Genomic DNA, 72,089 nt, shown 5'->3' on the forward strand with positions numbered 1-72,089 from the left:
CAAGTTAGAATTGAGTGCAGCTCCCAGCTCCAAGTTACATGCGTGCTCAGCTACGATTGGTCTGGGCATCTCCATTGGAGTCCCTGCTTTGACTAGTAAACGTGCACGTGCAACGCACGTGTAGCCATGTGCAAAAACAAAGGAAATCAGTAATCAAAATGAAGCTTTACACAATATTCCATCATTAAACAAGTCATTAAGCAAATCTCAAAATTCAACAACCGAAAGAAAAGGCTAGGAATCCAAGGGCTTGAAATTCTTGAGTTTCACACTTCTTATTTATTTGAGACCTTTATGCCTAGTCCAATTGATCCATCTTGTTGACGTTGATTGGTGGACGCTCACCACCCCTTATATACTTGAAAATTTGCCTCACGAGGAAATATTGACCAGAGCGAAAGTCTACTTCAGTCGCGGTTATCTTGGGGACAAGTGAGTTAACCACGTCGTCTTGTTTGCAGGCATCCTTCCTAAGAACTTCATTCTTGATAGCATCACGGAAATACAAGTCATCATGAACTTGATGATGCACACCTACAGAAAATGATAAGCGAACAGTTTAGGTGGTGTTTGGTTCTCTAGTCCTAGGACTTTTTCTAGTCCCAACTAAAAAGTCCCTAGTCCCTAAAAAGTCCCTCCCTATTTGTTTCCAGAGACTAAAAAGTCCCTAGTCCCTTCCTAGAGGTTATTAAATGACCATGTTGCCCCTAGTATATAGAAAAATAAAAATCAAACAACACCATGGGGTGGCGGGCCAATGAGTGCATGGAGGGGCATTGTTGGAAAAGTCCCAAAAAGTCCCAAAAAGACTCTCCTTGAGAGTCTTCTTCATTTAGTCCCAAATGCCTAGTTTAGTCCCTAAAAAGTCCCTCCCGTTTGGTAAAAAAGTCTTTAGGAGGGACTTTTTCTAGTCCCTACACAAAAAAGTCCCTGGAAACAAACACCCCCTTAGTCTAGTTGTTGGAGAATTTTGTAAAATTAAGAAATATAACAAATACTGGCCTTTAAGAAAGTGAACATTGTGGCAAGTTGAGGAGTAATGTATGCATAAAGTTGTTGCCCCCATGCTAAGAAGAGTTTCTGTTATCAATTCTCAAGTTAGTAATAACATGACACTAAAATGTATGACACTTCTTAAGGAAAAAACTTACTGGATAGTTGATCAACCTTCATCGAGGTTGCCATGATTAAGCCAAAGTTTGCTTCAGCAGAAAAAAGTTCATTCCAATGGCGTTCAGCTAGTTCTTAAAAAATATGTAGGAAGATAATTCGCATGCCAGGGTCGATCAGGGCTACTTCCCTCATGCATAGAGGGGAATATGTATCATGGTCAACTGGGCCCACGTACATGACTACACCAGCAATATCTACAATTAACAGATTATAAAATATGAAAGAAGAAATCAGTTAGTGTGCTTTTGATAATTAATTATATGATATAAATATATATTGACTGAGCATACCAATGTTTGAGCCATGTGAGTTCCTGAACACGTCATCGACAACTGTCAATCAATGGGAAAGTATGGGTAAAGTAAAAAAAAAGCAAGCATACTAAAATGCAAGAATAATAGCATGGTGAGGTAGGAACACTAGTAGAAAAGGGGGCTTTTGTCCCGGTTGGTAAGGGCCTTTAGTCCCGGTTTTTGAACCGGGACTAAAGGGTCGTTACTAATGCCTCCCCCCTTTAGTCCCGGTTCTTACACGAACCGGGACTAAAGGCCATCCACGTGGACGCAGCCTGGAGCTCCACCTTTAGTCCCGGTTGATGTTACCAACCGGGCTAAAGGAAATTTTATGATATATTTTTTTTTTAAATTTTTTTTGTGAATTTTTTTAAAATAAAATTGATTTTTAAATTTCTGAATTATTTTAACCTCTAATCTCTAATCACCACCCCTCATCACTGCTCAATTTATCCTCTAATCTCTAATCACCCCTCATCATTCCAAATCATCTAACTTCCCGGACAGTCACCCATCCTCTCACTACTCCAGCCTGAGCACGCTTAACTTCCGGGTTCTATTCTCCCTCGTTTCCAAGTCTGCACTTGTTGTTTTCCTAACAATAGTAAGATGTCAATTCTATTAACCCTCAGGAATTTAGCTTGAGCATGAAGTGACACATTTCACTGTTTGAGTTTGAAACTATTGTTTTAAAAAACAATAATTATTTAGTAACACTAATATTTCTGGAATAATTAGTTTGACCATTGTTTGACCACTGTTTGACCACAGTTTGACCAGATTTGACCAAAATTCAAAAAAACTGAAATAATTATTTAGTAACACTAATATTCTAGAATAATTAGTTTGACCATTGTTTGACCACAGTTTGACCACAATTTGAAATTTTTTGAATTTTTTTGCCTCTCCAGATCTTAAAAGCCCCGTATCTTTTTTTCCGTTAGGTTTTTGAGGATTTTGAAAATGTTTAACGGGGTTGCCCCGGTTAAATTCGGATGTAACTTTTTGAGTAGATGATTTTTCATATAAAAAACTTTTTCATCCGAGTTCGTATGCAAAAGTTATGCCCATTTTAAGAAATTCCAGAGAGATTTTGCAAATAAAGTCGAAATTCATATTTGTTAATTTTCCCAACAACTAGACCACATATCACATGGGAAACTTATTTTATTTTATTTTTTTTGACATTTCCATCATTTTCTTTTGTTTTTTCTAAAACTGAAAAGGCGGTCCGGGGGGGTAGAGTTTGATGGGCCCTTTAGTACCGGTTCGTGCCATGAACCGGTACTAATGCCTCAAAGCCCATTAGTACCGGTTGGTGCCACCAACCGGTACTAATGGGCATCGCACCCTTTAGTCCCGGTTCGTGGCACCAACCGGGACTAAAGGGCCCAGGTGAACCGGGACTAATGCCTTAGTCGCACGAACCGGGACCAATGCTCACATTAGTCCCGGTTCGTGACTGAACCGGGACTAATGTGAATATTGCCCTGTGACGAAAGCGCTGTTTTGTACTAGTGGAAAAGGAATTAAAAAATTGCTGGCCAAAAAACAAAATTGTTTAGGCAACGATGCTTTGGACAATTTTTCGTTGCAATGTACAATTTCACAACCAAGAACAAAGACATGGACAAGCATGTAGATCTATATATGTAGGAGACATAACTGAAGAACAATGTATGAGCTGGTCTCCAGGAACAAGGATGCACGTCTATACCTGTGGGAGATGGAATCATGATAGAAAATGCTTCTGTCAACGGGCTAGACCCTACACATATATCAAATAGAAGAATTGAGAACCAAGATGTGACAGTAGTCACACACAAAAAAATACGTAAGCATGTCAACCATATAAACCTGGCTACACATGCATGTCATTGTGGGCAAGATAATAATAACGTGTATTACATAAACCAGGCAGGTGTTAATCTTGTTCTCAAAAGAATTGCAAAACTTTTCCGCAGCTACAAATGAAAGTAAACTTCACTTTGCAGTATTGATTTGTCATCAGAGGACACTTTTATTTTACCTCGTCTACCTCGTTCTCTATGAAATTCCCTATATAATTGTTCTGGTCAGCACGGACAGGAGATGGCGTAATGCAATAACCTATTTTAAATAGTACCGCCAAAATTCTATATTTCGGCAAAAATCAAGATTTGAATCAGCAACCTCTCTTAAAAAGTATATGTTTTTATCAGCATGTCTTGGATGGGAGAGATTTGACAATATATTTTGTAACTGCTTTCTGAATCTAGACCATCGTGTAGTGAGAAAGATGGAATCTAATGGAAAGTAATAAGTAAATTGCATAGCAGTAAAGCCTGGGATCAAACTCCAAATTCTACACCAGAGAACATGTGTTGCACACACATTAGTTCAATGGCAATATAGAAGATCACATATATGTAATCATGTACTCACATCGATGAGAGAAGCCGGGCATGTACTTGGGGAAGACGAAAGCGACAAGGGAATTAAGAAGAGGGAAGAGAAATCTTGTATTCTTCTCTGATTTGTTGAAGACGATGGTTGTGTTGAAGGGACGCACCTCGAAATCAGCGCCATCGGCGGTTGCGAGTGTGGCCCTGCTGTCCAGCAGGCGGGAAGGCGGCGGCGTCCAGCAGGTGGGAAGATGACGGCGTCCCTGCTATACAGTAGGCGGGAAGGCAGCGGCGGCAGCATCCTTGTTGTCCAGCAGGCGGGAAGGCGGCGGCGGCGGCGTACCTGCTGTCCAGCAGGCGGGAAGGCGGCGGCGGCGGCCCTGCTGTCCAGGCGGCGGCGGAGTCCCTGCTCGAACGGTAGCATAGCGACGCAATGGGGGCGTGGCGTGGGGCGGATGGGGGCATTGGGGCGGCGAAGGAGCGGCGGGTCGATGCGATGCGGCCAGCGGCGGTTCCTCTCCTGCGAAAGGGTATACAAGTAAGGAAGGGGATCAAGGAGAGAATAGAAAGGATTGATTAGCGCTAAACATGTTGAGTCACTCGACATTAGGACAATAAGGGCTGTTGGATTAATGCGATCGATGGTTGAGATATGTTGGATCTACCCATTTAGGTCTTTTTATATTGGTATAATAACATATAATATAATATAATAGATGCACATCATCACGTCCACTGTGCACAAGTTCAAGGACAAGGCCTTCAAAACAAGGCCCGTTGCTTCCGGATCTTGCATGCAGAGACAGCCCAACACCTGAAGATGCGATGATACAGCCCAGTTACCGACGCACCGGTGGCCCATTCGCTAAGGCAGCAAGTGCGAAGTTCCCGTCCAGCTGTACGTTTCACTCCACTTCTTCTGCCCGGCCCCGGCCCTGAGGGGGCGCGAACGGGGCGGCCACCCCGACCCCGGTGCCAGAGGGGGCCCCAAATGCTGAAGTGTTACGTACTGTACTTGATTTTCTTTTTGCTAAGATTTCCTTCCTTAATCCGTGATATCCTTCCTTGATCCGCGATTCCCTTCTTTAATCTACTATCCTTAAAATAGGGTATTGTTTATTCCTAATTTCCTTCTTAACAGCATCTGGCACCCCCATATGCTGAAGTGTTACGTGTTGTACTTGATTTTCTTTTGGCTATGATTTTCTTCCTTAATCCGTGATATCCTTCCTTAATTCGCCATTTCCTTCTTTAATTTGTGATCCTTAAATAGGGTACTTATTTCTAATTTCCTTCCTTAACAGCAAAGGCACCATTGACAAACACGTATAGCAGTTATTGTATGCGAATAATTTAGGATAGTTGTAAATAAGGACAACGCCAACGCCCACACGTGTGGTGGAAGCCAAACCCGCCCACACGCTCTATAACATACAGACTACGGCATGTCACCGCATGCATGCATGTGCAAATCTTTTTAGATTTTTCGTTTCTAAAATGTTTTATCTCTTAAATGAAAAATCCGATTGAAGATCCTTTTCACCATTAAATCCCTCGCGACGAGATCTTCGAAACTAGATCTCATATCAATATATTTCGACAAATTTTTTTTGTTAAAAGTTGCCGTGTCTATTGCACATGAACTGCCATGATGTTTACACTGAAGTTGTCATGATATGTTTCAGCTATTTATTTCTACATTTAAAAATAAATTTTGACATATTATAAAACGGGGAATTAAGAAACTAGACTTGCCATGACCATATTGCCATGATACATGCACTTAAAATTGCCATGGTTCATACAAAAAAATATTTTCATGGTCAAAGTACTGGAATTGACATCATTAAAAAAACTAAAATTGCCACATGGCAACTGCACTATGGCAACTACAGTGTAAACATCATGGCAACTTCTGGTCAAAAAAAACTTGTCGAAACATATCAGAATAGGGACTAGTTTTGAAGATCTCGTCGAGACGGATTTAATGGTAAAAATGGATTTTTAATTCACTTTTTTAATTAGGAGATAAAACATTTTTAAGCCGAAAACCAAAAAAAAATCTGTTGATCTCATCTGTTCATACGTGGCAAAATGAGTGGTGATGGAGGCGCGTAGGCGATGTGCAAACGCCCACACGTGTGGACATTAGTTTTTCCGATAAATAAAGGACAACGCTAACGTCCACACGTGTGGTGGGAGCCAAACCCGCCCACACGTCCTATAACACACATACTACGCCATGTCACCGCATGCATGCATATGGAAATCTTTTTGGATTTTTAATTTTTAAAATGTTTTATCTCTTAAATGAAAAATCTTATTAAAGATCTGTTTTCATCATTAAATCCCTCGCGACGAGATCTTTGAAACAAGATCTCATAGCAATATATTTCGACGAATTTTTTTTTTAAGTTGCCATGTCTATTGCACATGAATTGCCAAAATGTTTACACTAAAGTTGCCACGATATGTTTCAGCTATTTTCTTCTACATTTAAAAGTAATTTTGACATATTATAAAACGGGGAATTAAGAAAGTAGACTTGCCATGCACTATAAACTAAAATTGCCATGATACATGCACATAAAATTGCCATGGTTCATACAAAAAAATATTTTCATGGTCAAAGTACTGGAATTGCCATCATCAAAAACTAAAATTGCCATGATCTACAAACTAAAATTGTCACATGCCAACTTTAGTTTAAGCACTATGGCAACTACAATGTAAACATCATGGTAACTTTTGGGAAAAAAATTTGACGAAACATATCAACATGGGGTCTAGTTTTGAAGATCTCGTCGAGACGGATTTAATGGTGAAACGGATTTTTAATTCACTTTTTTAATTAGGAGATAAAACATTTTAAGCTAAAAACCAAAAAGATTTCTGCTGATGTCATCTGTTCATACGTGAAAAATAAGTGATGATGAAGGCGTGTGGCCGATGTGCAAACGCCCAAACGTGTGGGCGTTAGTTTTTTCGTAAATAAAAATTTCTTGATTTCCTTCCTTAATCCACGGGAGTACTAGCGTACAACCATGGCTAACAGACACCAAAGCGAGGGAACGGAGCGATTGATATCCATATATCCCTCTGGGCTCTGCGTGAGTCCATGGCGCCGCCGTTAGAGTTACAGCAGCCTGAGTCGGAAGAGTACATGACTGCCAGAGATAACCCCGCCGCTGCCTCCCATACGGCCACGCCAACCGTTTGAGATCGTGTACAAGTTACAAAGAAGAGGAGGTATGTCTCTGCTGATAGCTATTTATATAGGTAGTATCTATGAGATTTTACCAAGATGATTGATCAAAATTTATAAATGATTATCAACATTGCCTCTTCACTGTCGCTACTGGCCACCGAGAATTGATTCGGCGACATGATGTTAGTTGCAATGGAGGAATAAGATAAGAGGCTTTACATATCAAAGCAAGTGATCATTGACTTATAAATCATCCTTTTCTAAAAAAATTGACTTATAAATCATGGTCACTCCTCCGCGTCATCCGGCTTGGATCCGTCCTGCGTAGCCACTGGATCGGTCAACACAACGTCGGGTCATTCTCTCCCACCGCATGCACATGCATTGCTTCCTTCTCTCCTCTGGGTTATCTGCCTCGCAGCCGCGACTCCGTCGTAGGGTCGTACTCGTCGACGATGATGGTCCCTAGGTTCACCTGCCACACCCCTGTTTCCCATTGCAGCAGCCGTTGACGAGCACTGTAGTCCGCAGCTGCCGACGAGTGCTACATCGAGCGCCATCAGCCTTCTCTACATCATCGTGAGCGCTTCATCACAGCTCCGGTAGCGCTGCGTCGTAGCACCGACAGCCGGCAAAGTTGCAAAGAAGCACCAGTTCCTCCCCTATAGAGCTGCCAGCGCCGACGACCGTTGTGTTGCAGCACCAATAATTGCCAGCAAGTGCGCGCTGCATTGCATCTCCAACAACGCTGACCAGCGCTGCGTCACAACGCAACTCCGAGAACCGTCGGCGAGCGTTTCATTGCAGCACATCGAGAGCTGTAATACAGCTCCAAGAGCCGTCAGCGAGCGCTCCATTGCAGCTAGGTGAGAGCTTCAACGCAGCTCCGAGAGCCGCCGGCGAGCGCTGCATCCCAGCAACGGTGCCGCTTTGCAACTTCGTGAATGTTGCGACCTCTTCGTTTGCAGCAGGGACAGGTCCTCGAGCGGCGGTACGGCAAGCACGTATCAGCAGCGACGCTAACCTCACAGCTCGCTGTAGCAGGTGGTTGGCCTTGTGCAGCTCTCCTCTGCTGCAGCAATGGCAGATGTTCCCATGGGTTGCAAATGTGGGCAGTAACACGCGCAAGGCATCGGTCGTGCGGCTGTCCTTTGATTCTTCAACTCCGACGGCCGTCTCCCTAGATTCCCCTCCTCGCTCCTCTCATCTAGCAGCTCACGAGCGAGATAAAACATGAAAGCAGAGAAAAGGAGAAAGGAGCGGAGGGAAGAGATAAGGTGGGAGGAGAGCGGTGGGTGGACCCCCTGGGGCACGTGGCGTGCGGAGGGGTCGGTTTACGAGAGATCAAATCGGTTGGTTGTTTTTACTGATTTTCCTTAAATCATCGGCTAGTCTTGCTGATCAACCCGCTTCTAGATTGTGATCCAAAAATTAGGTTAATCTTAATTAGATATATTAGTAAAGAAACAGACTTATAAGAGAAAAACTATATTTTGTTTTGCGGACAAATCAACATATTTTTCGTATTTTTTCTATGTTTATGTTAAGGCCCTTGGGATTGTGACCTAGTTTCGCCCCGGCCTTGAAATCTCAGGACCGGCTTCTGCCGCCATGGCCGTCCGGCAGATCGCTCTCGCCCGCCAGAGGATGGACGCGCTTCAATTCATGACGGGTACGCACAGTAACAATCGACATAAACTCCTCCTATTTCACTGATCCCTCCTCTCACATCTTCATTCGTGTTTGTGCGGGTCTTCCTCTTAGCCCCACTGCGGGACGGCGGCCGAGAGGCTCACCGACGACCTCCTCGTGGAGATCCTCTCACGCGTCCCGGCCAAGTCGCTCTGTCGCTTCAAGTGCGTCTCCAACCACTGGCTGAACCTCATTGACCACCCCGACCACCGCAAAAAGCTTCCCCAAACCCTCGATGGCTTCTTTTATACCAGCAGCAGGACGGAGTTCATTTTGGAATCACTGCGCTTTGTCAGTGTCCCAGGAAGCCACTGCCCTCTGATTGACACCACTTTCGCCTACCTGCCTAAACACGAGCACATCTATGTCTTGGACTGCTGCAATGGCCTCCTCCTCTATGGCCTCTACGCCCAGGAGATCAGTTGCATCGTGTGCAATCCAGCCACGAAGAAGTGGGTCACGTTGCCCAACTCTGGCCAGGCCGCCGAGCAGGTGATCGCCACACGCTTGGGCTTTGATCCGGCCAAATCACCGCATTTCCATGTGTTTGAGTTCGTGGAGCAGGAGGGAGATTGGACCAGCGACCTTGCGGGGGTGGCAGTGTATTCGTCTGAAACCGGAAGATGGGTTTATAAGGAGAAGAAATGGAACGGACTCGCTTGTCGTAACTCGATAGAAACTGTCTTTCTTAACGGCCATATTATTTTCATAGCAGGGACCGTGGTGAGCTATCCTGTTGTGTAACTATGGTGGACACGGAAGGAGAGACATGGATGAACTTTATTGTCCCTGATGATGATAGTGTTCTGACTGATGGTTTTATTCAGTGTTCACAGGGCCGCTTGCATTATGCCAATTTTTATAGAGATGAAGATGAAGATGATGGTGTGATTCGATTAGAAGTTTATGTTCTCGAGAACTATGAAAGCAAAGAATGGAAACTAAAGCACACTGCTGAAACTTCAGACTTATTTGGAGAGACATATGTAGACGTTGGTCTGGAATTTGAGTGGTTTGCGATTCATCCGGAATGTAACTTGGTGTTCTTCACTGTGGGGAAGGATATCACATTAATGTGCTATAATATGGATAGTCGGCAAGTCCAAGTGATCCGCAATCTGGAAGATGGCAAGCTGCCATTTCTGCCATATGTGCCGTTATACGCAGAGCAGCAATCGTTGCACATGCATGTGACATCAGTGTGAGACAGCTGATGCCTTTCTAAGAAGAGTGGATCATCGGTAGCAGTCAATTCTTCATGCTATGAGGCGGCGGGCTTGGTATGCATGCTTGAATTTGGCTGTCGCTTGCTCTAACCGATTTATGCATGTTTTCAAATTTCGAGCTATGGGCTTCATTATGGAGGCAACCTTGCTGATTTCCCTGTGAACTGATTATGTATGCAAAATTTTCACTGAAGTTTCTCTTGTGTGTGCCAGCTGTGGTTCTGGACACTGCTACCACCATGAGTTGGCTGGCTTTGTGCCGTAGTGTTTCTGTTGTGTGTACTATGATGTTTACGTAGAAGACATGTCAATGGTTGTTATGCATGTTAAGCTTTGTGTGTTATATTTGGAGTTGGGGAGCATAAGCATCTTATCAACAGAGCTTTCGTGAGTGCTCACTCGTCCTCTAGCGATATAATGTGTGGCAGTCATGTATGTGTCTCCTGATGTTAGAACAGTTAATTTGGATGAATGCAGTGTTACTTTCTTTAATACAGTTATAATTTGTTTATGGCACGGGTCTCATCTCCGACCCTCGAAAACCAACTGAAACTGTCGTTGAGCGTCTCTTTCGTTATCGGGGTTCGACGACACCGATCGGTGTTCAGGAACGAGGCTGCATCTTTTTTCTCTTTGCGTGGATCACAGGGTAAGGGAATGAACGTTTGATGCGGAGTTTCTTTGGCGATTGATGTGGAGTTTGTGATGGAGAAATGGAAGCGTCCTTGGATCAATTAGAGTAAAATTCACTGATGGTCATCGTACTTGTCCCGCTGATTCATTTTAGTTCCTGTACTTAAGAACTTAATCAATACGGTCACTATATACTCAACTCGATGATTATACGGTCACCACTAAAACGTACAGCTTCGTATTTTTCACTATGTTGACCGGTCAGCTCCCCACCCCCATGCGGGTCCCAGCTGTCAGTAATTAGAAGAAAATAATAAAGAGAAGGATAAATTCTTGCGCGAGTGGGGATTTGAACAAGAGGCTTGACCGCCAGATTCACTCGCGCTAACCACACAACAGACTTGCTGTTTTCTACTGAGCGAATTTCTTTTATCCTAATACGAACACACGCACGCAGCGCACTTTCTTTTAGGGGTACGGAGCGCACATTTTGTTTTCTTAAATAAATAGCAATGAACAGTATTAATCAAGAGAGTAATTCGGGAATGTTTAATCTCCCGTGCAACGTTCCAACTTCCACGCCACCTGAGCACAACACGCTTTTGTGTTTTCTACTGAGCGCACTTTTTTTTGAGGGGTACGCAGCGCACATTTTGTTATCTTAAATAAATAGCAATGAATAGTATTAATCAAGAGAATAATTCGGTTTAACCTCCCGTGCAACGTTCCAACTCCCAAACCAACGGGTACCCATCCCACACAATGACACAAGTCCACACTTCCGGGACTAGTACAACATTTTTCTTCTATGGTTCTTTGTTCTCCTTGCAGCAAATCACTTTGCAAATTCTTCGAAGATGGATTCATACTCTCTGCCCTCATATATTTAGTTTTTTTTCCTCATCATATATCGCTCTTGTATTATTATTATTAAGATGATTATGTTTATAGTATGCTAAAATGAGTGAGGCTTTTTGGCACTCAGGCTCCACATTTTAAAAGATTCAAAAATAAAAAATTTAAGGTAAAAAACGCTGAAAATAAATACACAGATATTTGTAGATGTGGTTTAAATTTCATTATGAAATAGTATATTTTTATGAGCTGTACAAAAAAAATCATGTACAGTACTTTATAGTGAGCGTACACTAGCTTTTTTTTTTAAAAAAAACATACCCGTGTGTGTGCCATGCGTTGCGCGCGTGTGTGCCAAATCTTGTTGCACGCGTGTGTTCTTTACACTATATAAATGAGTGAGGCTCTCATAAATGATAGAATTCTTTGCGCGCACAGGTGGTTAGTGCGTTCTATCCCTCACCTGGAAGTCTCCGGTTCGATTCCCCACTTCAGCTATATTTTATCCTTGACTAAGTTCTTGAGTACCGGGATCTAAGTGAACCAGCGAGATAAGTACAGTGACCACCGGTGAATTTTACTCGATCAATTAACCCGCTTTTTACACAAGCCTCCAAGACAAAAGGGAAATCATCCCTGTGTTTGCTGCACCCCGGTCATTAGCCTGCGTCTCGTACCGGGGACAGCACCGGGATTTAGGAAGTGGTCGATTTTCGATGACACGATTGATCACAAGAAGTACTATCATCCTGCCAGATCAAGAATTTGTCTTTTTTACAGGTCACATCGTATTTCATGCTGAAATTTTACACACATACACCTCACATTATCGCTTACTTGTACAAATGTTTTCAGATTTTTTTAAACCAAAAATTTTGAATTTTTTTAAAATTCGGCCTCCATGGACGCCGAGATCCAAAACACCATACTTGTAGGTTGTGCACTTTCAAATTCCACTAAAAGTCATGTGTTAAAAAGCCTCAGAATTTTATTTTTTTTGCACAACCCTCATTTCAGTGTATTTTGTTCTGAAAATTTACAAACTTGTGCATATGCCTTCATGTATGTCTGTATTTTTTTAAATATAAAAATATAAATTTTCCCAAATTTTGAATTTTGCATCTGGAGGCCTCCATGGAGCTCGGCCTCCAAAAGCAATTTCCGACAACCTACCAGCTTGTGCATATGCCTTCATGTATGTTTGTATTTTTTTAGAATTTTTTGAAATATAAAAATATGAATTTTCCCAAATTTTGAATTTTGCATCTGGAGGCCTCCATGGAGCTCGGCCTCCAAAAGCAATTTCTGACAACCTACCAGCTTGTGCATATGCCTTCATGTATGTCTGTATTTTTTTTAGAATTTTTTGAAATATAAAAATATGAATTTTCCCAAATTTTGAATTTTGCATCTGGAGGCCTCCATGAAGCTCGGCCTCCAAAAGCAATTTCTGACAACCTACCAGCTTACTCCCTCCTTCGACATGTATAGCGCCTAATGCGCTTTTTATGATTGTGTTTGACCATTAACAATATTAACAATACATGAGATGTACAATATACTGTAAAAATTTATCATTAGAAACTCCTTTCACAAACGAATCTAGCAGTGGGCTTTTTGTAACACATATCATATATTACTGCTCTAATCCATGGTCAAAGAAAACCTCAAAAATGTATTAGGCCCTATATATGGATGGAGGGAGCAGTAGCGATCTGAAATTCCGTCGCACCTACTATTCTATTGTAGAAGTGCCGAGATAGTATGCATTTTTTTACTTTTTCTCTACTTATATACTATTAAACAATCAAACATATTCATCACTAAGTGCACCCAGCCTAACCTACACATACAATAACAGCCTCACGATCAAATCACTTAATTTCATCCGACAATTAAGATTACGCTAACCCTTAGCTAAAAGTGGGGCGGACGAAAACTCTGCCGAACGAAACGTCCCGCGCCCCGCGTCCGCTGCCCGGTCCTCCTAAATAATCGTGGAGCTCCACGGGACGAGATCTGGATTCAGAGAAGCAGCTAGCGGAAGCAGCAGATCGATCGACCGATCATCCATCCATCCATCACGGCCAAGGTGAATACATTCCAACTCATTTCTCTCTCTGATCCCCGTCCAGTCCATCTTCCTGCAACCTCCGCTGTGATTCACATCGTGCAGAGCTGATTGCGGGTTTCTTGGTTGTTTGCGGAAGTGCGGAATGGGAGGCGGTGTGGGCACCTCCGCTCGCGCTGGTGGAGGTCGAGGTGGTGGCGATGGCAGAGCTCGACGCTGGACGTGGGGGCTAGCATCGGCGGCGGTCGGAGGTTCAGGGTTTGGGGGGAAAACTGAGTGAATCGCGCGTTCGCCTAATAGCCCCGATTTGAAGTGATTTTGCAAATGGTGCCGCCATAGGTCTGATCCAAGATAATCTTGTTTTGCTAATTCGTAATTTTGGTCTCCTGTATCAGCATTCGGAAATCTCAGAAAGATGGATCGTATCTGCTATTTTGCTTCACTGCCTTAACCAGCTCTTGCAGGTCTCATTGTCCTTAATTCAATGGAATCAGATAATGAATAGTTGTGCTCCATAAAGAAGTCCTGGGCTCCTGGTACATGTGCAGCTTTCCCCTTGGACCTTCTCCTCATGGTCTTTGTCTAATCCTGGAGCCATTCAACAAGAATGACAGGTCCAATGGTACAATATTTATCTATTTAGTTAGTTAGTTAGTTATTTATTACTATTACTATTCTTTTTAACGGAAGTGATTAATTGGTTTGCCCCTAATGAGAGGACTGTTAATCTGCATGCATTAGATTCTGAGTTTGACAACCTGCAAATGCTAATGGTTGACTACCGTATTACATTGCTAGGTCTGCCAAAGTTTTGAGGACCCTTCTATTGTCCATTCCACAGAGAAAAATACTGAAGCTTGGTAAATACATGCCATTATTGGGATATGCATCTCTTAGTATACCTTTGTTCAGTTCTTCTGTACAATTAATCCATCTGAATTACTTGCTATGGTCCCTTCTTATCCAAATTAGCAGACAAACTTACGATATATTTGTTCAACTAAATCTGAATCTCCAAGCCCTCATGTTTACCTGAATGATTTTTAATATGTAATACATGTCTTACGTACAACCCAGCCTGGACTCAAAGTCAGAAGTTGTCTGCTGCCTGTTACAGATTCAGCTCGATGTCAACTCCTTTCCTGCTGTGCATATAGTCTTGGTTTTGGATTTAGAATCTCTTCTGATTTGTGGATTGATATCCTTCCAATCACATAAATTTGTGGTTTGATTTAGAACTTTTGTCAAGTAAAAAATAACTGGTAAGCTTGTACATGGTCCAATTTGCTTATCAGAAAGGTGAGTATCTGTTCTTGCTCATGAAGTTAAACTATCAGGTACAGCTCCTCTGTGCAGGTCGCCAAACTCCGCTGTCACCGGAGGAAAAAGTTAGATATCAGTTGTGATATTAACTATGTTAAGTTTTGAGTTACTCCAGACAACGATGCCGTCAGCGAGATTACAGCAGTCCGCGGCTGCGGCGCTACTCCTGGTGGCGCCTCCACCTTGGAGGTTAGTAGGCCCGTGGAAGTTGTATCTTAGAACTAGGTTCAACTTAGAAATAATAGTTCCTTTGTTTCTTTTTCTGATCAATGATCGTTGTTTGTTCAATATAGTATGTATTTAGCCTACCGGTTTTATGATTATGTTGCTCTGTCACTTCTGCAAGTTTTCAGTTTAAGTCTGATTTGTTTTCATTGTTACTCACTCTGGAACAAATGGCCGCCAACAATATTTTCAGATTAAAAATTTCCAAATTACAATCAAACAGATGTAGTATCCAAAGTTCAGGGCATCTGCTTTGTACAATCACACAATGGCTTGTACAAGAAATTCAGAGATGCAGAGACGATGGGTAGCTATTGGCAAGCCTCATTTTCTGTTTCTTCGCCAGGGTCTGGGTCTCAATGTCAGTCAAATATCTTTGATTTTTAGCTGAATGAGGGAGTAATGGATAGTGGTGTATCCATCTCGAAGTAGGGCTACTGGAAGCTTATCTCTGTAAATAGTTTTATATCTCTTGAATTTAGTTCACATTTAGGATTGTGCCTTTGTGTCCAAAATATTCTACTTCTCTGCCAAAGATATACAAACTACAAATTTCCTACAGTGTATATATTTATAATGTAAAGAACTGAAGAGAAACTACAATTTTCATACTTGTAACATATATTTGCTATTTTCTCAAAATACTTTTATGGAAAAGCATGCCCAGTTTAGGATACTCTCAGGTTTTTAAAGTAAGGCTGCAGTCATGAAAAAGACGTGTGAAGATCTGGACTTGTGGTTAATGCCATGTTGGTAATGAAATACTGTACCATATAACTCACATTTCTTATCTGTCCCTTCTTCATTCTTTGTGTTTTCATTTTTAAGCCGATGTGATTGTTTCTGGAGCCAACTGCATGTATATACTGTTCATGTTACATGTAAAAATTCTAATGCTTACTTTTTCTGTGGAATATCAAGTTACAGAATGACCACCGAATGTGCCAAAAATTGTTTCATACATATGACCATGGACAAGAAAGAATATGCAAGTAACAATACCTGATACATTTGTTGTTGCTTCTGGACCGCAAGTAGTTACATTTAAATTGTCATTTAAGTTCTCAGTGTGCGAATGACTCAGCTTATGTAAACCCAAAAGTGGCAGAGGATAATTTATTCGGACCATCTAATTATAATTTATTACCATCGAGGTCATATCAACATGTCAGATTTATTACTGTAATCAGTCTTGGCCATGTATAGTTCTGTCCACGACGATGGCATGATACTTATTGACTCCTTCCATCAAACTTTGTTACCCTGTATGGTGTTGAATGCGGGGCATGAATATTGATTTCCATAACACAATATTTTGTTACATTTGCTCAAGTACAGAGAGAATGGAGTTATAGAACATCCGCGAGAATTGCGTAAGCATATTGGGAGTTACCTAGATATTTACTTGTGTGGTTGCTCTATGCACACAATGCTAAATTATAGTGTTTCTTGAAAATCATTTGAATTCTTGATTGATTTGTAGTTTTCTTTAGTGCTATCAGAGTATCTTTTCTATATCTGCTAACAGTATTCATCAAGTCATGCGTTGCACGTGCACACTTACTAGTGTAAGGAAAAGAATGTATGAATTTTCTTTGCGGGAGAGACCAGAGATGGTACGATTATGCTTTATTTTGACAGCTTTGCCTTGTAAGTTTCCTTTAGCCATAGCTTTTATCAAAAGATCCTAATGTGTGTGTGTTTTGTTTTAGCGGGATCAGACCCTCATCTCATTCATCTCCCTAAACCTCTATCCCAAATTAGTTGTCTTAGGTTTGTCTAGATACGGACATATTTAACAGAAAAACGTGTCACATTCGTATTTAGACAAATATAAAACAACTAATTCGGGGAGAGGGGGTACTTGTTTTTGAGAGAGAAAAAGGCACCGTCTTTTTTCATAGGAGTTGAAAAACTGAATTGTCCACAAAAGTTCGAGGTGAGTGCTCTCGAGTGGGCATTCCCATTTGAATCCCTCTTTTACATGGACAAACTGTTCAATAAAAATATATTCATGAACACCATGCATATAGTCCTTTGCTTTAACTACTAGTTTAGGTTAGGGTTTTTAGTCCTTGCAAGGGCGGCGCTTGGGCAGATGGCGACATTTCTTCTTCGAGTTTGTCTTTTGAGTTTTGATCCTCCTCGAGTTTGTCCATATGGACGTAGTCGGCGGAGCTCCAGCGTAGATTCCTGTCGTCTCCTTGGGGCGGTTAGTTTAGAGTTTCTCGTCATGTGGCGAGATTTGATGTCAAGTGCTTCAGATCTATGCAAGGGTTCAACGCCGATGACTGTGGCGATGGCGATGGTTCTTAGGGGCACATGCACGAAGACTTCTCAGTTGTTATCGACAAAGGTCAAGCTGGCTCCGGTACGGGAGCGGTGACAGCGGTAAACTTTGGTAAAACGTCTTACCCTTTGGGGTCGACGGGTTCATGTTATATATTGGGGCGCACCACCCATTGACAGCGCATACAAAGAGTTCGACCCTGAGAAGGATTGTTATGGAGTTACAGCCAACTTGAGAGTAAGCATTAGTAGTTGTTCAGTGGTCTTGGAATCTCGATAAAAAGTTAATTATATTTTAGATGTGTTTGTACTTCTGGTAAAGTTTTATAATAGATCTGATCCTTTCCAAAAAGAAACATGCATATATCGTCGAAAGTGTCAATCCTTAACATCACCAAAACAATCATCATCTTTGTTTTAGAAAAAAACAAGCATCACCTTTTTTTTAGGGAAAACAAGCATCACCTTATTATTATTTTAGGGATTGAAAAACAAGTTTTTTTTAGGGGAGTATCACCTGATTCGCTCGAGCATGGCCAAGGCCTTCCAGAACTTAATGAACGATTACATAGCCCAATCCCCGACGATATAGTCAGCCCATTATCGACGCACCGACGGCTCATTCGCCAAGGCAGGAAATGCGAAGTGCCATGACGGGAGCTCCTAGTTAGCGCTACAAGCGCCCGTAGGGCTGCTGGCGCTCACAGGAGACGCATAACGGGCCGGCCCAGAAAGCTGCTGAAAGAGCTAACAGGAAAATTGAAAGTGTCCAAACAAAATGGGAGAGCCGGAATTCAAACTGGGCCAAGGCCTTCCAGAACTTAATGAACGACTACACAGCCCAATCCCCGACGATATAGTCAGCCCATTATCGACGCACCGACGGCCCATTCGCCAAGGCAGGAAATGCGAAGTGCATGACGGGAGCTCCTAGTTAGCGCTACAAGCGCCCGTTAAGGCTGCTGGCACTCACAGGAGACACATAACGGGCCGGCCCAGAAAGCTGCTGAAAGAGCTAACAGGAAAAATGAAAGTGTCCAAACAAAATGGGAGAGCCGGGATTCGAACTGGGCCAAGGCCTTCCAGAACTTAATGAATGATTACACAGCCCAATCCCCGATGATATAGTCAGCCCATTATCAACGCACCGACGGCCCATTCGCCAAGGCAGGAAATGCGAAGTGCCATGACGGGAGCTCCTAGTTAGCACTACAAGCTTTTTTCAAAGTTCATCACATTCGGAATACAAGCAATATCAGGAAGGATCCCTAGCCACACGTGGCGGCCCACCGGCAGAGACGTGGCTCCTTTTGCAACCGAGTGGGCCTCGAAATTATTTTCTCTACGCTCAAAACGAAAAATAACTGAAGCGAAAAGGTTCATGCTAATGTGTATATCCTGCAGAATAGGCGCATACACTGGTGATGCTTGTGTGTTGATATTTGAGACCAGTTCTAAACAATCAGACGCGATCACCAACTCCTGCACATTCAGATCGCGAGCAAGGGCAAGTGCCTCACTGCACGCATGCGCCTCCAAACTCGCCGGGTCGATCAAGCCCTCAAAGACTAGTGCTGATGCTCCAAGAAACTTCCCTGACTTGTCTCGACAAATCACGGCCGCCGCTCCCTTATCGCCTAGGATTGATAATGCACCATCACAGTTAAACTTCACCGCTTCACCCTCGGGCGGCAGCCATGTACGTGCTCTCGGAGCAGCAGGCAGCGGCACCGGTCGCGACTTTTGGGATTCAACAATATCCAAATCCTCCAAGAAGAGCCTGATGAAACTCATGGTTGACAAAGGGCTTTGAAACTCGTTCTCATGGATTGCTTTTCGGCGCGCCCACCAAATTGCCCACATTGTCACTAGAACCCGAGTTAAATCACGTTGGCTTGTTGATTCGAACAGCCAAAACAGCCATAGACGTGCATCAGTGTTCTGGTTTGATATCACATGCTCGAGGAGCTCTTCATCACCCAATGCCCATACGCATCGCGCCATGCAGCAGCTTAACAGTGAATGACGCCAAGTGTCCTCATCTGCCCCGCAAATCGAGCATGCTGGTGAATCTGCCATATTTCTCTCATGTCGCACAAGCCCCGTTGGGATCGAGGTATGTGCTAATCTCCATACAAAAACCCTGATCTTGGAGGGAACCCGTACTTTCCACAGCTGTGACCCAAGAGTTCCGATCGGCTGCAATGTTTGAGTGTCCCGGCCGATGATCAAGCCAACACTAGTAGAAAACAGGGCATTGGTTCGGCCCTCGTAATACCATTAATCCCGGTTCGCTCACGAACCGGGACCAAAGGAGGCAACTGTCCCGGTTCGTGAGCCCAGGGGGCCGGCCGGGCCACGTGGGCCATTGGTCCCGGTTCGTCTGGACCTTTTGGTCCCAGTTCCACGCACGAACCGAGACCAATGCGCCTCGCCCTTGGCCCATGACCATTAGTCCCGGTTTGTGCCACAAACTGGGACTAAAGGGTTGGTCCTCGTTGCGGTCAGAGTTTAGTCCCATCTCAACAACCGAAGGGCGCTCACACCGGTTTATAAGCCCGTCCCTCTCTGCCTTGTTGAGCTCCTCTCAAAGTGAAAATAGATGCCCTTATACAGGGAATTTGACCTAAATTCAGAGTAAATTTCTTTGAAATTCATAGAAATTTATTATGAATTTAGGTTGAATTCTCTCTATAGGCGCATCTATGCTCATTTTTTTATGTTGGGGTTGGCGATCTTTACAGACTTTTTGTGTGTTGAATATGCACCATTCAAAATCGGTCTCTGCTTTGAATGGTTCATTTTCAACACACAAAAAGTCTGGAGTTCAAATAAGTTCAAGAAAATGAAATCCCTTTGTAACAAATGAGTTTTCGTCCGAAACCCTGATACTTCGAAAGAGATTGTCCATTTTGTTCACGAAGCGCATCCAGCTTCTGCCGTAACCCTCTCAACTTTTTAGCACATGCTATGTGGGTGAAATGATGATACCATGCCAACTTTCAACCTTTTCAGAGCTCATTTGTAGGGCTTTTCAATTTCAGGGTCATTTAGCTCAAAACAATCCGTCACTGCATGAAAAATAACAAATGAAGTCAGAAAGGGTTGAAAATTGATGATGTGGCTTTGAATGGTGCATTTTGAACACACAAAAAGTCTGGAGTTCAAATAAGTTCAAGAAAATGAAATCCCTTTGTAACAGATGAGTTTTCCTCCGAAACCCTGATACTTCGAAAGAGATTGTCCATTTTGTTCACGAAGTGCATCCAGCTTTTGCCGTAACCCTCTCAACTTTTTAGCACATGCTATGTGGGTGAAATGATGAGACCATGCCAACTTTCAACCTTTTCAGAGCTCATTTGTAGGGCTTTTCAATTTCAGGGTCATTTAGCTCAAAACAATCCGTCACTTCATGAAAAATAACAAATGAAGTCAGAAAGGGTTGAAAATTGATGATGTGGCTTTGAATGGTGCATTTTGAACACACAAAAAGTCTGGAGTTCAAATAAGTTCAAGAAAATGAAATCCCTTTGTAACAGATGAGTTTTCCTCCGAAACCCTGATACTTCGAAAGAGATTGTCCATTTTGTTCACGAAGTGCATCCAGCTTTTGCCGGGACCCTCTCAACTTTTTAGCACATGCTATGTGGGTGAAATGATGATACCATGCCAAGTTTCAACCTTTTCAGAGTTCATTTGTAGGGTTTTTCAATTTCAGGTTCATTTGAAATGCTTTTCAATTTTAGGGTCTTATAGCTCAAAATAATTAGTAAATGCATGAAAAATAACAAATTAAGTCAGAAAAGATTGAAAAATGATGATGTGGCTTTGAATGGTGCATTTTGAACACACAAAAAGTCAGGAGTTCAAATATGTTTTAAAAAAATGAAATCCCTTTGTAACAGACGAGTTTCCGTATGAAATCCTGATACTTTGAAAGAGATTGTCTGTTTTGTACACGAAGTGCATCCAGTTTTTGCCGTAACCCTCTCAACTTTCTTGCACATGCTATGTGGATGAAATGATGATACCATGCCAACTTTTAACCTTTTCAGAGTTCATTTGAAATGCTTTTCAATTTTAGGGTCTTATAGCTCAAAATAATCAGTAAGATTTTTTTGTGATATTACTGTTGAATATGCAAATGTTTGTGTGTTCATATATATGCAAAGAATATGTCAATTTTTTTCATAGAATTTTTATAATTTTTTTCGGTTGTAATTTTGTTCATAGAATTTTTATCTTGTTCATAGAATTTTTATGATTTTTTTCTGTTGTAATTTTTTTCATAGAATAAGAAGAGAAAGTGTTTAATAGAATTAGTTAGAAAAATAATAGAACTAGTTAAACTAGTTTATTTTTACTAAGTACTACTTTATTCTATTTATAGTAAGTGCTTAGTAGTTGAACTAGTTGATTTAATAAAACTAGTTTATTTTACTATAGAAGTAGTTTATTTTTAGCAAGAAAATTAATAGAACTAGTTTATTTTTTTAGTTAAAGCAATTATTCCCGCATCGACGTCGACGATGCCAATCCCGCATCCTCGTCGTCGACTCGGCGAAGGAGGCCGGCTTGATCAGAGGGGCCATGTCCGGGACTGGGCTCCGCCGGGCTAGTTTTGGGAGGTGCTACCTTCCGGGGGCGTAGGTTGGTGAGGAGCCAGCCCGTCATTGACCCGATCCTTGTTTGGTGGCGGTCGCGTGGGCCAGTGATGGTGCCGAGGCTTCCGGACACCGCGGAGGTGGTACGTCACCATGTTAGCGAGGAGGACGAGCACGTCCGTCGCTACATGGTTGCGTTGGAGTGCAGGTTCGACAATACCTGGCAGGTTCTTCAGGGATCTCACTGGAGCTATGATCATGTGATGGTTCCTTCTCTTTGGGTATCCACCGCCCGCGCCGATACCCGTCGGGCGCTACGGTTCTAGCTGTACTAGCGATGCTATACGTGATAGTATTCGAGGTGTATTAGTGATAAAATTCGACGATGTACGGACGCATGGAGATGATGTAGTTTTGCTTATAATTGAATGCATCCTAATTTGAATACTACTTTATTTTGTGATTTGATTTTGCTTATTGAATGCTCAAATTGGAAAACTACTCCTACTTTGAATGCTAAAATTGGAGAGCACTATGCAAGGCGTATGCATATGATTAGTTGATAGCTTATAGGGTTTTTGTTTTCGCAGAAATCTAGGAGCCCCCCTCCATCATCCCCGTCGTCGTCCCCGTCACCGACCCCCTCCAACCCCGAGGTGAGACCAGCCACGAACCGGTTTTAGAAAGATAATTAAACGATATTTCAGGTTGACTTTAAGTCTATTGAGTCTCCACCATATATGAGAGGATGAAGAATCTCGACTGTTGTCGTTGGGGTAGCTTCTCCATCGTTCCCGTGTGCTAGACAATTTGGTGTAATACACTCGGGAACGAAAGGAAGGAGCTACCATCACCGACGGTCGCAAATGTCTGAGAGGAATCAGTGAGGGAGAGTTCCACCAGATATATATGAGAGGACGAAGAATCCCGACTGTTGTCGTGGGGGTCGCTTCTCCTTCGTTCCCGTGTGCTAGACATTTTGGTGTAATGCACTCGGGGACAAATGGAGGAGCGACCATCACCAATGGTCGAATGTATACACCACGTGAGCTGAGAGTTTTCAAAAAAAGACTCGACAAACCGATAGTCAACCTGCGATGAATAATAATGATCTAACTTAGGTTTTTTAGTACATATATTTAATTGTAGACATTTAATATTTGAATTATGAACATAGAAAATGTCGTACTCGGACAACGAAAGTCTCCCGTGGGAGTGCGACTGGTGCCACGACGACCGAGGTCTGTGCGACAGGCCTCACCTGGACGAAGATCGGCGCTTCAGTATTAAGCTGGAGGAGACCTTTGATGTTGAAACGGTACGCAACGACGACAAGTGTTATTTTTTCGTAATTAAGCACGACTTCAACTATTTCAACGTGTACTTTTCATCTTTTACAATTCGACTAGCTTATCACATGCCATGCAAGACGCTACGTCTTGGAGAGGATGGGTTTTGAAGACCATGAAAGTATGGAAACAAAGAAAATTCACCTAAGGACCCATCATGATATAGATTTTGAAGTAAATCTGTATAATTCTGAGAGCGTAACCCATTTTGGTTGCAAAAATTGGGAAGCATTTTGCAAGATGTATGTTTTTTATGAGGGTATGCTTGTCACCATGGATCTTGGTGATCCTGACATCGAGCAAGACAATATGGACATTTGGGTCCTTGTTGATACGCCTCCAATTCTACCGCTATGTGAGTTTCTCAAACATAGTTATTAGCTAATTTATATTGTTCATTTCAAAATAGTTGACAGCTTATTTTCATTGACAGCTTATTTTAATTGTTCAAACAATGTGCGGAACATGGTAGACAGAACCTACTACACCGATGGCTCTGAGTTAACTTATAAGGAGAAAACTCATCTGGTCAGATTTTGTACTGATCTTGAGAATTACAATATCTATTGTAAAACTCCTCCACATTATGGTCAATCGTCAGGACCGGTTTTTCGGGATATTAATTTCCCAGAAAATGGCCTTTGTGCTCACCAGCCCCAGGATTACTGTTAGCTGATGAGGCACCAACTTGATACAAGAATTCCAAGCAAAGTACAAAATATGTAGTACAAGACCATTGTGGCCTGTGAGTACAACACTTGGTTTCTAGTGGTTGATGGCGGAAGCGGTTTGTGGTTCATCTGCGTCTATGGGACTCCATTTCCCACAAGAACAGCTGACCAAGATAACTCCTATCTTCGCGAGGCTGCTATCACGATTGCGCAGGTTCCGGGGCTGTCGTCGCAATGGTCTCTCCAAGCAAGGAATCTGGCCAAGACAATAGCCAGGGACAAGCCAGTGAGTACGTTTGAATGTACTCGCATACATTAAGAGCACGGGTATAATATAATAAGGGATAATCATGCTCCGAAATATTTTATGATCATAACGTCTGTCATGAAATATACGAAATCCATGATGCACGCATGCGGGTAAACTATGAATATGCAATTACGGGAGTAGGGTTATAGAATGCACCGATCGAGTGTCTGAAGCGACGCCTCGAAAGGATAATAAGATAAATCATGCCTCAGTCGGGTGTCTGAGCGACACCACATAAAGGGCTTATGAATAAAAGAAAATAACAAGCATGCCACAGTCGGGCGTCTGAGCGACACCATATAAAGGACTTATGAATAATAAATAAATGTCAAACATGCCGCAGTCGGGCATCTGAGCGACGCCACATAAAGGGCTTATAAATAATAAAGAAATGACAAACATGCCGCAGTCGGGCGTCTGAGCGACGCCACATAAAGGGCTTATAAATAATAATCGCAGTGAGTATCCAGGAGGTAGAACCGTCCCAGGGATACTTAATAATTCAAATAATGTAAATGGTTAGTCCATAATAATAATAAACATAATCCTCATACGTCATAGGTCATAATCAATGCTCTAGTATAGCCGTTTCTCCATCCGAAGACCGTCACTATGTTCTATCTCAGACTGTAGTCCTTACCCATGGACATGGCTATCCGAATAGATATAACCTCTGCAGAGGGTGTACTCTTAACCCACGAGTAACAGATTTATTTAGTCCATCGGGACTAATTCCGCCTACGGCCTTTTAATTGAAAACACGCCTGACCTGCACACACCAGCTTAACTTACCGGTGTCTGGAATCACCCACAACACCTGTCAAGCAAAACTCTAAGTGGGGAGGCTACAACCTCGACGTAGCATGGGATCAAATTTATATCGCGCGCTCTAAGGGGTGCCCCCCTCTCGGTCCCAACCGGAAACACCCATGCCCCCGGACCAGGTGGCATGCCTACTGGATGCATCCGGTATCTTCCACCATGGCCTCTCTGTACGGTGTGTGCTTTGGTAAGGGGTTGACAACTTACTGAACCGTACCCTACCTGCGGCAGGGACAAGTGGTAGTACAAAACAAGTAGGGGAAGTTACTGAACAAGACCCGACCTATGGCCGACTCAGGAGGTCCAAGTATTCTCTGAATGATTAACATAACCAATATATTTCCATTCACAGACAGAAACACTGCTCATCAAACCTCACCATGCCATACCGGACACACTCGTCTCGACGAGGAACTAGGTACAAGCTCGTGTCTACCCAAGACCACGACTTTCCCGGCTTCCTGCCGGTATGCATGAAAAGCTCGCGAGGATGATCACTATCACCAGCATATCCATTTCTAACAGTAAAGCATCTCCAATATGCACTCATGTGTGTGACTTTATCGTTACATAAAAATAACGTATGCTCCAAGTCAAAGTGGTGTTGTAACCGTATCAGAACACCTCACAAAAATATTATGCCAGAGTTCAGAATGCTTGCCTTCAAGAGTATGCAAGGGGGTGCACTTTTTGAAAGTTTTCTTCTCTCTCCATTTCCTATTTTGAAAAAATATTCAAATAACAAATATTTCAAAAACAGTACAAAAAGTTGTCCCAAATATTTTTGAACTAAATCTTAAAATAAACTAGATGAAATTTGAGAGAGGCAGGAAAAAGAATCAACTCATTTGGAGTTTTATTTTAAAAGATATAGCCAGTCAAAGTTTGGTCAAAGTTCTGTTTTTAACAAAACCAGAAAAAGAAAACGTTCCGAGGAAAGTACGTTTTCGAAGCAGAGGAGACGTACTCTGGGGTTTACGCGTCTACTCAACCACGTGGTGGCGGGGCTGGGTCACTGACAGTGGGTCCAGCGGGCCCACTAGTCAGGTTTGACTAGTCTCTCCTCCCTCCTCTTCCTCTGCCCGAACGGGGCGGGACTCCGGCGATCGCCGTCGACGAACGGCGGCTCCTCGAGGGCACCTAAGGGCAGGGATGGACCCGCCAGACCGGGGCGGTCCTCCCGGTGGTTGTTGGGTCGTCGGTGGTGGTAGGAGTCGCCGGCGGCGAGCTCCGCGGCGGAGGAGGTTTCGGGTGGTATGGGGTTTTCGAGCCACGGTGGTCCTTGGTCGCGTTTGAGAGGCTGGGCGGCTTTGTGAGGTCGAGGGGAAACGGGTGGTGGCGTTGGATGGGTGGGGGAGGCCCTGGTTGCGATGAATGGCACCGGAAGGTGGCGGCGGCCGAACCGGTCGGAGTTGAGGAAGACGGTTACTAATCGCCGATTGCTGGCTGAGGAGGTGCTGCGGGGGTGGCCTGAGGTCGCATGGGTGCTTGGAGGAGCTCGGGGGCCTCCTTAAATAGGCGTTTGAGATTGGTCCCGCGGCGGCCGTGGATAAGAACGCCGGCGACCGTCGCTCTGTAGCCGCAGGGCGACGTGGCGGCGACGAGCGCGTGCCGACGGGCTCCAGGATAAGCTCGAGCTGCTCCAAGGGGCAGCTGGCGCGCGCGGGTGGCTTGGGCGGCGCCGTCCGTGGCAGGAGCTCACTGCCGACGCCGGCGTGCCGCCAAGGGAGCCCTGACGGCGGCGCTGTAGGGCGCCAGGGTGGCTTGGAGGGTTCTGGCGAGTGGGCGAGGGCAATGCGTGGCTCTGCAGGCGAGCAAGGGCCAGGGGCGGGACGCGGCGAGGGCGGCAGTGCGACGCGGCGGCTCGGTGCGTGCGCATGCAAAACGTGCGCTCTGGGCGCGCCCAGAGCACGCACGGGACGTGTTCGACAGAATGCCAGGGCAGCCTAGAGTGCTAGAGGGAGGCTGGCAAATAACAGGACTAGGTTAGGAGTAGCTAGGATCTTAGTGGACATGCTGGATGGGTCAGGGGCTCAAGTTCATAATGTCAACTAGAAAACATGCCAAAACTGTCCATGAACACAAGGTGTTCGACAGAATGCTAAGTGTATCTAGGCAACTCTTGGAGTGGCCAAAAACTCCAGATCAGGGTCTCCCTAGATGTAGGTGATGATGGCAAGATCATTTGGGCAAAACCAGAAACTTGCTAGTGCAAGTTTTGCAAAACTTCAGTTTTGGACAGAAAGAAAAAAGGTCTCATTGCATGCACTTAAAATCCTCCAATGGGTCCACTCTCCTGGACTTAAGGGTTTTGTAGGGAGGGCTATAAGCAGGAAAAAGCTCATGGGCACTAGAGCAAAATAAAATAGGGTTGCAGTACAAATCACCAAACTGGAGCAGAATGAAGATGAGGTTGATTTACTCAAATATTTCAAAGGACATCACTGGGTTTTAGCATAAGGTTGAATTATAGGCATCTACTGACATCTCCAAACACTTGGAAGAATTTTTAAAAGAATATTTAAATAGGTTGCAGTGCAAAAATACCTACTGGACCAGATTTGAAAAGTTGATGTAGAGCTCAAAATCTCCAATAACCAAAAGATATTTTTGCATAAAAGTGATGTGGAAACATCACATGACATCCTCAAATTTTGGTGAAATTTTTAAATGCATTAATCAAATGGTTGCAGTGCAACAAAGACTCCAAATTCATGAAAAATCATTTTAAAAGAATAAAGCTCAGGGAAAAGCAATCTTGCAATTAAGTCCACTGATAAAGAATTGTTTCATAGAGAGAGTATACAAGTCCAATAATACTTTTGGAAAGTTTCCACTTGAGGTAAAAACCCATAATCTCAAAAGGTAAATTTAGACAAATGGAAAAGTTAATTTCCTGGCAAAATTTTAATTAATAAAACAAGGTCAAAATTTTGGGGTGTCACATCAATACGTGCCACTAGTGCATGTGTTGAACTACGGTAACTACTATGGAGATACCCTGGTAAGATTTCTTACTATTATGACATCCGTGCATCTTTTGCATACTTCTAAAACTAGTACATCATTGCTAACTATGAAGTTATTACTATGTTTTTCAACAGATAATCCCAGAGGATTGTGCGCCTCATTTGATGTATCAGAATGGTAGCCTTGATGTTTTAAACATACAACCAGGTCATCCTACGAATCTCAACTGTCCATACCGGATTTCTAAAAGAAGTGGAGACATGAAAATCAAAGAATGGAAAAAAATATATGGACAGTCGCAAGGAGGTTCTTGGAAGCAAAAGGAAGCGAAGCGCAAAAATTGGAGACAGGATGATCTCCATTCTTCATAATGGAGAGTCGGGGTCTATATTGTTTTATGCTATTTTACCTTAAAGAGGGTATTTAGGGGTGTTTTGGCTCCTAGGTGCATATGCACCCATTGTCTAAATGCACATTTTGAAAACTTCAAAAATTCGGAGCGAAAATGCCGTTGGTATATCCGGACATTCTATGTGCCTGCACAAAGTTTCGGTGAAAACGACGTTTTTTGTGGCTTGTGTAAAAAAGATAAAGAAACGCAAAATGAATAGTTGTAATGAAGCATCAGAAATTGTCTTTTTTACACAAGCCGTAAAAAACCTCGTTTATCAATGAAAACTTTGTGCATGCACATAGAATGTCCGGATATACACGTGGGATTTTTGTTCGAAATTTTTTAACTTTTCAAAATGTGTATTTAAACAATGGGTGCATATGCACCTAGGAGCCATTACCAATTTCTGACTCGGGTATTTAGGTCCTACCTAATACTGATGATCATGTGCTAAGAACAATTAAGTAGGGTTGGTTCGATGACTATGAGGATGATGATCGTATGACTTGTTATTAATAACGAGTAGAAGTTGTATGATGATGATTAGTAGGACTTGTTATTATGATGATGCATGATGCGGGCATGAAGAGTTATTATATATCAGTGGGTGAAATGAACATGGATTGGAATGAAGTGAAGGCAACAAGCATGTGGTGCATGTCGAAAGTAGTACTAATCCAAACTTGATGAAGTTAGGATTAATATTACTTTCGACATGCACCACATGTTGCCTTCACTTTAATCTAAGCCATGTTTAGGCATAGCAGTAGCGTTGGTAAATCATGCACGGAAATAAGAGAGGACAGTTCTCTCTGTTAGCTAGCTTACACACCCTAAATTACCCCCTAAACCCTCCCCCTTTCAAAAAAACAAAAACCCCAGCCACTGAAATGCTGACTCGTGGATGCCTTTTGGTCCCGGTTGGTGTCACCAACCGGGACCAAAGGCCCTCCTGCCTGGGCTGGCCGCAGCGGCCACATGGAGGCCCATCTGTCCCAGTTCATGTAAGAATCGGGACTAAAGGGCAAGGGCATTAGTAACGACCCTTTAGTCCCGGTTCAACAACCGGGACAAAAGGCCCTTACCAACCGGGACAGATGACCCTTTTTCTACTAGTGCAATCCTCCCTCTGAGCCTTGACTGCAGAAATCATACGGTAGGCCGATCGAACCGAAAAAAAGTCCCTTCTTATCGTAGTGCCAGGCCCAAAAATCATCTTGTACCCTGGTACTCAGTGGTATGTTCTGGATGACTTCAACATCGGGAGTGATAAAATGTTCCATGAGCACCTGCTTGTTCCATGACCTAGTGGTGGGATCAATCAGGTCCGAGACCAGAACTGGCGGGTTGGCCGACCGTGAGCATATTGGTCTGAGTTTGTAATCCCTTGGCAGCCAATTGTCGTGCCATATGTTCGTATGCGTCCCAGAGCCAATGCGTTTGATGAGCCCTTGCGCTAGAACATCTCTTCCCTCTAGTATGGAGCGCCAAACTTGGGACGGACCTGCACCCAAGGTGGCATCCAAGAGGTGGCAATCTGGGTAGTACCTGGCTTTTAGAATACGAGCACTGAGCGAGTCCGGATCCTGTAGTAACCTCCATGCTTGGCGCGCGAGTAATGCTAGATTGAACAGCTCCACATCCCTAAAGCCCAATCCACCCATGAACTTAGGTTTTGACATAGTTTTCCACGAAACCCACGCTGTTTTTCGTTGGCCATCCTTGCTTCCCCACCAGAACTTCCGTATTATACCATTGATATGCTTACACAAGCCCCGTGGCAGTTTGAAACATGACATAGAGTATGTTGGGATAGATTGAGCTACAGACTTTATAAGTACCTCTTTCCCTCTGGCTGATAAGCACTTCTCCATCCACCCTTGCACCTTCTTCCAGATTCTATCTTTCAAGAACTTAAAAGATCCTTCTTTTGCCCTCCCAACATCCGAAGGCAAGCCCGTGTATTTTCTCTGTCAACGATTCATTGTGGACAACGAGGATATTCTTTATGGAGTCACAAGCAGAGTTGGGTACTCCTTTACTGAAGAAAATGGATGACTTCTCCATATTTACCCTTTGTCTGGAGGCGTTGCAATAGATCCGCAGTAGCTCATCAATCCGGGTGGCACTATCATCATTTGCTTCAAAGAAAAGTAGCCTATCATCAGCAAAGAGTAGATGATTAACAGATGGTGCATTCGGTGCAACTGTGATCCCCCGTACTCCTGCACTAGCTTTCAGCAAGGACGAAAGCCCTTCAGCTGCTAACAAGAACAAATATGGCGAGTTCGGATCGCCCTGGCGCAAACCCCGAGAAGGCTTGAAACCATCCAGACTCCTTCCATTAAAAAGAACCGAAAAGGATACGGACGTCACACATCTCATAACTGTGTCAGTGAAGCGGGGGCTAAAACCCATCTTGAGCATTACAGCTCTCAAATACGACCACTCCAAGCGACCATACGCTTTCATCATATCCAATTTCAGAGCACAGTATCTGTTACCCTTCACCCTCACTAGTAGAAAACGGAGTTTTATCACCGGTTCGTAAGGGCCTTTAGTGTCGGTTCTGCAACCGGCACTAAAGAGTGGGGACTAAAGGTCCCCCCCCCTTTAGTACTGGTTCGGCACGAACCGGCGCTAACGTGCCACCACATGGCACGAGCTAGGCCCGGGTGCGTGTAGGACATTAGTGCCGGTTGGTAACACCAACCGGTACTAAATGTTTGGGTGTGTTTTGGTTTTTATTTTTCCTTTAGTTTTGTGTTTTCAATTTAATTTAGTGATTGTTTTACATTATAATGAGTTGTGAAATCATTAGGTGAAAGTACCGCAGATTAGTTTCGACTAGATGCATGTGGATCCTAGCTAAGTGATCAAGTATATGCCATATCCATATTACTTGATCACTTAGTGATCAAGTAATATGGATATGGCATATACTTGATCACTTAGCTAGGATCCATCCAGTTGAAACTAATATGCGGTTTCTTTCATAAATGATATAATAACTCATCATCATCATCATATTAATATAAAAACTCTTGCATCGTATCATCACCAACAACAGTATATACTAGCTAGCAAAGATATCATCGAGTTCAACATGGTCATGATATTATAAGCGTTCATAACACCACAAAAGCAAATCACTCTTTGAGATTAAGTTCAGGATGAAGAACACAGACACGCATGAGAGGACAACAAGTACTAAGAGCATGATAACTAGCTAAATCACTCCTGCTGCTCTCTCTCGGGTAAAATAGCATAGAACATGTATAGCTCTCCTGATTCATCATATTGGAGCATGCAGATGAACCTGTCTCCTAATCGTGGGCTGCGCTTCTGATTGCTGCCCCCTAGTACTTCTCTGCGATCGATAATAATTTTGCTCCAATCTTTCACTATTAAGCATTCATCGCTTTCAGAAATCCTGAATGCACTCATGTGCACTGTACGATATCTTGGCCGTAAGCTAACAATTGACATGCGACCTTTAGTCTCAATCCACTGAGGCACAACTGTCATCGGGAGTCCCTGTTGAAGAACATCGTATAGTAATTAATATACTTAGCAATGAAAGTTTAGCTTGAAAAATAATGTATGCAAAAGATGCACTGAGGACTAATAGTAAAAATCTTACCATCTTTCCTAAATACATGTGACCGTAGTTCAATACGATCACTATTGGTCGCACGTTTTGAGTACTAAGATTTTCAAATTCAGGAAAATGATTTCTCTTGACAGCATCAAGATCCTCAAGCCATGAAATGATGTCGCTTTGAATGGTGTGTACGGAACGCAAAAAAGTCTGGAGTTGTAATAAGTTTAAAAAAATGAAGTGCCCATGTAACAGATGAGTTCTCGCCAGAAACCCTGATACTTCGAAAGAGATTGTCCAGTTTGTACACGAAGTGCGTCAAGTTTTTGCCGTAACACAAGAAGTCTGGAGTTGTAATAAGTTATTAAAGATAAAATAGAGGCACAATGCTCGTTAATTAGCTTCAAGCCTTTCGGAATAGTGCAAACTGCACTGCACATAGTTCCGTGCAGTCTACACTATTGCTCAAGGCTTAAAGCTAAGCAACGTGCAGATGAGCATTGCGCCTCTCCTTCATCGTCTCTGCACTCAGGGCTTATAAACCGCTCCTACTGCCTCTCTTTTCGCGAGGTGGGACTAAAAAACAGCTTACTAAGAAACAATAGTATCGGTTCATGGCACGAACCGGTACTAAAGGTGCCCGTGGGGCCCCAGCCTGACCACAGCCTGACGCAGCCTCATTAGTACCGGTTCGTGACACGAACCGGTACTAAAGGTTGCTCACGAACCGATACTAATGATCTCCGCCCGCCTAGCCATTGGAATCGGCACTAATGGACACATTAGTGCCGGCTCAAAATCAAACCGGCACTAATGTGCTTCACATTTGACCCTTTTTCTACTAGTGCCTCTTAGCCTTCATATAATGTAAACATTCATAGGCTGTGATGAAGTTGTCTGTGATGAGACGTCCAGGGACAAAAGCCGACTGCTCTTCGGAAATGATCTCGGGGAGGATTACTTTCAGCCTGTTAGCTAAGACCTTTGAAGCGATCTTGTAGATCACATTACAAAGGCTTATCGGCCGAAACTGTCCTAAAACCTTTGGACTTGCTATCTTTGGAATTAAAACGATGAACGTGGTATTTATCTCCTCCGGTGAGTCCACACCATCAAGCACTCTGATGATCATCCTCGTAACTTCATCACCACATAAGTCCCAATGCTTCTGAAAAAAATGTGCAGTTAAACCGTCCGGCCCCGGTGCCTTAGTTGGAAACATTTGAAAGAGAGCTTCCTTAACTGTCACGACCGGGTTTCCAATAAAAATGTTTATTGAGAAACCGATCCCTTTTACGGACCAATAGAGAAGAATCCTTCTCACTGGTAGACAATAACTTGATCAGAGAAGAGAAACCAGGAGTACTAAATATAATACAAGGTTGAGCGGAGACTGCTCAACAATTTATTACAAACGCGCCAATAATACACATAAAGGCGGGTAGGGTGGCATAACTACTAACTCACGATAGAAGCGGTGGTGGAAATATCACAACGAAGAGGGTGACATGACTCCTGAATCTAACAGCTCTTCGAGCGTCGGAGTGAGGCTCGAGGATACCTATTGTGGGTGGCGGAAGCGTCTATAATACAAGTGACCAATATCCAGGATCGCAAGGGACTGACTGGGACTCCTCTAGGCGTCGGACTCACTATCAAACTCTTCATCCATGAGATCGCCTTCGTCAACATCTGGCCAAATCAACAAGCTAGGTGAGTACTATGAAAGTACTCGCAAGACAGTTCGGACATAAGATATAACAAATGTAAACATGATGCATATGAACAGATTATCAAAGCGCACTCAGACGACGAGATGGTAATGCATGGGAAACAAAAGGCAAGTCGGGCGGTAGTCCTCCCGAAATTCCAAGGTAATACTGAGGGCCAATCGAGTGTCTTAATGACTCCTCGAAAGGATACAAATGAAATAACAATGCCGCAGTCGAGTGTCAAGGCGACACCACATAAAGGGCTTATAATGGGAAGTAAATGATAGTGCGTGCCACAGTCGGACGTCTGAAGCGACATCACATAAAGGGCTTATAATGAAAAAATAAATAACAGTGCGTGCCACAGTCGGACGTCTGAAGCGACATCACATAAAGGGCTTATATCAAAAGTAAATAACGGGCGTGCCACAGTCGGACGTCTGAGCGACATCACATAAAGGGCTTATATCGAAAGTAAATGACAAGAGTGCCACAGTCGGACGTCTGAGCGACATCACATAAAGGGCTTATATCGAAAGTAAATGACAAGAGTGCCACAGTCGGACGTCTGAGCGACATCACATAAAGGGCTTATATCGAAAGTAAATGACAAGAGTGCCACAGTCGGACGTTTGAGCGACATCACATAAAGGGCTTATATTTCATAACTTAATATCTCAATAGCTCATGAATTTAAATCATTTCAAAGGAATATTCAGGTACGAGATAAATAAAAGGTTAGTCCATCCACAGGAACAACAATTCAAACGAGTATACCACTCAAGCTTGATCACCGGGGATTTACCACGAGGACTGACATAGATATGGATATGCTGGCCATGGTCCTTGACCATGGTCATGATGACTCGGAAGGATTTGACTCTGCAGAATTTGTACTTTAACCACAGCCAACGGATTTCAGTAGTCACAGGGACTAGTTCCGTTTACGGTGTTTTAGAAGAAACACATCTAACCAGTACACACCCATTCAACATTCCGATGCCAGGAATCACCCTCGGCAACGTTCAAGAAAACCTTGAGACGGGGAGGCTACAACCTCGCGTAGCATCAAATTTATATACGCGCGCTCTAAGGGGTGCCCCCCTCTCGGTCCCAACCGGAAACACCCATGCCCCCTGACCGGATGACTGGCTTTAATTCAGGGCCATGGAACCCTCATCCCGGCCCCTCTATTTGGTGTGTACACGGAAAGAGGTTAACAACTTACTAAACCGTATCCTTTGCAGAAAACATGTGGCAGCACGAAAGGGTAACGTGGCTCACTCCACGTTAACGTCGGAGTTTATCGGATGACGTAAGACTGGCATGCTACAACAATACCATCTTACTACCTTTCATGTCACCACATGATCAGGTCATCTCTCATCAGAGATCACAGTAACTTCGGAACACACGGATAGTTGCCTTGCATGCAACGGAATACTCACCGATGCTCATATGCCATGCACAAACCATTCAAGCAAACATGCAAAACACCCATCATATCAAAGGTTCAAACATGCTTGCCTGGTTCGGAGAAGTCGGAGTCTAGCTCGGCGAAGTTCGCGGCTCCGTCACCTCCTCCGGAACCTACGGTATAACGAAACCGTACACTAACGTGAACATCGACGCGTGCATAAAAATTGTTCCAAAAATTTTCCAAATAAATATTATAAAAAACTAGACAAAAATACAAGACTGACAGAAAAAGAATCAATCAAAAATCATCTTTTATTAAAAAGTTATAAGGGTTTTAGTCCAGGGACTAATCTGTGATGAAACAGAAAAGATCCAGGGGCTTAACTGAGAAAACAGAAAACGGTTCGGAAAGAAATGCGCCAGCCCAAAGGGGAAACGCATTCTGCCCGAAGGCGCCATCAGAAAACAGTTCGAGGGAAATAGAAGAGAGGCTGACGGCGGGGGTCCACATGTCAGGTTTAAAAACTCCAACGGAGCTCGCCGGCGCCCGAAGGCTGCGGTGGTCGCCGGTGTCGAACCACGGCGAGGCAGGGAGATCGGAGGGTACCAAGAGGTTCAGGGTGTTCTTCCGCGTCGGTGGGTGGTGGACTTGGTCGTCGGAGAGCACCACGTCGACGGCGACACTTTCTCCGGCGGAGGGTGGTTCGGGCGATGGTGGAGTACTCCGGTGGGCGCTGCAAACTCCAAATTGAAACGCGGGTCAGGAGAGTGGATGCATTAGGAAGCTACTGGCAAGAGTTGAGAGGTAGAGGTGCACGCACGGGGGTGAATCGAGCTGGACCCCGTGGCGGGTCGAGACGGCCGGAGTTGGGGAAGAAGGCTCCCTCGGGGCTCTTCCAGTGGCTTGGCGTGGTATTGGTGGAGTGCAGAGGTGGTGTGGGTTCGAGTTCGAGCTCGGGGCCTCTATTTATAGGCGATCCAAGGGGGTGGCCGTGAACGGGGTAGCTCCGGCGAGCGATTACGGCGAGGCAGGGGTTGGGCAGGGAGTTTAAGTGGCCAGGCAACATCAGGGAGGTTCACTGGTACCGTTCCCCCGCTAAACCTCGGTCGGGCTTGGCGTAATGCGCCGATCTCCGACGGGGCGGCCGTACGGGCACGGCGGCGGCAGAGAGCGCGCTCCGCGTCTAGCAGTTCACGACGAAGGATGGCAGCGCGCACGGGCGAGTGGGTGGCCACGCGGCGGCCTCCGGTGGCTTGGGCGGCGCTGGACGGCGCCGTCCACGCTGCGCCTCTCTCTGGCAGCCGCAAAGCCGCTGCTGCCGTCGCTCACGGGGTGGCGCACCTCCTCCTGCTCGTCGCCGACGCCCGCAAACCTCCAGGCGATCGTGCGGCGCAGGGATAAGAAGGAGGGGATAGGGAGCAAGGCGCCACCGCGGTACTGGCGAGATCGACATCGGGCTCTGAAGAAAACGACAGCAGTTTACTGAAACTGTTTATCTGAACTCTGAACATGACAGTGACAATGCTCTGCAGGTGTTCGACGAAATGATTTGGCATGAAGAAAAAAATTTCTGGAGCTGGGACTTGGTGAGGTGACCTCTCAATGCATCCAGAGGCTGCCTGAATTTTCTCAGATTTTTAGGAGGAGAAAACAATTGAATTTCATCAAATTTGGCAAATAAGGTCCAAACTTGCAGCAAGCACAATTTGAAATATTTGAACTGGAGATCAGTGGATCTTCATGGATCTAGGTTGAGGGCTCTAAGGACTAGCCAGGGAAATTTATTTGGAGGCCAAACTCAAAGTAGAAATGGTAGCTCCTTTGTAAATCTCCAATAGCCAAAGTAGAGGGCAGAAATTATTTTTGATAAGAAATAAATGGAAAAGAAATTATGGGGAGGTTCAAACTGCTGGATTTGAAGTATATCATGATCCAAAGATGGGGAAAGGCTTATGGGAGGGGATTTCCACTTAGGTCATGGCAAGAGGGGTTTTTGAGAGGGGAAAGGATCATGCCAAATGCCATAGAGCTATTTAAAAGATTTTCAAATACATTTCTCCAAATGAAAAACCCTTGAGCCAACATGAGATAAAAAAACCTCCAAGATCAATAATCAAGTCTAGGGTGAAACCAAACAAAACACTTGTCATAAAAGAAAATTTTTGAGAGGGAGAGTTCTTTTAGAAGAAAATTTAAATACCCTCCTCAAATCAAATAAAAGATTTTGAAAAGCCAATTAAAAATTTTGGGTGTCACATTAACCTCATTGTTACTATAAGTGGCATTTAGGCAGGCGTTCATATTACCATCCACCCTCACCGGTATGTGCGATAACACCTCTTCCATACCTATTGTTCCTTCCGACGTATAGAGATTTCAATAAAATGCCGTAGCCATATTTGCCAGCTCCGCCGGATCCGTGCAAGTAGTCCCATCAGCACGATCAAGTTGGGTTATGCTGTTTTTGGCCCGCCTAGCACTTGCCTTCCTCTGGAAGAACTTGGTGTTCTATCACCCTCGGACAGCCATGTGATGCGTGATCGCTATCTCGCCATAATTTCCTCTCTGTACGCCAGTTCCACAATGCGCTCCTCAACCTTGCGTTCCTCCTCGCTTGGTCCAGTTCTCATCAGATCTGCACGCAGCATAGCAAGTTTCCGTCGAAGCAATCTTTGCTCCTGCCGAACCGATCCAAAAGAGCTGCATCCCCACCTCGAAAGAGAAGTGGCCACCGACTGTAGTTTGTTGGCCAACTCCGTCACCGACGAGGCAGGTCCATCGCCATTCCATGCAGCTTCCACAACGTCCTTGAAACGACCATCTCTCTCCCAGACACATTCATAGCGAAAAGGTTTCTTCACCGCGATGCGCTGATTCCCAGCTTCCATCTCATTCACAAGCAGGATAGGCTATGATCACTCTTAACTGCTGTTAGATGCTCCACTCGTGCAAACGGGAACATGTTCCGAATGTGATGAACTTTGAATAAAATTCCCTAGTTACCTTAAAAAAAGTTAGCGCTACAAGCGCCCGTTAGGGCTGCCAGCGCTCACAGGAGACGCATAACGGGCCAGCCCAGAAAGCTGCTGACAGAGCTAACAGGAAAAATGAAAGTGTCCACCGACTGTAGTTTGTTGGCCAACTCCGTCACCGACGAGGCAGGTCCATCGCCATTCCATGCAGCTTCCACAACGTCCTTGAAACGACCATCTCTCTCCCAGACACATTCATAGCGAAAAGGTTTCTTCACCGCGATGCGCTGATTCCCAGCTTCCATCTCATTCACAAGCAGGATAGGCTATGATCACTCTTAACTGCTGTTAGATGCTCCACTCGTGCAAACGGGAACATGTTCCGAATGTGATGAACTTTGAATAAAATTCCCTAGTTACCTTAAAAAAAGTTAGCGCTACAAGCGCCCGTTAGGGCTGCCAGCGCTCACATGAGACGCATAACGGGCCAGCCCAGAAAGCTGCTGACAGAGCTAACAGGAAAAATGAAAGTGTCCAAACAAAATGGGAGAGTCGGGATTCGAACTGGGGACACCAAGGTCAACGGCGCGAAGCGACAACCACTTGCCTGACATCCCTTTGTTGTTTACTAGTAGGAAGCACATCTATTTGTCTAAGTCTGAATCATTTTAAAAATACATAACTTTCAGCAGAAAAACTCCTCGTAGCTCATGCATCGTACAAGGAAAGAAGCTACAGACACAAGTCGTCGCATGGCTTAGGGTGTGTTTGGTACGATGCATGAAGGGTGCATTACGGCAAAGGTTCTCAATCTGACTCACTTTTGCTTGTTTGGTAGGGTGCATGGGCTCACATGGGCTATGCCCATCTGATGCCTAAAAGGACCCTCAACCATGCCCATCTCATGCACCCCAGACAGGGTGCATGGAGGCAGCCATGCTGGCCCTGATCCTCGTGCCCACCCACCTAGATATGTTTATATTTTTTAAAAATATTCATAATTTCAAATTTTGTTTAAATTTTTGAAAAAAAACAACATTTTAAAAAAATTGTAAAATTTCATAATTTTAAAATTTGTTTAAATTTTTGAAAATGTTTAGAATTTTAAAATTGTTTAAATTTTCAAAAATTGTTAAAAATTTCAATTTTGTTTCAATTTTTAATAAATGTTCAGAATTTCAATTTTTGTTTAAATTTTAAAAAATGTTTGGAATTTAAAAAATACAAAATTTGTTTGGATTTTGAGAAAAAAATACAGAATTTCAATTTTTTATATTTTCATAAAATATTTAATTTTTATTTAAATTTTCAAAATAGTTTAGAATTTCAAATATGTTCAAATTTTCAAAAAAAGGTTCAGAATTTCAAAATTATTTAAATTTTCAAAACAATGTTTAGAATTTCAAATTTTCTTTAAATTTTCGAAATATGTTTAATTTTTTTCATGTTTTTCAATTTTGGTCACCATTCAAAAAAATATTCGGAATTCAAAATTGTTCAGCATGTCTAAACGCATGCAGGCTGCCAAACAAAGTTTCAGCTCAGCATGTCTCAGTGCATATATCGTTGCCAAACAACAACTATTACATGGACTCAGCATGTCTACACTCAGCATGTACGAGAGAAGAACAACTAGGCTAGGTCCATACATGCTACCAAACACACCCTTAGTAGTTGAGGTCGTTGGAGTAGGAGCAGGAGATCGTGTGTTCGAGTTCTCGCGGGTGCACGTTTTTTGAGCTTTTAAACAGAAAAGAGCAGATGCATGGGCCAGCCCAGTTGTAGTAGAGGGGGTGGTGCGCTGCCATTGCCATCACGTCGAGCCATTGTTCTTAAAAAAAGGCCCCGTCCTGCCATTGCCATAGGTTTTCATTCTTCCTCACTCAACGGCGCTGCCGCCATGTCCGTCCCGGAAGATCGCTCTCGCCCACCGGAGGATGGCCGCGCTTCAGTTCCTGCCCGGTCTGCGCAGCGCCATCACCATCGACTTCTCTCCCTTCACTGATCCCCTCACATCTCATCTATCTCTGTTTGTGTAGGCCTTCCTCTGCTCTCCCCAGCGGAACGGCGGCGGACGATACGCTCACCATCACCGACGACCTCCTCTTGGAGATCCTCTCGCGGGTCCCCGCCAAGTCGCTCTGCCGCTTCAAGTACGTCTCCAACCACTGGCTGGCCCTCATCCACCACCCCGAACACCGCAAAAAGCTCCCCCAAACCCTGGTCGGCTTCTTCTACACCAGCAGCAAAAGCAGCGTCGAAGAGCTCTTCTTGGAGTCACCTGTCCACTTCACAGGTGTCCCAGGGGCAGTGAGCAGGATCTGCCGTAGTCTGATCGACAACTCTTTCGGCTTCCTGCCTAACCACCGGCACATTGATGTCTTGGACTGCTGCAATGGCCTCCTCCTCTGCCGCTGGCACGATGTTTCCGGCGAGGTTGGCCAGTTCCATTATATTGTGTGCAATCCCGCCACGAAGAAGTGAGTCGTCGTGCCAGGCTCTGGCCAGGCCACTAGACAGGTGGGCACTGCACGTTTGGGCTTCGACCCGGCTATGCCGTCGCATTTCCATGTGTTCGAATTGGTAAAGGAGCAGAAGTACTATGGCGTCGAGGACCATTGGGATCAGTGGAACACCGACATTGCCGGGGTGGCAGTGTATTCTTCTGAAACCGGACGATGGGTTTATAAGGAGAAGAGATGGAACGGGCACACCTTCATCGCTAGTCGTCACTCCTCAGCGACTGTCTTTCTTAATGGATATATCTTTTTTCATGCCTTCGACCACGAGACATACAATTGTCTGGCTGCTATCGACACGAAGGGGGAAACATGGATGCGATTCGGTGTCCCTGGTGGTCTGGTCGATGGTTTTGTTCAGCAGTCACAGGGTTACCTGCATTACGCCAATTTTCAAAATGATGGCCATAGTGATGTGGTTCGACTGGTAGTCTATGTTCTTGAGGACTATGACAGCCAACAATGGATGTTGAAGCACAACATTGAAGAAATGACATACATCTTTGGAGGAATAAATAGTCTCGTTAATGGTGACTTTATTTGGATTGCGATTCATCCGGAATACAACTTGGTGTTCTTCACTGTGGGGCAGGATACCACATTGATTTGCTATAATATGGATCGTCGGCAGGTAAAAGTGATCCACCCTCTTGAAGATGGCAAGCTGCCATATCTACCGTACGTGCCGCTGTACGCAGAGATACAATCGTTGCACATGTGACATCAATATGAGACAGCTGGTGCCTTTCCAAGAAGTCAATTCTTCATGCTACGAATTAGCGGGCTTGGTATGTATGCTTGAATCTGACCCTCATTTTATCTGGCTGATGTATGCACGATCTTAAGTTTCGAGTTATGGTGATTCATTATGGAGGCAACCTGGCTGATTTCCCTGTCAAATGATTAGCTATGCAAATTTTCACTGAACTTATTGTTCTGTGTACCAGTAGTGTTTTGGACACTGCTACCTTCATGGGTTTGGTTAACTTTGTGTAGCAGTGTTTGAGTGAAGGTACTATGATCATTTCGTAGAAGACATTATCAATGCATGTTAAGGTTTTGTATGTTAAATTTGCACTTGGGGAGTATAAGCAGATCGTGTTGACAGAGTTTTCGTGAATGTGTGAGAATCGTACATGTGTCTTCTGATGAAAGCAGGACATCAGCAAGTCGTGCCTTTACCATTGTGTTCATTGTTTTGTTAGACAACCTTATTTCCTGCCAACACAAAAATACTCGAAGGCATCATGTCATGTTTGTCTGCAATGTTCGTTCAGGTGTCTAGGTTTCAAACAATCAATGCTGTGCATTTCCCGTGGTACTCCTGCTTCTAGTTGTAGTCATCATGTAGTTACCTCTAAAGACTGTAAGTTTGCAATCCGTGCGCCTTTTGCTCCATGGCAGTGTCATTCTTAAGTTAGACATATAACACAAAACTGGTCTGTGAGTTTTATTCAGGTAGCCATTTTAGAATGGTTTGGAATAATCGCTGCCATGTCACTTGTAGCTATATGGTTAACGCGTTCATGCACAATGGAATTGCACGGGCACTCCACCAGTCCAATGCAAACTATTTTTTTACCGCGTTAATTAGTACGTATTTTTGATGAATTGTTGATTTTGGACTTCCTACGTCACAAGCAACAAGTGGCTGTTGCTGTAAAAGGGTAAAATACGAAGGAAGTTGATGTTCTTGTTCTGGCAGAGCTGCTTGCAGTTCAGATGCATGCATCTCGATCGAATGTGGTTTTGCTAATGCAGACACACGAATACGGTGTGACCTGCGATCCATTTCATCGGTAGCCATGTCAGCATGCATGAGTGAGTGGGGCCTGGCTTGTTAACCCTCGGCCACAAGATCGGCCAGGTAGGTAGCTAGAGCTGGTTTGCTCACGTGCTCAGTTCGCCTTTCGTTTTGGCCGTAGCAGTGCCATTCTTACGTGGAAGCATAATATAAGTACTCCTTCCGTTTCTAAATATAAATCTTTTTAGACATTTCAAATGGACTACAGCATACGGATGTATGTAGACATATTTTATAATATAGATTCACTCATTTTGCTCCGTAGGTAGTCACCAGTTGAAATCTCTAAAAAGACTTACATTTGGGAACGGAGGGAGTAGATGTTAACCTTTTGGTGCCGATTTTTGGAGATTCCCCTTAATCAGATCAAATCAAATGAACATATAAAGAATGTTCCAACGAGCAGGTCGTCACTCAGCGAATATATATCTATATATAGTTTATAAATGCAAAACATAATTAATATCCTGATGATCATATGAGTGAGTGATCGATCTGGTGTCAGGTGCCCATCGGTCGGTCGGTAGTACTCACGCCCAACCGCGCGTTCCATGCAGCGCGTAAGAGCATCTTCAATAGATGGTTAAAATGTAAAAATAACTAACTTTTGAACTGTCTGGAGAAAAAACACTGCTCCAACAGACGGTCCCTATGCAAAATAATTTGGACCGTGGCCTTCTCGTAATGTAAAATGCAACACCTCGCGATGCAAATACACATCACGAGATGCATCTGGTCCGAAACTAGCCGCCGCCCGCGAACGCCAAACCGCCACTTTATTTCTGTTCCCGCCCGCCCGCCCGCGACCTCCCGCCTGTCCGCCGCCTCCCCGCCGCCTCCACACCCCGCCGCACGCCGCCCGCATCAGATCCGGCGCCGCCCCGCCCCCCGTCGCTGTTTCCACGCCGGCCCGCCGCCCGCCCGCCGCGGATCCGGCCCCGCCGCCCGCCGCTGTTTCCACGCCGCGTCGCCGCCCGCCCGCCCCGCAGCTCCGCCACTACCCCACCCGCCGACCGCCGACCCGCAGCTCCGCCTCGCACGCCGCCACCGCCCCGCACGCCGTCGCCGCCCCGCAGATCCGCCCCGCCCGGCTCCGTCCGCCACCACCCCGCCCGCCACCGCCTTGCCCGCACGCCGCTCCCGATGGCGCCGAAGAAGACGCCGAAGGGCAAGTCGGGCTTCTTCGACGTGAGGCAAAAGCCGTCCGGCAACTGGGGTGTGGAGTTCTCCGACGCCGGAAGGCGTTGGTGGATCGGCACGTACCCCTTCGCCCACGAGGCCGCGCGTGCCTACGACGTGGCGGTGTGGCGTGCCGAGAGGCCTCGGTCGCACCTCAACTTTCCAGAGATCGAGAGTCGGGCGGTAGCGGAGATGCTTGTGCCGCAGGGCATCAACATGAAGGAGATCACGACGAAGAAGAAGAAGAAGATGAAGAAGCCGTCGGTTGTCGTCAGTGCTGGCGAGACCGATGAGGAGGCGATGGCGAGGTTTGCTCAGGAGCATCCGGAGTACGTCCAGGCCGAGCTAGAGTACTACTGGAAGCGTGAGGCGGAGCAGAAGAAGAAGGGGCCGAAGAAGGAGGATGAGGACGGTCCCTCGACGGTGATCCCCATCGAGTCCTCTTTCGAGGAGGACTGGGCAGACTTCTCGGAGGAGGAGGAGGGGTGCGACGACCCGACGAAGGAGGAGTTCTGGGAGCAGTTCCGTAGCTCCGATGAGGAGTAGTTTATCTAGCAGTTTGAATAAGTAGTAGTTGAAGTTGATGTATGAAACTATGTTGAATTTGATGTTTGAACTATGTTGAATGGACTAGTAGTATGTCTTTTTACATCTTCATTTTGGACCATCTATTGGAGTTGTTCATTTGGACCATCAATTTGGACCATCTGTTGGAGATGAGCTTTTTTCGGAGCTCCAAAACACACTTTTTGGCGGTCCAAATTTTACATCTCTGGTTTTGGACCGCCAAATTTTGGACCATCTATTGAAGATGCTCTAAACAAGTCATTCCTTCCTTCCACGTACGGGCGCGGCTGGCTGATGTGTTGGCTTCCCTCACGTATGTATGTGTTCAGAACAGGTCCAGGTCCAGGTCCGGTGGTGCCCGCCCGGCCTCTAAGGCCTTGTACAATGGTAGGTGTTTAGGAGAACCGAGTTTTTCTTAAGCATCGATGCTTATTTCTACAGGAGAGGTGCTTAATTAAGCGTATACCCTCTATAAATAAGTACCGGTGCTTTGAGAAAAACTATTTTATTTTTTTAAGCACCTCTGCTAAGCATCTTTAATTGTACAAGTCCTAACAGCCTGATGCACCTCCCTAAAAAACAGCCTGATGGACCGCTGGTTCAGTAGTTTTGACAACATTTCAGGATGCACTCGTACTGACGTGGTGGTGTAAATAATGGAAGCATAATGGAAGCTCGCGTCCGGCTCCCTCCGTTCCGGGCACGCTCGGTCTGGCCATTTCAGGCTCTGTTCGGTACGCAGGAATCTCACAGGAATTTTTGGAGGATCAGTTTCCTTAGTAATTTTCACCTGTAGTGCGTTCGTTTCACAGGAATCTGGTAGCCTGTTCCAGTGGAAAGTCACGTGAATCTGTACTTTTCACAGGAAATGAAAAATCCACCGGAACCTCATGTTCTGACCGAGGCGCGAGGCTAAGCTTTTGCTATAGTGCGGTCCAGCCGAATAAATAATGGTTGCATGGGAGGTCATCACTTTGAGACAATAAAAAACTCTAATCAGAGGTGAGAACGTCCATCTCTTCACTATACTCCAAAGGCTCCATTTCCTGCACACCGAACAGGCAGAAGGCTTCATAGGCTCGCTCTAGTCACTCGACTCTATTCCTGTGCAGTTACTTATTCCTTCATTTTTTCTGCCTCCAAACCGAACGGAGCCTCAGGGTCTCTTTGATTCAAAGAATTTTTATAGGATCTTTAAAGGATTAGAATCTTTAGGAATTTTTCCTACGTTGATCGTTTGATTCATAGGATTGAATCTTGTAGGATTTTTTCTAAGGATTCATTTGTACACATCCATTCCAACCTCTTGAAAGAAATCCTTTGTTTTTCCCGTGACACAGTCAAACAAACTCAAATCCTATAGAGATCCAATGGACATGCCATTTCAATCCTATGTTTTCCCTATTTCTGTGTTTTTGCAATCCTATGAATCAAAGAGGCCCTCATCAGTTTACTGATGATGGTTCACAATCACCGTGGCCACGGCAGCGGCGGCGGAATCCAACTCCAACACGCGCGCCGCGCACGGCACGACGTCGACACGCACCGCGGTCCGACCCCACCCTAGTTGAGTTGGATTGGACACCCGCTGGATTCCAGATTCCGCCCGGCTCGGAGGGGAGCGCGACCGCACTGGCCGGCCACTGCGCCCGCCACGCCCACTCCGTCGGCAAGCGGCGCGCGCCCCGTGCCTTCCTCTTCGTCTCGTGCGCCCGTTCGTAGCTCAAACACGCACGCACACACAGCCGTGCACGCCGCCCACGAGCGCACAACAACGTACGTACGTCCACCACGCAGGAGGCGAAAGCATGGCTTTACGGCCGACCTACCGGGTCCCGCCGTCGTCACGGGCCCATCTGTCATGGACACCACCCCCTCGGTTCACAGTAGTGTACTACAGTAGTTGGAGACTCGCTGGATTCCAGATTCTGTGTGTTCACCAAGCAAGCAACGGCACTAGGCCGCCTCGCCTTGCCCGTGTTTTTTAACCACCAGATTCCCTGGACCACAACTTTATCTATCCATCCTCTTTTTATTTCCTTCCTTTCCATTCCCCATCTTTTTCTTTTTCTTTCTGCAAGACCTTTATTTCTTTCTCGGCGTCAGCCGTAGTAGCTTTTCTAGGGGCCGACTGGCCGTCGCACTCCCTCTCCTTTGTGCGTGCAGGCAGTGCATTTGCCTCAATCTATTGTGGGCTTGTGGCTGCGGAATCTACAGCCGGACCTCTCAAACCTGCTTCATACGTTCGGACGGGCCGTCCGGTCATTGACCAATTAAATTTTTTTATCCAGACGGACGCCTCAAATGAGTCTCAAACCCCCGGGCTGACCGGCACCACCCTTATCCAGCCCAAATATGGGGCAGATATGGGGGCGTCCAGGCATGCCCGCCATGTCGGACCGACGAAGGGGTCCCACCCGGAAAGGCCCTTAAACCCAGCAGTCCGAAGCTCGTCTCCTCGGTCGGACCGGTGGCGCCGCGTGGCGCAGCTCCGGCGGGCCGCGTATTACATTGCCCGGCTATTTAAGTTGACCGGCGGCACCGAAACCCTACCATCCATCCATCCTCCTCCCGTCCGCCGCCGCCACTTTCCACTCCACCTGTCCACCTAGTAGTCATGCCCCCACACCGCCGGATGAGGAGCGAGCCATTTCTGACGCCGGTGCGCCGGCTCGAGCTCCTTGAGCAAATCCGGGCTAGGCGCGAAGTCCGGATCGCCGCGGGGCTACCTCCGGATGCAGTGGATTCAGAGGAGGAGTTGGAGGAGGTAGTGGTCGAGAAGGAGGACGAGGAGGAGGAGGAGTATGACTTTAAGAAGGAGAAGAAGGATGTGGGGACGCTGGCGACGGGGATCTGCAAGCGGAGCAGCAGGCCATCCTCGATTCCCTCCTGTCGGAGTCGGCTGCGGAGGCAAGACGCCGTCGCCGGCAGGAAATGGAGGCGCAAGAGGCCGCGGAGGAGGTGGAGATGCTCGCCTACGTACATTGATGAGGTCGAGCAGGAGGAGGATGAGCCGGAGCCCTCCTACCCGCCCGTCCAGCCGGTGCCCGGCACCATCGTCCTAGACATCTCTGACGACGAAGAGTAGCTAGGGTAGTACGTAGGATTTCTTTTGCATGCTTTGTATGGATCTAGGGGATGAAATATGAGAGAAGTGGATGCAAAATGCCTAATTTGAGGCGTGACCGATCAGTGTCCGCGGACGCGCCCGGGCGCGTCCACGGGCGTTGGAGGGGCCGGATTTGCCAAGTCCGACTGTAGATGCTCTAAGACCAACTCCAGCGCACCGACCCAACTAAACCTGGATTCATTCATTTGGGTCATTAGACGCGTCGTCCGTCCTTTGTTCGTGCATTTCTGGGTACTGCGTCCAACCGGCTGGCTCATTTGGTCTGTTTCGGCCAGGTTTTTTCAAGAAACATACTTTCATCATTAACCATAATAAGTAGTGTTGGCACGCGAAAGCACCGTGCAACACCAGGATATTTGCCGTGCTTTCGTGACGACGAACGATTGCTTTACGAGCAAAGCAACAAAGATGTCATCGCTTTCGTGGAGGAGAACCGGCCACTTTCCAGCGCAAAACGGCAAGATCGCCAAACCCTAGGGCTGCTAGGGCTCGGCAGGAGAAGAACGATGGAAAATAAACGTACATGAAAAAATAGATTGTTTTATTGATAGATTGATTGTTATTTTCCTCAATGGCCGTGGCCTATTTATTAAGGCACGCGGGACTTGGCGTACACAGAAGTACTTCTCGTACAAGTATAGAACTTCAAAACTAAACCGATCAGGATCTGATTCGGTCACCATGTATATTACTCTTTGCCTTATATGAATATATAAAATATTTTGGCCACATCGCAATCACAGCCCAAGTTATACACATTCGTATAAATACCCTTGAGCCTACAAGGAAAATAATAAAATACTCCGGCAAGGTCGCTAATCACACCAGCTAATAATGATTGATCATTCATCATGTATTGTTGCATCTTCTCATACGTGACTCTCCATAGCTCATGCAAGAATCCTTCATCTTAGCAACCACAGTTTAGCCCAGCATACGAAAATTTGTTCAAGTAGCAGCTAATCCATGCGAAACTCCATATATTTGTCCTGGGTAAATAACTTCAGTTGGCCTGATCTTCTGATGTGTCATCTGCACTGGACTATGACCACGCCTGCATTTTAAATTAAACAACAAGGGCAAATATGAAATGGACCAATAATATGGCCACAATCATTTAAATTAATTGGCCGATCATACAAACTATTAGCCAAATTACACCATGAACACATGCCCCCCTGTTTTTGGTACAATTATATTGACCAAAAATACTAGAGCAATTACCGTAGGATGAAGCCGATCACTGATCATATCATTACTCAGGGCGATGTCCAAAGATACATCGGCCAAATTTGCTTGGGGCGATACTTGGAATAACATATCGGCCACAACATGTTCAGGCCTCCTGTCACATGCTAGGATAGTACTTCTTCAAATATTTTCCATTGAGAGCTTTCGACAACTTATCTCCCTGCAAAGATTGTACAAAATATGAATTTCCAGGAACAATATGTATAATTTTATACGGGCCTTCCCAGCTCGGCGACCATTTGCCGAATTTCCTATCTTTAGTTCCAATAGGTAAAATCGTTTTCCACACTAAGTCTCCTATTTGAAACGATTTCTCTCTCACCCTTTTATTATAAGCCTTGGCTACTCTTAATTTCTCCTTCTCAATTTCTCGCAATGCTCTCAATCTCTCTTCTGAAATGTCATCTATCTTATCCATCATTAGATCATTATAATTCACAGCCGACAAATCATTTTGTCTGGCCACTCTAAGAGCTTGTAAATTAACCTCTACAGGTAACACCGCCTCCTGACCATATACTAGCTATCCGATGAGCCCATAAAGCTTCCAAAAGTACTTCATGCCATCTTTTCGGATGCTCCTCAATTTTCTTTTTGGTAAGCTTAATTAAAAATTTATTGCTAGATTCGGCCTGTCCGTTAGCTTGAGCATAATAAGGCGACGAATTTAACAAAGATTCGGCAAATTCACGAAATTGATGAGACATAAAAGAAGCACCTTGATCAGTAGTTAAAGTTTGAGGAATACCGAATCTATGAATAATATGCTCTAAAACAAAACTAATAACCTTTTTGTGAGTCATATTTTTCAAAGAAACTGCTTCAGTCCATTTAGTAAAATAATCTGTGGCAACTAGGACGAAGCGATGTCTTTTAGAAGACGAAGGATGTATTTCACCAATAAAATCTAAGCCCCATCCTCTAAATGGCCATGGCCTAATTATGGGATTTAACATAGACGCGGTCGCTAACTGTACATTACCAAATTTTTGACATGCCTCACAACCTTTATAGTACCGAAAACAATCCTCTAGCAAAGTCGGCCAATAAAACCCCGCTCTTTTTAACAACCATCGCATTTTGTGAGCCGACTGATGCATTCCACATACCTTCATGCACTTCACCCATAGCTATTCTAGACTGATCAGAATCTAAGCATTTTAAAAATAACCCATCTATTGTTCGGCGATACAACTCATCATTAAACATATTATATTTTAAAGCTTGTCGCCGAATTTTCCTATCTCTTGTTAGACTTGGATCCTTTAAATGATTAACTAGAGGAACTGTCCAATCACTTAATTCTAATTTATTTGAATCTGCAGTACATTGTACAGCTATTTGTTCAACTGTACTAGGCCCAATTGTACCCCGTGGCAAAGTATCCATCATTATAGACTCAGCATGCATCGGCTTGTTTATTATAAAAAACATTCCTTTACTAATGTGATAACCGGATGCTTGTTGTGCTAAACAATTAGCTCTAGAATTCTCTTCTCTAGGTATATGATGGATGGTGAACGTATCTAGAGACTTAATTATGTCTAAACATCGGTCCAAATAACTATTTCATAATCCATCAAAACATTGAAATTCGCCTTTAATTTGTTGTACTACGAGAAGCGAATCCCCAAAAGCATCTACATCCTTTACGCCCATATTAACTAAAGTTTGTAAACCAAACAGTAAAGCCTCATACTCAGCTTGGTTATTAGTGCAAGGATATTCCAAACGGACCGATCTATCATAAAAAACATTATTAGGTGAAACTAAAACATTACCGACGCCTTGCCCTTCCCTACAAACCGATCCATCAAAATAAAGCTTCCATGGGCAAACACTAACATAATTAATGTTTTCATCATCTTTAATCCTATGATCAACAATGAAATCGGCGATAACTTGACCCTTCATAGCATGCAACGATTCATATGTTAAATCATATTCTATTAGTGCATAAGCCCCTTTCCAATCCTACCACTAAGAATTGGTTGTTGCAACATATACTTAATGACGTCAGCCTGGCAAGCTACTACACACATAGTAGAAAGAAGGTAAGGCCGAAACTTGGTACATGCATAGTATAAAGGTAAGCATAACTTTTCGATAAACACGTACCGACTTTCGGCGTCGAGCAAACGACGGCTTAAGTATGCAATGATGTATTCTTTCCCGCTGACCTCTTGAGCCAACACCGCACCGATCATCTTATCTTCTGCGGCAATGTACAGCCTGAACGGCGCACCGGACTTGGGCGCCCGCAATATTGGAGGATTCGACAAGCATCGTTTTATATAATTAAAAGCATCTCGTTGCTCTGCCCCCCAAGTAAATTCGGTTTCATTCTTTAGCCGAAGTAAAGGAACAAACGATTCAATTTTGCCTGCAAGGTTAGATATGAATCGCCTCAAGTAATTAATTTTTCCTAACAACTTTTGCACATCCCTTTTACACGTGGGTTCCTCCAAATTTCTAATTGCCTCCACTTTCTTAGGGTCAATCTCCATGCCATTTTCATGAATTATGAATCCTAAAAACTTACCAGCCGACACGCCAAAAGCACATTTGAGTGGGTTCATTTTTAATCCATACCGGCGCATCCTTTCAAAAGCTAATCTTAAATCGGCTAAATGATGATCAAAGCCATCCGATTTAACAACTATGTCATCAATATATATTTCTAGTACAATGCCTAGAAGATCATGAAAAATTAAATTCATAGCTCGTTGGTATGTAGTGCCGGCATTTTTCAACCCAAATGTCATAACGACCCACTCAAATAAACCAACAAAACCTGGGCAACGAAAAGCAGTCTTAGACATATCTTGTTTGGCCAGAAATGTTTGATTATAACCCGCATTACCATCTAAAAAGCTAGTCACCTTATGTCCTGATGCATCATTAATAAGCATGTCGGCTATAGGCATAGGATATTCATCTTTCGGAGTAGCCTTATTCAAATCTCTAAAATCAACACAGATTCTAATATTACCAGTATTTTTCTTTTCCACGGGCACAATATTAGGAACCCCATCTGCATATCTACACGGTCGAATAAACTTAGCTTTTAACAACCGATCAACTTCTTCTTTGATGCGTTCATACAAATTAGGATTGAAACTTCTACGAGGTTGTTTATGCGGCCTAAAACCAGATTTAATAGGTAATCTATGCTCTACTAAATCTCTACTCAAACCGGGCATCTCAGTATAATTCCAAGCAAAGCAATCAAAAAATTCTTTAAGTAATAAACATACCTTACTTTTCTGATCGGCTTTCAGGTTAGCTTTGATAAATGTAGGCCTCGGAATACTTCCATCACCAATATCGATTTCTTCAAGTGGATCAGCCGATGAGAATCCCTGTCCAAGCTTTTCCATGTTATCAAAATCTTCAATAGTTTCATGCATATCGTTCTTTCCGGAACGATACTCCTCCGTGCGTCTTTGCAGCCACTTAATACTGTCGTCTTTATTCATCATTTATATAGATAAATCATTAAGCCAAGCTACATTAGCCGGCTGTGCATTTATAGGTACAAAACCATCTCTACCAATACTGACATAATCATAGTCCGATAAATCCCTACCGGTCAAACATCGCATCTCACCGTGTTGCCAATCAACCGGCGCGTCTGTCAAAGCAATGCATGAAGAATTATCGGCCTCAATCGCCTCCACATCATCATTAACCCACTGAATTAAGCATTGATGTAAGGTAGAAGGGATGCAACAATTTGCATGAATCTAGTCGCGTCCCAATAGAATATTATACCGGCCTTTGACATCAACAACAAAAAACGCAGTCGGCAACGTTTTGCTTCCGACTGTGAGCTCCATCACCCTTAGCCTCGGACAATTCCCCTGAGAATCCACTAAGTCCCATGGTCTTCATTAACTCGCTCTCTTTTCGGTTCAGTTTAGAAAATACCGAAAAAGGCATAATATTAACACCTGCGCCGCCATCAACAAGCATGCGCCCAATAGGCTTACCATCAATGTGACCTCTGATAAATAATGGCTTTAGGTGCTGCCTATGCTTCTCTGGTTTCTCAAATGTAGCATTCTTTGGACCAAGAACAAGTTCAGCAATTTCAGCCTCGGGCGCGCGAAATTCAGCAAGCAACGCGAACATCATATTAACATCCATATCAGTTGGTACATCTTTATTATTCTTTGAATTTTCTGCAATAATGGTGTCATCCGTATTTTTATTTTCCTCCGCTGCGATGCGCTTCTCCTTCTAAGTCTTTGTAGGTACCATTGGTTTATCCAGATTGAACCATCCATCGCGCTTCTTCTCAGCTATCTCTTCCTTTATTTCCAATATCCGCAGTCGCTGTACACGTCGTTTCTTAGTGTGAGTAAGTCCATTCGGGCACCACTGAGGTGCTGGTTTAGTCCCTGGCGCGACTGACTTAATTTGGCTACCCCGGGGTGTTGGGAATCGTAGCATAATTTTAAAATTTTCCTACGCTCACCAAGATGCATCTATGGAGTCTACTAGCAACGAGGGGAAAGGAGTGCATCTACATACCCTTGTAGATCGCGAGCGGAAGCGTTCCAATAAACGTGGATGACGGAGTCGTACTCGCCGTGATCCAAATCACCGATGACCGAGTGCCGAACGGACGGCACCTCCGCGTTCAACACACGTACGGTGCAGCGACGTCTCCTTCTTGATCCAGCAAGGGGGAAGGAGAGGTTGATGGAGATCCAACAGCACGACGGCGTGGTGGTGGATGTAGCGGGTCTCCGGTAGGGCTTCGCCGAGCTTCTGCGAGAGAGAGAGAGGTGTTGCAGGGGAGGAGGGAGGCGCCCAAGGCTGTAGGTTGCTGCCCTCCCTCCCCCCCTTTTTATATAGGCCCCCTTGGGAGGGGGGGCCGGCCAAAACCCATCTAGGGTTGGGGGGCGGCGGCCAAGGGGTGGAAAGGGGTGCCTTGCCCCCCAAGGCAAGGGGGAAGCTCCCCCCCCAGGGTTCCCAACCCTAGGCGCATGGGGGGAGGCCCAAGGGGGGCGCCCCAGCCCACTAAGGGCTGGTTCCCTTCCACTTTCAGCCCACGGGGCCCTCCGGGACAGGTGGCCCCACCCGGTGGACCCCCGGGACCCTTCCGGTGGTCCCGGTACAATACCAGTAACCCCCGAAACTTTCCCGGTGGCCGAAACTTGACTTCCTATATATAATTCTTCACCTCCGGACTATTCCGGAACCTCTCGTGACGTCCGGGATGTCATCCGGGACTCCGAACAACTTTCGGGTTTCCGCATACATATATCTCTACAACCCTAGCGTCACCGGACCTTAAGTGTGTAGACCCTACGGGTTCGGGAGACATGCAGACATGACCGAGACGCCTCTCCGGTCAATAACCAACAGCGGGATCTGGATACCCATGTTGGCTCCCACATGTTCCACGATGATCTCATCGGATGAACCACGATGTCGAGGATTCAATCAATCCGTATGCAATTCCCTTTGTCAATCGGTATGTTACTTGCCCGAGATTCGATCGTCGGTATCCCAATACCTTGTTCAATCTCGTTACCGGCAAGTCTCTTTACTCATACCGCAATGCATGATCCCGTGACTAACGCCTTAGTCACATTGAGCTCATTATGATGATGCATTACCGAGTGGGCCCAGAGATACCTCTCCGTCACACGGAGTGACAAATCCCAGTCTCGATCCGTGCCAACCCAACAGACACTTTCGGAGATACCCGTAATGCACCTTTATAGTCACCCAGTTACGTTGTGACGTTTGGCACACCCAAAGCACTCCTACGGTATCCGGGAGTTGCACGATCTCATGGTCTAAGGAAAAGATACTTGACATTGGAAAAGCTCTAGCAAACGAAACTACACGATCTTTTATGCTATGCTTAAGATTGGGTCTTGTCCATCACATCATTCTCCTAATGATGTGATCCCGTTATCAATGACATCCAATGTCCATAGTCAGGAAACCATGACTATCTATTGATCAACGAGCTAGTCAACTAGAGGCTTACTAGGGACAGGTTGTGGTCTATGTATTCACACATGTATTACGATTTCCGGACAATACAATTATAGCATGAATAATAGACAACTACCATGAACAAAGAAATATAATAATAACCATTTATTATTGCCTCTAGGGCATATTTCCAAAAGTCTCCCACTTGCACTAGAGTCAATAATCTAGTTACATTGTGATGAATCGAACACCCATTGCGTCCTGGTGTTGATCATGTTTTGCCCTAGGGAGAGGTTTAGTCAACGGATCTGCTACATTCAGGTCCGTGTGTACTTTACAAATATCTATGTCTCCATTTTGAACACTTTCACGAATGGAGTTGAAGCGACGCTTGATATGCCTGGTCTTCCTGTGAAACCTGGGCTCCTTCGCAAGGGCAATAGCTCCAGTGTTGTCACAGAAGAGTCATTGGGCCCGACGCATTGGGAATCACCCCTAGGTCGGTAATGAACTCCTTCATCCAGACTGCTTCCTGTGCTGCCTCCGAGGCAGCCATGTACTCCGCTTCACATGTAGATCCCGCCACGACGCTTTGCTTGCAACTGCACCAGCTTACTGCTCCTCCATTCAAAATATACACGTATCCGGTCTGTGACTTCGAGTCATCCAGATCTGTGTCGAAGCTAGCGTCGACGTAACCCTTTACGACGAGCTCTTCGTCACCTCCATAAACGAGAAACATATCCTTAGTCCTCTTCAGGTACTTCAAGATATTCTTGACCGCTGTCCAGTGTTCCTTGTCGGGATTACTTTGGTACCTTCCTACCAAACTTATGGCAAGGTTTGTTGGGAATCGTAGCATAATTTAAAATTTTCCTACGCTCACCAAGATGCATCTATGGAGTCTACTAGCAACGAGGGGAAAGGAGTGGGTCTACATACCCTTGTAGATCGCGAGCGGAAGCGTTCCAATGAACGTGGATGACGGAGTCGTACTCGCCGTGATCCAAATCACCGATGACCGAGTGCCGAACGGACGGCACCTCCGCGTTCAACACACGTACGGTGCAGCAACATCTCCTCCTTCTTGATCCAGCAAGGGGGAAGGAGAGGTTGATGGAGATCCAACAGCACGACGGCGTGGTGGTGGATGTAGCGGGTCTCCGGCAGGGCTTCGCCGAGCTTCTGCGAGAGAGAGAGAGGTGTTGCAGGGGAGGAGGGAGGCGCCCAAGGCTTAGATCTTGCTGCCCTCCCTTCCCCCCACTATATATAGGGCCAAGGGAGAGGGGGGGGCGCAGCCTTGCCCCTTCCTTCAAGGAAGGGTGCGGCCGGGGGGGAGTCCTTCCCCCCCAAGGCACCTCGGAGGTGCCTTCCCCCTTTAGGACTCTCCCTTCTTTCTTATCTCTTGCGCATGGGCCTCTTGGGGCTGGTGCCCTTGGCCCATAAGGGCCAAGGCGCACCCCTTACAGCCCATGTGGGCCCCCGGGGCTGGTGGACCCCCTTGGTGGACCCCCGGACCCCTTTCGGCACTCCCGGTACAATACCGATAAAGCGCGAAACTTTTCCGGCGACCAAAATAAGACTTCCCATATATAAATCTTTACCTCCGGACCATTCCGGAACCTCTCGTGACGTCCGGGATCTCATCCGGGAATCCGAACAACTTTCGGGTTTCCGCATACATATATCTCTACAACCCTAGCGTCACCGGACCTTAAGTGTGTAGACCCTACGGGTTCGGGAGACATGCAGACATGACCGAGACGCCTCTCCGGTCAATAACCAACAGCGGGATCTGGATACCCATGTTGGCTCCCACATGTTCCACGATGATATCATCGGATGAACCACGGTGTCGAGGATTCAATCAATCCGTATGCAATTCCCTTTGTCAATCGGTATGTTACTTGCCCGAGATTCGATCGTCGGTATCCCAATACCTTGTTCAATCTCGTTACCGGCAAGTCTCTTTACTCGTACCGCAATGCATGATCCCGTGACTAACGCCTTAGTCATATTGAGCTCATTATGATGTTGCATTACCGAGTGGGCCCAGAGATACCTCTCCGTCACACGGAGTGACAAATCCCAGTCTCGATCCGTGCCAACCCAACAGACACTTTCGGAGATACCTGTAATGCACCTTTATAGTCACCCAGTTACGTTGTGACGTTTGGCACACCCAAAGCACTCCTACGGTATCCGGGAGTTGCACGATCTCATGGTCCAAGGAAAAGATACTTGACATTGGAAAAGCTCTAGCAAACGAAACTACACGATCTTTTATGCTATGCTTAGGATTGGGTCTTGTCCATCACATCATTCTCCTAATGATGTGATCCCGTTATCAATGACATCCAATGTCCATAGTCAGGAAACCATGACTATCTGTTGATCAACGAGCTAGTCAACTAGAGGCTTACTAGGGACAGGTTGTGGTCTATGTATTCACACATGTATCACGATTTTCGGACAATACAATTATAGCATGAATAATAGACAATTACCATGAACAAAGAAATATAATAATAACCATTTATTATTGCCTCTAGGGCATATTTCCAACAGTCTCCCACTTGCACTAGAGTCAATAATCTAGTTACATTGTGATGAATCGAACACCCATTGCGTCCTGGTGTTGATCATGTTTTGCCCTAGGGAGAGGTTTAGTCAACGGATCTGCTACATTCAGGTCCGTGTGCACTTTACAAATATCTATGTCTCCATTTTGAACACTTTCACGAATGGAGTTGAAGCGACGCTTGATATGTCTGGTCTTCCTGTGAAACCTGGGCTCCTTCGCAAGGGCAATAGCTCCAGTGTTGTCACAAAAGAGAGTCATTGGGCCCGACGCATTGGGAATCACCCCTAGGTCGGTAATGAACTCCTTCATCCAGACTGCTTCCTGTGCTGCCTTCGAGGCTGCCATGTACTCCGCTTCACATGTAGATCCCGCCACGACGCTTTGCTTGCAACTGCACCAGCTTACTGCTCCTCTATTCAATATATACACGTATCCGGTCTGTGACTTCGAGTCATCCAGATCTGTGTCGAAGCTAGCGTCGACGTAACCCTTTACGACGAGCTCTTCGTCACCTCCATAAACGAGAAACATATCCTTAGTCCTTTTCAGGTACTTCAGGATATTCTTGACCGCTGTCCAGTGTTCCTTGCCGGGATTACTTTGGTACCTTCCTACCAAACTTACGGCAAGGTTTACATCAGGTCTGGTACACAGCATGGCATACATAATAGACCCTATGGCCGAGGCATAGGGGATGACACTCATCTCTTCTATATCTTCTGCCGTGGTCGGGCATTGAGCCGTGCTCAATTGCACACCTTGCAATACAGGCAAGAACCCCTTCTTGGACTGATCCATACTGAACTTCTTCAATATCTTGTCAAGGTATGTACTCTGTGAAAGACCAATGAGGCGTCTTGATCTATCTCTATAGATCTTGATGCCTAATATATAAGCAGCTTCTCCAAGGTCCTTCATTGAAAAACACTTATTCAAATAGGCCTTTATACTTTCCAATAATTCTACATCATTTCCCATCAATAATATGTCATCCACATATAATATGAGAAATGCTACAGAGCTCCCACTCACTTTCTTGTAAACACAGGCTTCTCCATAAGTCTGTGTAAACCCAAACGCTTTGATCATCTCATCAAAGCGAATGTTCCAACTCCGAGATGCTTGCACCAGCCCATAGATTGAGCGTTGGAGCTTGCATACTTTGTTAGCATTCTTAGGATCGACAAAACCTTCCGGCTGCATCATATACAACTCTTCCTTAAGGAAGCCGTTAAGGAATGCCGTTTTGACGTCCATCTGCCATATCTCATAATCATAGTATGCGGCAATTGCTAACATGATTCGGACGGACTTCAGCTTCGCTACGGGTGAGAAAGTCTCATCGTAGTCAACCCCTTGAACTTGTCGATAACCCTTAGCGACAAGTCGAGCTTTGTAGATGGTCACATTACCATCTGCGTCCGTCTTCTTCTTAAAGATCCATTTGTTTTCTATGGCTCGCCGCTCATCGGGCAAGTCAGTCAAAGTCCATACTTTGTTTTCATACATGGATTCTATCTCGGATTTCATGGCTTCTAGCCATTTGTCGGAATCCGGGCCCGCCATCGCTTCTTCATAGTTCGAAGGTCCACCGTTGTCTAACAACATGATTTCAAGGACAGGGTTGCCGTACCACTCTGGTGCGGAACGTGTCCTTGTGGACCTACGAAGTTCAGTGGCAACTTGATCCGAAGCTTCATGATCATCATCATTAACTTCCTCCCCCGTCGGTGTAGGCACCACAGGAACATTTTCCCGCGCTGCGCTATTTTCCGACTCGGAAGGGGTGACTATCACCTCATCAAGTTCCACTTTCCTCCCACTCAATTCTTTCGAGAGAAACTCCTTCTCTAGAAAGGACCCGTTCTTGGCAACGAAGATCTTGCCTTCGGATCTGAGGTAGAAGGTGTACCCAATAGTTTCCTTAGGGTATCCTATGAAGACGCATTTTTCCGATTTGGGTTCGAGCTTTTCAGGTTGAAGTTTCTTGACATAAGCATCGCATCCCCAAACTTTTAGAAACGACAGCTTAGGTTTCTTCCCAAACCATAATTCATACGGTGTCGTCTCAACGGATTTAGACGGTGCCCTATTTAAAGTGAATGCGGCAGTCTCTAAAGCATAACCCCAAAATGAGAGCGGTAAATCGGTAAGAGACATCATAGATCGCACCATATCCAATAGAGTGCGATTACGACGTTCGGACACACCATTTCTCTGAGGTGTTCCAGGCGGCGTGAGTTGTGAAACTATTCCACATTTCCTTAAGTGTGTACCAAATTCGTGACTTAAATATTCTCCACCACGATCTGATCGTAAGAATTTTATTTTCCTGTCACGTTGATTCTCAACCTCACTCTGAAATTCCTTGAACTTTTCAAAGGTTTCAGACTTGTGTTTCATTAGGTAGACATACCCATATCTACTTAAATCATCAGTGAGAGTGAGAACATAACGATATCCTCCGCGAGCCTCAACACTCATTGGACCGCACACATCGGTATGTATGATTTCCAATAAGTTGGTTGCTCGCTCCATTGTTCCGGAGAACGGAGTCTTGGTCATCTTACCCATGAGGCATGGTTCGCACGTGTCAAATGATTCGTAATCAAGAGACTCCAAAAGTCCATCTGCATGGAGCTTCTTCATGCGCTTGACACCAATGTGACCAAGGCGGCAGTGCCACAAGTATGTGGGACTATCGTTATCAACTTTACATCTTTTGGTATTCACACTATGAACATGTGTAGCATCACGTTCGAGATTCATCAAAAATAAACCATTGACCAGCGGGGCATGACCATAAAACATATCTCTCAAATAAATAGAACAACCATTATTCTCAGATTTAAATGAGTAGCCATCTCGAATTAAACGAGATCCAGATACAATGTTCATGCTCAAAGCTGGCACTAAATAACAATTATTGAGGTTTATAACTAATCCCGTGGGTAGATGTAGAGGTAGCGTGCCGACGGCGATCACATCGACCTTGGAACCATTCCCGACGCGCATCGTCACCTCGTCTTTTGCCAGTCTCCATTTATTCCGTAGTTCCTGATTTGAGTTACAAATATGAGCAACCGCACCGGTATCAAATACCCAGGAGCTACTACGAGTACTGGTAAGGTACACATCAATTACTTGTATATCACATATACCTTGGGTGTTGCCGGCCTTCTTCTTGTCCGCTAAATATTTGGGGCAGTTCCGCTTCCAGTGACCACTTCCCTTGCAATAAAAGCACTCAGTCTCGGGCTTGGGTCCATTCTTTGACTTCTTCCCGGTAACTGGCTTACCGGGCGTGGCAACCGCCTTGCCGTCCTTCTTGAAGTTCTTCTTACCCTTGCCCTTCTTGAACTTAGTGGTTTTATTCACCATCAACACTTGATGTTCTTTTCTGATCTCTACCTCAGCTGATTTCAGCATTGAATACACCTCGGGAATGGTCTTTTCCATCCCCTGCATATTGTAGTTCATCACAAAGCTCTTGTAGCTTGGTGGAAGCGACTGGAGGATTCTGTCAATGACCGCGTCATCCGGGAGATTAACTCCCAGCTGAGACAAGCGGTTGTGCAACCCAGACATTCTGAGTATGTGCTCACTAACAGAACTGTTCTCCTCCATTTTACAGCTGAAGAACTTGTCGGAGACATCATATCTCTCGACCCGGGCATGAGCTTGAAAAACCAGTTTCAGCTCCTCGAACATCTCATATGCTCCATGTTTCTCAAAACGCTTTTGGAGACCCGGTTCTAAGCTGTAAAGCATGCCGCACTGAACGAGGGAGTAATCATCAGCACGCTGCTGCCAAGCGTTCATAACGTCTTGGTTCTCAGGGATTGGTGCTTCACCTAGCGGTGCTTCTAAGACATAATCTTTCTTGGCTGCTATGAGGATGATCCTCAGGTTCCGGACCCAGTCCGTATAGTTGCTGCCATCATCTTTCAGCTTGGTTTTCTCTAGGAACGCATTGAAATTGAGGACAACGTGGGCCATTTGATCTACAATACATAGTGTAAAGATTTTTTAGACTAAGTTCATGATAATTAAGTTCATATAATCAAATTATTTAATGAACTCCCACTCAGATAGACATCCCTCTAGTTATCTAAGTGAAACATGATCCGAACTCAACTAGGCCGTGTCCAATCATCACGTGAGACGGACTAGTCAAGATCGGTGAACATCTCCATGTTGATCGTATCTTCTATACGACTCATGCTCGACCTTTCGGTCCTCCGTGTTCCGAGGCCATGTCTGTACATGCTAGGCTCGTCAAGTCAACCTAAGTGTATTGCGTGTGTTCCGAGGCCATGTCTGTACATGCTAGGCTCGTCAACACCCGTTGTATTCGAACGTAAGAATCTATCACACCCGATCATCACGTGGAGCTTCGAAACGACGAACCTTCGCAACGGTGCACAGTTAGGGTGAACACTTTCTTGAAACCGTCGTTCTAAGCAAATAAGATGCAAAAACATGATAAACATCACATGCAATCAAATAGTGACATGATATGGCCAATATCATCATGCTCCTTTGATCTCCATCTTCGGGGCACCATGATCATCTTCGTCACCGGCATGACACCATGATCTCCATCATCATGATCTCCATCATTGTGTCTTCATGAAGTTGTCACGCCAACGATTACTTCTACTTCTATGGCTAACCGTTTAGCAACAAAGTAAAGTAAATTACATGGCGTTATTCAATGACACGCAGGTCATGCAAAATAATAAAGACAACTCCTATGGCTCCTGCCGGTTGTCATACTCATCGACATGCAAGTCGTGATTCCTATTACAAGAATATGATCAATCTCATACATCACATATATTATTCATCACATCTTCTGGCCATATCATATCACATATATCACTTGCTGCAAAAACAAGTTAGACGTCCTCTAATTGTTGTTGCAAGTTTTACGTGGTTTGTAGGTTTCTAACAAGAACGTTTTCTTACCTACGTATGACCACAACGTGATTTGCCAATTTCTATTTACCCTTCATAAGGACCCTTTTCATCGAATCCGTTCCGACTAAAGTAGGAGAGACAGACACCCGCTAGCCACCTTATGCAACTAGTGCATGTCAATCGGTGGAACCTGTCTCACGTAAGCGTACGTGTAAGGTCGGTCCGGGCCGCTTCATCCTACAATGCCGCCGAAACAAGAAACGACTAGTAGCGGCAAGAAGAATTGGCAACATCAACGCCCACAACTTCTTTGTGTTCTACTCGTGCATAGTAACTACGCATAGGCCTGGCTCTGATACCACTGTTGGGAATCGTAGCATAATTTAAAATTTTCCTACGCTCACCAAGATGCATCTATGGAGTCTACTAGCAACGAGGGGAAAGGAGTGGATCTACATACCCTTGTAGATCGCGAGCGGAAGCGTTCCAATGAACGTGGATGACGGAGTCGTACTCGCCGTGATCCAAATCACCGATGACCGAGTGCCGAACGGACGGCACCTCCGCGTTCAACACACGTACGGTGCAGCAACATCTCCTCCTTCTTGATCCAGCAAGGGGGAAGGAGAGGTTGATGGAGATCCAACAGCACGACGGCGTGGTGGTGGATGTAGCGGGTCTCCGGCAGGGCTTCGCCGAGCTTCTGCGAGAGAGAGAGAGGTGTTGCAGGGGAGGAGGGAGGCGCCCAAGGCTTAGATCTTGCTGCCCTCCCTTCCCCCCACTATATATAGGGCCAAGGGAGAGGGGGGGCGCAGCCTTGCCCCTTCCTTCAAGGAAGGGTGCGGCCGGGGGGGAGTCCTTCCCCCCCAAGGCACCTCGGAGGTGCCTTCCCCCTTTAGGACTCTCCCTTCTTTCTTATCTCTTGCGCATGGGCCTCTTGGGGCTGGTGCCCTTGGCCCATAAGGGCCAAGGCGCACCCCTTACAGCCCATGTGGGCCCCCGGGGCTGGTGGACCCCCTTGGTGGACCCCCGGACCCCTTTCGGCACTCCCGGTACAATACCGATAAAGCGCGAAACTTTTCCGGCGACCAAAATAAGACTTCCCATATATAAATCTTTACCTCCGGACCATTCCGGAACCTCTCGTGACGTCCGGGATCTCATCCGGGACTCCGAACAACTTTCGGGTTTCCGCATACATATATCTCTACAACCCTAGCGTCACCGGACCTTAAGTGTGTAGACCCTACGGGTTCGGGAGACATGCAGACATGACCGAGACGCCTCTCCGGTCAATAACCAACAGCGGGATCTGGATACCCATGTTGGCTCCCACATGTTCCACGATGATATCATCGGATGAACCACGGTGTCGAGGATTCAATCAATCCGTATGCAATTCCCTTTGTCAATCGGTATGTTACTTGCCCGAGATTCGATCGTCGGTATCCCAATACCTTGTTCAATCTCGTTACCGGCAAGTCTCTTTACTCGTACCGCAATGCATGATCCCGTGACTAACGCCTTAGTCATATTGAGCTCATTATGATGATGCATTACCGAGTGGGCCCAGAGATACCTCTCCGTCACACGGAGTGACAAATCCCAGTCTCGATCCGTGCCAACCCAACAGACACTTTCGGAGATACCTGTAATGCACCTTTATAGTCACCCAGTTACGTTGTGACGTTTGGCACACCCAAAGCACTCCTACGGTATCCGGGAGTTGCACGATCTCATGGTCCAAGGAAAAGATACTTGACATTGGAAAAGCTCTAGCAAACGAAACTACACGATCTTTTATGCTATGCTTAGGATTGGGTCTTGTCCATCACATCATTCTCCTAATGATGTGATCCCGTTATCAATGACATCCAATGTCCATAGTCAGGAAACCATGACTATCTGTTGATCAACGAGCTAGTCAACTAGAGGCTTACTAGGGACAGGTTGTGGTCTATGTATTCACACATGTATCACGATTTTCGGACAATACAATTATAGCATGAATAATAGACAATTACCATGAACAAAGAAATATAATAATAACCATTTATTATTGCCTCTAGGGCATATTTCCAACAAGGTTTACATCAGGTCTGGTACACAGCATGGCATACATAATAGACCCTATGGCCGAGGCATAGGGGATGACACTCATCTCTTCTATATCTTCTGCTGTGGTCGGGCATTGAGCCGTGCTCAATTGCACACCTTGCAATACAGGCAAGAACCCCTTCTTGGACTCATCCATACTGAACTTCTTCAATATCTTGTCAAGGTATGTACTCTGTGAAAGACCAATGAGGCGTCTTGATCTATCTCTATAGATCTTGATGCCTAATATATAAGCAGCTTCTCCAAGGTCCTTCATTGAAAAACACTTATTCAAATAGGCCTTAATACTTTCCAAGAATTCTATATCATTTCCCATCAATACTATGTCATCCACATATAATATGAGAAATGCTATAGAGCTCCCACTCACTTTCTTGTAAGCACAGGCTTCTCCATAAGTCTGTGTAAACCCAAACGCTTTGATCATCTCATCAAAGCGAATGTTCCAACTCCGAGATGCTTGCACCAGCCCATAGATTGAGCGCTGGAGCTTGCATACTTTGTTAGCATTCTTAGGATCGACAAAACCTTCCGGCTGCATCATATACAACTCTTCCTTAAGGAAGCCGTTAAGGAATGCCGTTTTGACGTCCATCTTCCATATCTCATAATCATAGTATGCGGCAATTGCTAACATGATTCGGACGGACTTCAGCTTCGCTACGGGTGAGAAAGTCTCATCGTAGTCAACCCCCTGAACTTGTCGATAACCCTTAGCGACAAGTCGAGCTTTGTAGATGGTCACATTACCATCCGCGTCCGTCTTCTTCTTAAAGATCCATTTGTTTTCTATGGCTCGCCGCTCATCGGGCAAGTCAGTCAAAGTCCATACTTTGTTTTCATACATGGATTCTATCTCGGATTTCATGGCTTCTAGCCATTTGTCGGAATCCGGGCCCGCCATCGCTTCTTCATAGTTCGAAGGTTCTCCGTTGTCTAACAACATGATTTCTAGGACAGGGTTGCCGTACCACTCTGGTGCGGAACGTGTCCTTGTGGACCTACGAAGTTCAGTAACTTGATCCGAAGCTTCATGATCATCATCATTAACTTCCTCCCCAGTCGGTGTAGGCACCACAGCAACATTTTCCCGCGCTGCGCTACTTTCCGGTTCGGAAGGGGTGACTATCACCTCATCAAGTTCCACTTTCCTCCCACTCAATTCCTTCGAGAGAAACTCCTTCTCCAGAAAGGACCCGTTCTTGGCAACGAAGATCTTGCCTTCGGATCTGAGGTAGAAGGTATACCCAATAGTTTCCTTAGGGTATCCTATGAAGACGCATTTTTCCGATTTGGGTTCGAGCTTTTCAGGTTGAAGTTTCTTGACATAAGCATCGCATCCCCAAACTTTTAGAAACGACAGCTTAGGTTTCTTCCCAAACCATAATTCATACGGTGTCGTCTCAACGGATTTAGACAGAGCCCTATTTAAAGTGAATGCGGCAGTCTCTAAAGCATAACCCCAGAATGAGAGCGGTAAATCGGTAAGAGACATCATAGATCGCACCATATCCAATAGAGTGCGATTACGACGTTCGGACACACCATTTCTCTGAGGTGTTCCAGGCGGCGTGAGTTGTGAAACTATTCGACATTTCCTTAAGTGTGCACCAAACTCGTGACTTAAATATTCTCCACCACGATCTGATCGTAGGAATTTTATTCTCCTGTCACGTTGATTCTCAACCTCACTCTGAAATTCTTTGAACTTTTCAAAGGTTTCAGACTTGTGTTTCATCAGGTAGACATACCCATATCTACTTAAATCATCAGTGAGAGTGAGAACATAACGATATCCTCCGCGAGCCTCAACACTCATTGGACCACACACATCGGTATGTATGATTTCCAATAAGTTGGTTGCTCGCTCCGTTGTTCCGGAGAACGGAGTCTTGGTCATCTTACCCATGAGGCATGGTTCGCACGTGTCAAATGATTCGTAATCAAGAGACTCCAAAAGTCCATCTGCATGGAGCTTCTTCATGCGCTTGACACCAATGTGACCAAGGCGGCAGTGCCACAAGTATGTGGGACTATCGTTATCAACTTTACATCTTTTGGTATTCACACTATGAACATGTGTAACATCACGTTCGAGATTCATCAAAAATAAACCATTGACCAGCGTGGCATGACCATAAAATATATCTCTCAAATAAATAGAACAACCATTATTCTCGGATTTAAATGAGTAGCCATCTCGAATTAAACGAGATCCAGATACAATGTTCATGCTCAAAGCTGGCACTAAATAACAATTATTGAGGTTTAAAACTAATCCCGTGGGTAGATGCAGAGGTAGCGTGCCGACGGCGATCACATCGACCTTGGAACCATTCCCGACGCGCATCGTCACCTCGTCGCCAGTCTCCGTTTATTCCGTAGTTCCTGTTTTGAGTTACAAATATGAGCAATCGCACCGGTATTAAATACCCAGGAGCTACTACGAGTACTGGTAAGGTACACATCAATTACTTGTATATCACATATACCTTGGGTGTTGCCGGCCTTCTTCTTGTCCGCTAAATATTTGGGGCAGTTCCGCTTCCAGTGACCACTTCCCTTGCAATAAAAGCACTCAGTCCCGGGCTTGGGTCCATTCTTTGATTTCTTCCCAGTAACTGGTTTACCGGGCGCGGCAACTCCCTTGCCGTCCTTCTTGAAGTTCTTTTTACCCTTGCCCTTCTTGAACTTGGTGGTTTTATTCACCATCAACACTTGATGTTCTTTTCTGATCTCCCCTTCCGCTGATTTCAGCATTGAATATACCTCGGGAATGGTCTTTTCCATCCCCTGCATATTGTAGTTCATCACAAAGCTCTTGTAGCTTGGTGGAAGCGACTGGAGGATTCTGTCAATGACCGCGTCATCCGGGAGATTAACTCCCAGCTGAGACAAGCGGTTGTGCAACCCAGACATTCTGAGTATGTGCTCACTGACAGAACTGTTCTCCTCCATTTTATAGCTGAAGAACTTGTCGGAGACATCATATCTCTCGACCCGGGCATGAGCTTGAAAAACCAGTTTCAGCTCCTCGAACATCTCATATGCTCCATGTTTCTCAAAACGCTTTTGGAGACCCGGCTCTAAGCTGTAAAGCATGCCGCACTGAACGAGGGAGTAATCATCAGCACGTGATTGCCAAGCGTTCATAATGTCTTGGTTCTGTGGGATTGGTGCATCACCTAGCGGTGCTTCTAAGACATAATATTTCTTGGCTACTATAAGGATGAGCCTCAGGTTCCGGACCCAGTCCGTATAATTGCTGCCATCATCTTTCAGCTTGGTTTTCTCTAGGAACGCGTTGAAATTGAGGACAACGTTGGCCATTTGATCTACAAGACATAGTGTAAAGATTTTAGACTAAGTTCATGATAATTGAGTTCATGTAATCAAATTATTTAATGAACTCCCACTCAGATAGACATCCCTCTCGTCATCTAAGTGAAACATGATCCGAGTTTAACTAGGCCGTGTCCGATCATCACGTGAGACAGACTAGTCAAGATCGGTGAACATCTCCATGTTGATCGTATCTTCTATACGACTCATGCTCGACCTTTCGGTCCTCCGTGTTCCGAGGCCATGTCTGTACATGCTAGGCTCGTCAAGTCAACCTAAGTGTATTGCGTGTGTTCCGAGGCCATGTCTGTACATGCTAGGCTCGTCAACACCCGTTGTATTCGAACGTTAGAATCTATCACACCCGATCATCACATGGTGCTTCGAAACAGCGAACCTTCGCAACGGTGCACAGTTAGGGTGAACACTTTTCTTGAAATTATTATAAGGGATCATCCTACTTGCTACCGTCGTTCTAAGCAAATAAGATGCAAAAACATGATAAACATCACATGCAATCAAATAGTGACATGATATGGCCAATATCATCATGCTCCTTTGATCTCCATCTTCGGGGCACCATGATCATCTTCGTCACCGGCATGACACCATGATCTCCATCATCATGATCTCCATCATTGTGTCTTCATGAAGTCGTCACGCCAACGATTACTTCTACTTCTATGGCTAACCCGTTTAGCAACAAAGTAAAGTAATTTACATGGCGTTATTCAATGACACGCAGGTCATGCAAAATAATAAAGACAACTCCTATGGCTCCTGCCGGTTGTCAAACTCATCGACATGCAAGTCGTGATTCCTATTACAAGAATATGATCAATCTCATACATCACATATATCATTCATCACATCTTCTGGCCATATCATATCACATAGCACTTGCTGCAAAAACAAGTTAGACGTCCTCTAATTGTTGTTGCAAGTTTTTACGTGGTTTGTGGGTTTCTAGCAAGAACGTTTCTTACCTACGTATGAACACAACGTGATTTGCCAATTTCTATTTACCCTTCATAAGGACCCTTTTCATCGAATCCGTTCCGACTAAAGTAGGAGAGACAGACACCCGCTAGCCACCTTATGCATCTAGTGCATGTCAGTCGGTGGAACCTGTCTCACGTAAGTGTACGTGTAAGGTCGGTCCGGGCCGCTTCATCCTACAATACCGCCGAAACAAGAAAACACTAGTAGCGGCAAGAAGAATTGGCAAACTCAACGCCCACAACTGCTTTGTGTTCTACTCGTGCATAGTAACTACACATAGGCCTGGCTCATGATGCCACTGTTGGGAATCGTAGCATAATTTTAAAATTTTCCTACGCTCACCAAGATGCATCTATGGAGTCTACTAGCAACGAGGGGAAAGGAGTGCATCTACATACCCTTGTAGATCGCGAGCGGAAGCGTTCCAATGAACGTGGATGACGGAGTCGTACTCGCCGTGATCCAAATCACCGATGACCGAGTGCCGAACGGACGGCACCTCCGCGTTCAACACACGTACGGTGCAGCGACGTCTCCTCCTTCTTGATCCAGCAAGGGGGAAGGAGAGGTTGATGGAGATCCAACAGCACGACGGCGTGGTGGTGGATGTAGCGGGTCTCCGGCAGGGCTTCGACGAGCTTCTGCGAGAGAGAGAGAGGTGTTGCAGGGGAGGAGGGAGGCGCCCAAGGCTGTAGGTTGCTGCCCTCCCTCCCCCCCCTTTTTATATAGGCCCCCTTAGGAGGGGGGGCGGCCAAAACCCATCTAGGGTTGGGGGGGCGGCGGCCAAGGGGTGGAAAGGGGTGCCTTGCCCCCCAAGGCAAGGGGGAAGCTCCCCCCCCCAGGGTTCCCAACCCTAGGCGCATGGGGGGAGGCCCAAGGGGGGCGCCCCAGCCCACTAAGGGCTGGTTCCCTTCCACTTTCAGCCCACGGGGCCCTCCGGGACAGGTGGCCCCACCCGGTGGACCCCCGGGACCCTTCCGGTGGTCCCGGTACAATACCGGTAACCCCCGAAACTTTCCCGGTGGCCGAAACTTGACTTCCTATATATAATTCTTCACCTCCGGACCATTCTGGAACCTCTCATGACGTCCGGGATCTCATCCGGGACTCCGAACAACTTTCGGGTTTCCGCATACATATATCTCTACAACCCTAGCGTCACCGGACCTTAAGTGTGTAGACCCTACGGGTTCGGGAGACATGCAGACATGACCGAGACGCCTCTCCGGTCAATAACCAACAGCGGGATCTGGATACCCATGTTGGCTCCCACATGTTCCACGATGATCTCATCGGATGAACCACGGTGTCGAGGATTCAATCAATCCGTATGCAATTCCCTTTGTCAATCGGTATGTTACTTGCCCGAGATTCGATCGTCGGTATCCCAATACCTTGTTCAATCTCGTTACCGGCAAGTCTCTTTACTTGTACCACAATGCATGATCCCGTGACTAACGCCTTAGTCACATTGAGCTCATTATGATGATGCATTACCGAGTGGGCCCAGAGATACCTCTCCGTCACACGGAGTGACAAATCCCAGTCTCGATCCGTGCCAACCCAACAGACACTTTCGGAGATACCCGTAATGCACCTTTATAGTCACCCAGTTACGTTGTGACGTTTGGCACACCCAAAGCACTCCTACGGTATCCGGGAGTTGCACGATCTCATGGTCTAAGGAAAAGATACTTGACATTGGAAAAGCTCTAGCAAACGAAACTACACGATCTTTTATGCTATGCTTAAGATTGGGTCTTGTCCATCACATCATTCTCCTAATGATGTGATCCCGTTATCAATGACATCCAATGTCCATAGTCAGGAAACCATGACTATCTGTTGATCAACGAGCTAGTCAACTAGAGGCTTACTAGGGACACGTTGTGGTCTATGTATTCACACATGTATTACGATTTCCGGACAATACAATTATAGCATGAATAATAGACAATTACCATGAACAAAGAAATATAATAATAACCATTTATTATTGCCTCTAGGGCATATTTCCAACACGGGGTACTTTGGCCTGTACTAGCGTACTTCTGTTTTTCCGGCGAATGTTTTATCTCTGGCCGGAAAACTTCTTTGTTGAGCATATACATTACTAGCATTAAACTTCTGGCCACATACATTGCTTGAATCCCAACGTGCATGTGTACTAGTATTAGACTTGATACCTTTGTACGCTCCTGGAGCATAACTTCCCATGACCAAATCAACTTGTGAGCTTGCCGATTTAGACATTTGACTAGCATGTGAGGACACCACAAATGGCTTGTCTGATTGTGCATGCATGCTATGCCCAGAACTAGTTTTTTCCTCACATTGATTAGGTCGGCCCATTGGCTGCACCTTCACACCATTGTTTTCCTCTGTACTAACAATTTCCTTTGGGATCGATCCTAGTTCAACATCATTGCTTGATTCGGTGCGATTGAGAACAACCTCATCTGATTGATGTTCCACCACTTTCAGCCTGGCACCAAAATCATCTGGACATTTTACTGGTTTAGGTTCAGCACGCTTCACCGGCATCCATACTCGCTTGTGGTCGCCCTTATAGTTTCTGCCCTCTGCATTGCGTACCGGTGATCGACTTCCTCGAATCTCATTGGCGTCATGTGACCTAGCTCCTTCATTAAACCGAGCTCTTTTCTCATGTACACTTGGTCTGAACATAGGCATCGGTGGGATCCATCCCGGCTGAAAATAACCTGCTGGCCCTGTAGGATATGGCGCCCAAGGATTAAACCCCCATGGAGGAAACTGCGGATACATAGGAGGTGCACAACCCCAATATGTCGGCTCAATTGCAAAATACAGCTGTTGGTCATGGGCACTTCCTTGCCATTGCTCATGACTGCGAGGTCCAAAAGGAGATCCAGGACGCTTATTACCTCCGAGCCGATTAAACACATTGCTGGTCTTGCGTGAGGTATATTTTTCCAACAACATGCTAACTGTCGGCTTTGGCCTTGGAGCTTGTGTCCTCCCTCCGTTGACTTTCCACACTCCTATTTCTGGATTTTTTGGTTTGATCATCCTTGGAGGAGCACTGTTATCAACAACATTTTTCTCTCTTGCGGATTCGGTCTGATCCGACCGAATAAGCATTTTTTTACTCTCAAGCTCGACCACATTGATAGGAAAAGGGTCACTGTCGAGCTTCATCTTAAAACCTTCTGTAAACGTCAATCGTCCTTCATTGATGGCCGATTGCACCTGTCGATGAAACACGTTACAATCATTAGTAGCATGAGAAAAAGAATTGTGCCACTTATAATAAGCTCTTCTACCCAATTCTTCTGGAGGTGGAATTACATGACCCTCCCTCACTCTAATTAATTTATTTTGCAGTAACATATCAAAAATTCTATCACACTTGCTTACATCAAAAGTATATTTAGTTTCGTCTCTTCTAGCACGTGTAGGTTTCAAAGCAGAACATGCAAAAGGTTTTGACTTTGGCGCTTGAACCCATTCGGCTACACATATATTAACATCAT

At 45.2% G+C, this 72,089-nt stretch overlaps 2 protein-coding genes and 1 pseudogene across 2 annotated transcripts; all 3 read left to right on the forward strand.

Annotated features, from left to right (window-relative positions):
* Nucleotides 1–6,968: 6,968 nt before the first annotated feature.
* Nucleotides 6,969–9,955, forward strand: LOC109749906 (F-box protein At5g07610-like; annotated as a pseudogene).
* Nucleotides 9,956–40,097: 30,142 nt separating this feature from the next.
* On the forward strand, nt 40,098–40,681 carry LOC109749907 (F-box protein At5g07610-like). Its single transcript, XM_020308846.1, has 2 exons — nt 40,098–40,159; nt 40,237–40,681. Exons 1-2 carry the CDS (start codon nt 40,098–40,100, stop codon nt 40,679–40,681), a joined length of 507 nt encoding a protein of 168 aa, XP_020164435.1.
* Nucleotides 40,682–43,663: 2,982 nt separating this feature from the next.
* LOC109749908 (ethylene-responsive transcription factor 5-like) lies at nt 43,664–44,245 on the forward strand. Its single transcript, XM_020308847.1, has one exon. It carries the CDS (start codon nt 43,664–43,666, stop codon nt 44,243–44,245), a length of 582 nt encoding a protein of 193 aa, XP_020164436.1.
* Nucleotides 44,246–72,089: the final 27,844 nt, after the last annotated feature.

The sequence above is a fragment of the Aegilops tauschii genome, chromosome 7, assembly GCF_002575655.3.
Source record: "Aegilops tauschii subsp. strangulata cultivar AL8/78 chromosome 7, Aet v6.0, whole genome shotgun sequence".
Lineage (NCBI taxonomy): Eukaryota > Viridiplantae > Streptophyta > Magnoliopsida > Poales > Poaceae > Aegilops > Aegilops tauschii.

Excerpts from the sequence above, each read along its gene's own strand:
- LOC109749907 (XM_020308846.1), top strand. The coding sequence starts at position 40,098 with ATGTCCGTCCCGGAAGATCGCTCTCGCCCACCGGAGGATGGCCGCGCT. Across the intron at positions 40,160-40,236 it reads CGCGCTTCAGTTCCTGCCCG|GCCTTCCTCTGCTCTCCCCA; the intron begins GTCTGCGCAGCG and ends CTGTTTGTGTAG.
- LOC109749908 (XM_020308847.1), top strand. The coding sequence starts at position 43,664 with ATGGCGCCGAAGAAGACGCCGAAGGGCAAGTCGGGCTTCTTCGACGTG.